General features: G+C 35.3%; 1 protein-coding gene across 6 annotated transcripts; it reads left to right on the forward strand.

The window, feature by feature from the left end:
* Positions 1-25,497: 25,497 nt before the first annotated feature.
* Positions 25,498-60,023, forward strand: LOC138712172 (uncharacterized). 6 transcript variants are annotated; one of them, XM_069843664.1, is made up of 10 exons: positions 25,498-25,604; positions 40,142-40,279; positions 43,077-43,163; positions 47,107-47,151; positions 50,361-50,444; positions 54,731-54,805; positions 55,440-55,554; positions 58,031-58,120; positions 58,700-58,766; positions 59,689-60,023. In XM_069843664.1, the coding sequence occupies exons 2-9, from the start codon at positions 40,174-40,176 to the stop codon at positions 58,716-58,718; spliced, it is 621 nt and encodes a 206-aa protein (XP_069699765.1). In that variant the 5' UTR covers positions 25,498-25,604; positions 40,142-40,173; the 3' UTR covers positions 58,719-58,766; positions 59,689-60,023. The 6 variants fall into 6 exon arrangements, 4 of the variants coding, with proteins under 4 accessions (XP_069699765.1, XP_069699768.1, XP_069699767.1 ...); XM_069843667.1 differs by having other exon boundaries at positions 58,061-58,120; XR_011335652.1 differs by lacking the exon at positions 58,700-58,766 and having other exon boundaries at positions 55,440-55,569.
* Positions 60,024-60,948: the final 925 nt, after the last annotated feature.

Below are 60,948 nucleotides of genomic sequence, written 5' to 3' on the forward strand. Positions count from 1 at the left end.
CAACAATAATAATAATAATAATAATAATAATAATAATAATCTTCCTATCACGTATTAAGCCTGGTGGGCTTTACGATCTCACTGCATCGTTTCAGCAGATGGCCCAAGGATCTTGTTCCTAAAGACTGATAATTTAGTGCTTGGCGTGGTATCCTTGTTCTAAGCATCTTGATTATAAGAAATTTCCATTTCTGTCTATAATTTTGAATTTTCTCAAATTTTCTTTCAATTTTTTTTCTTATCAAATCTAGTATAGCCAGCAGTTCTTAATAATAATTATTATTTATTATTATTATTTCACAGTTTTCCCCTACATATAATAAGGTTTCCCGAAACAGTCCCCAAACAATTTCCCCGAATTTAATAATTTATCCTCTGATGTCCCCGGATTTTCAGTTTTAATTATTATGATTTTATGAAAATGTTGTTGTATATCTCATTATCTGGAATATTCATTCACAAGATAAAATATCTGTGAAATATTATTGCTGAGAAAAATTTGAAGAGAAAGTTAATTATTTTTCTTAAAATGTAGATGGACTTGACCTAGATGAAATAATTTATTTGATGAAATTTTTTGCTTGAAGAAATGTATGAATTCAGAGAAAATAGCGAAGTGGAATGAAGTAAATGCTGATCTTTGCCCAATTATTATTATTATTAAATTATTTGAACTCCTATTACACTGATACAATGGAAATGATTAGAGTACTTGACTTGGCGATTCTTATGTATGGATTGCCATTGACAAGACAGTCACTGACCGCAGAAAATATAGAAAAATATTTAATTATTAATTGCGCCTCCAAACAATAATTAAATGAGTTTGAATCACATGTGCACCTGTAATTCTTTATCAGTGTGCAAAAATACATCTAATAAAGCTTAGATTTTGAGTTACATATTTTTTATTTATTACATATTTATCTACATATATTGATTGCCATTTTTAGCTACATTTTTCTTATAACACAAAATCCGGACTCTAATTATAAATTATAATAATACATCTTAAATTATTTGCTGGTACGACAAATTCTTTCTCATAGCTAATATAATAACCTAAATATTTAAATGTAAATATCCATTGAATGATTTTATTGTATACACATATTCTAATATGAATGGTTTGCTTTCTTTTAAATGACATATCACAATTGATTTATACTTCTTTTAAGATGAGTGTGTTACAGTGTCTTTGCTTCTGGAATAACAAATGTGTTTGCAATATGAAATGGAAGTAAAGGAACATAGCACGTAACGATGTCCAACTAAAATATGATTCAATGATTAGTGTGTTTGCAGATGTCTCTGCAGACAGTATTAAATTTCAACGATCTTTGACGCTCAGATTGAAAAAGTAGAAAATCAAAATGCAAAAAGAAAAAAATAATAAATAATAATAATAATAATAATAATAATAAGTCGATTTTTTGCAACGTTGTGAAAACTCTGAAGAAGTATACATCTTGATTACACAACTTTTAACACTATATCACTTCGGAATATAAAGTACCTAGATACATGCTTTCACGTGTTAACTAACTAGTCAACAAGGTAACCTAGTTAATTAACAAGTGAAAGCATATGTATATACTGTATACATTATATTCTGAAGAATTCCTCCAGTTCATTAAACGAAACTTCCAGGAAGGAACTGAATTGGGTTAAAAGTGTTAAGCACTGAATGTTAAAAAGAAATCATTATAACCCTATTGAAAATGGAATAGTCAAAGAATATTTTCCAGACCATTAAATCGCAACTTCCATTCAAAATCTGTTCATACGAGTAGATAAATATTGTAAATAAAAAGTGACCCATAAAAATATAGCTTCTGTTGTAGACTAAAAGACATAAAAACAGGCTTCATAAACAGGGTGGAAGGAGTTCAATGACAGTAACTTCACAGAAAAAGTCTATAAGGTCAAAGGAATAGGATATCCTTTGTCATTTTGCGTTATTTGTTTTTATTTAGTGGGAAATTGTTTTTTTTTTTTCCAGAAAAAATTGCAACGCAGTAAATACTCATAACTTACAGCAGCATTTGTCAACGCATGAAAACACTCCTCCTCCACAGTGGGGGCGGTTATGTAGTCAATGTCAACCTCAGATTTTTTCACGAGGTGACTGCCCTTACTCCCTCGATAATGAAGCTTTAGTTTGAATTACGTGTCTGGTAACAGCGTTTACAAACAACCACTACGGTACTTAAAGTGATTTATTAATAATAAAACATAATTTAATTTTAAATACTGATTGATGGAAGAGAAGGATTTATGGCCGTAACTCTGCCAGTAGAAATAAATCTACTACTACTACTACTATTCCTTCTAATGCAATTTGTCATGTAAAATAATTAACCTATTTCCGGGAAATATAGAACACTTTTGCCTTCATAATTTGCTCAGGATTCGACACTTAAGGGGACTGTCATTGATTACGTTCCATTCTATATAGCATATTTTTTCTACCAGTACTTGACTAAACATTCCATTTACTAACGAAGGCAAGTCAGATATGTTACACCTTATACCAGACTTGCGTGCTGTTAGCTCAATTGAGTCATACAGACTTAACCTTACCCCTCACTCCACCTTCCCCAACTGAGACAAATAGACCGGCAGTTAAGCACTGCTCAGTGACGAATTACATTATAGCTTTTACTAACTTTCGCTCTCGCTTGTCGCCTGAAATCCATCACTGATGCATAGTATCCACTGTACATTTGTTGTTTATAAGACAGTGAAGCGGAAAGGACATGGGAGAGGGGTATCAGATTTCTGTTCCACTTCCCTGTTGTGTCCAGGGCTACCTTATGCTGTAACAGAGACAGATTGGTAACATTTTATCTACCTATTATTCCCCATTCAGTGAAGGACACGGACTGGGACTGTCCTCGCATGCAGGCCGCTCAGATGGGCCCATTGTACTACCCATGAAGGAATGGTGTGCATGCCCTACAGTCCCCCAGCGAGCTGCCTCCGAACTTCCCTATTGCCTACAACTGCATGATCTTTTTACCTTTCCACGTAGTACGGTTCACCATGTATGTGCTTGAACAATCTGATAAAAGTCTACTTAAATGCAAGTTTTAAGTTATTATGGAAGTTGCTTTTCTTTTATTATTCGTATTGGCGATTTTTATTTTTCATTTTAATCTTCCTTATATAGGCTACTTATGTACGACTTCCAAAATAAAGTTTTAACCTCCCAACTTTGGAATAGTTTGTCTCATGTTCGGACTAATTTAATTTGTCTTCAGATTTAATAAATCAACTTATATATAGGGACTGGATTTGTATGTAATCACATATTATATTCCTTTCAACTTAACCGTATATAAATAACAAATCTTTGCGAATCCTGTAATTACCATTAATATATTAAAATTTGATACTACATATTTTTAAATATTTATCCCACATTACATATTATGGCTTTGTATTACATAAATCTACATATTTAGGGGTTTTATTCATTTTTACTTCTCTGAAAGGAAAAAAAGAAACTTCTACTTGGGAAGTTTAAAATTTGAAATACACAGATTTAAAAAGCCTTTTTACCTACCCAAGAAATGATATAATAATTGTTCTGCACACGTTTTAACAAGCCGTTTCCATGCAGTTTGCAACCTTGCCTGCTCTCTTCCTAATAATTCTTCCAGGAAAACCCGTGTCAAGTCTGACATGAGCCGCAATAAAGTAACCGACTTTTGAAAAGAAGCTGGAATAAAGGAACAAACTGCGAAGATGTTAAAAGATTAAAATAAATAGCTTTTCAGGTTATTACTTGACCTCTGTACTTTAAATTTAGTAGACCTATACAGAAATGGGATTTTCGGAGCAAATAGAAAATATGGTTCTTGGCTGGAATAATCTTATCCTTCTGAATGAGTCAGGAATGTCACTTTTCAAACAACAGTTTCTAAATGCCTACAGTTTGAGATTTTAGTAGGTACTTTGTTTCTTACAGGGAGCAGCTAAACTGCATGTGACCCACATCTCCTCTTATTTTCTCCTAATCCAGTAAAGCGAAACAGTGCTTGCAGTATTGTTGTGTCATTCATTTCACTCAATTCTCTAGTTTTAGTACTTACAGTACCTATAATGTGCAGGTGAGTTTATCTACTGCTTTTAACTAACTAAAATAGCCCCTGTATCTTCAACCCTAACGACAAAAATAAAATCATGGATTGTAATGGACGAAGCTTTTACTACAGATGGAAAAATAGTAATGTGTCAAGTGTGCGGTAAAAAAGTCGGGTGCTCTATGAAATCACAACTGGAGAGTCCATTTTGAATCTTGTGTACACCACTTTTAACACTTGAATATAATTAATTGATGAACTAGTGGGCTTACTCGTGTTAAATATGTAATATTTGTCCGGCTTACAGCTGTTTCTGATGATGGTGCGTGAAGCACTGAAACAGCTGTAAGCCAGACAAATATTACATATTTAACACGAGTAAGTCCACTAGTTCATCAATTAACTGGAGAGTCTTACCATCCTATACCTGCCAGATATTGATATTAAATATTTTCATGATTTTACATATTTTGGTACTTATTCAGCTTATTTTTCTTACATAAATATGTACTTATTTCACACCTTGATATTACATAAAAATCCGGTCCCTACTTATATACGAGAAATATAATTGCAGTACTGTGAAGTACTGAAACGGAAACCAGTAGACATAAAATAAGTTAGACAATCTGACCTAATAATGGCATGTCACATCAACGGACGTATATACGTCATCCAAACATCGTAAGATGAAGATTACATTTGTAAAATTTCTTTCCACCCATAAGCAGTGCTGACTAAGATCAGACGCTATGGACAGTACTCTATAACAGAGTCGCCAGTATGAAAGGATAATTCCGAGCCTTTGGCGTGAGCGCCTGACCGGAGAATAGGAAGTCGCAGGTTCGATTCCCACTCGAGGTTGTGAAATTTTTCTTTCATACCATGGCATGTTTGTGACTATAATAGTATTTAATTCATTAATTCATTATTGTTCATGTGCTATACATGTACTTGAAAAAAGTGCATTCTTTTTTATATTCAACATCTACAATTCAGTTTCCAATTAGTGATCGTGACATGTTTCTAACCACTTCCACTTATGTGTTATTCATGTTTGTAAACAAATCATTCTTAAAATATACATAGAATTATCAGTGACATATTATAATTTGGGTGTGTTAATTTGATGGTGGAAAAATTTGCCTCGTTTTTATCAGGAGTTCCCAAACATTTCTTAAATTTGTAACTTGTATTGGTAGCTGAAATAAAGGAAACTTTTGTTGTAATGGGTGCAAGATATATGAAAATAAAAATGATGAACTATAACCTACTCATTTTAAATGTATTAACTAGGATAACATCAGTTGTTTGATAATGATGTGTTCTTAGTTTAATCGTATCAATTTTCATTGAATTCTTTTTACTTTATTGCGATGGTATGAAAGTCGATTTCGATTTTTTTAATGATATAATACGTTTTCGGTATCCCTGATGCTAAACTATTAGATGGATTTTGTTAATATTCAGTTTCTACAAGTAAATTTATCTGGGTATGATTGGCACATGATATGATATATTATTTTACTAAAAAGTTAATAGGTCCTTATTTTAAATGAACAACACACACAAATCAAAACAATTTTCTAAGTGATTCTCTTGTATTATGTAAAATGAATTGACAGATGGAATGGAATATTTGTACCAAAAAAATCATATTTCTGCAGAAATTTTATCTGCAGAAATATTCTTTCTAATATTTTTTTTCGATACTTCAGTTAAGTTTTGCTTTTGCATTTCTGTGTCTCTAGGGCAGAAGAACCAACACAAGAAACTGTTCTACTTCCAGGTAAGTGGACCCATCTTGTACCTGCTGTGTGGAATATATAGAGTACCTAATTCGAAAGGTTTTTGTGAAATGCTAGATTGTGAAAGATTTCGATATTTGAAACAGAAAATAAAAGTGACTTTGAAAAAAATAAGGAATCGTTTCGGAGATACAATGTCTTGAAGGGGAGAGGATGGTATTTTTGGTGAAAAATGAGTAAGTTAAATAAAAATGTTTTTCTTTAAAATGCTCTGTGATATGTGTGGAATGCATAGCATAATATTTTGTGGGTATTTGTGCTCTTATCAGATGTTGAGATGCCATTTTTAAACTTCCTGCGTTATGGATTTTTAAATCACTCGCCCCCTCTTATTGTTGTTTCCGGTAAATTGAATTTCCAAAAAAAAAAAAAAAAAAATTCTTTAAAATACTCTTTGATATGTGTGGAATGCATCGCATAACATTTCGTGGGTATTTGTACCTTTATCGGATGTTGAGACGCCATTTTTAAACTTCCTGCGCTATGGATTTTTAAATCACTCGCCCTCATTTATCGGTTTACCGTAACTTCATTTTTTTGCTACATTGCCAGACAAAAATGGATATAATTTCTGAACTATTAAAGATACATGCATGAAATTTAGAACACACATTCTTTAAATTATTAGGAAACTTTTCTCTGTAACAGAATTTTGTTACAGTAATTGATTTCATTTTAAAACTACGTCCATTTGTTTGCAAGAAAGGAATTCAGAAAAGTGTTATTAAATTTTAATTGTTTATTTTACAAACGTAGGGAAAAATATCAAAATTCTGTTACAATCAGTTTGTAGAGCACGCTTTTGCAAGTACTTTGCAGAAAACTGAATCAATCTACCTTTAAAAATGGTTTAGATATATCGGTTTTAGTAAAAACATTGTATTTGGTATATTTTTTTTTCAAATGTGGGCCCCCAAATAATTTTTTTCAAAATATTTATTTTTGGTTGAGCTGCTACAGCTATGAGCTCTCTACATACAAAAAATTAATATTTTCACCAAATAGGAAAAAAGTTTTAAAAAATACCATCCTCTCCCCTGAAGTGTAATTTGTGGGTGTCAGAAGCAAAGGGATATAGTACACTTTAGTTATATTTGGAAAAATGTATTGAAAATGTTTAAACTTTCGTAAATTTTGTAAAATTTTAATTTTAAATTTTAATATGTGATGTCGTTAAAAGATGTATCTCTTTGCCACTAAAATTTGTTATGCTTTAGTTTACCCTGGATGCACTTAACTCATATTTTTAGAAATGTCACTTGTGTCCCTTTCTTTCTGACCCTCTCGTTTGAAACAGTGACATTACGATGTGATTTCTATTCCATGGGGTTGATATTACTTAAGTAGAATTGTAATAAGATCATAACAACATTGAATACTTTGTTATTTTTAGAAAATACCCGTTAGTACCAAAAGTATTATATCAACATTTATCATACGTCGGAGCCTTGCCTTTGTTTACAATATCTGTTCAAAGTGTCCTCCATTCAAAAAAAAAATAAGTTTGATTTCTATGGCATAAGCAACACATAAAATTAACTGGCTAGAATAATGATGGAGTAGAATTAGCGAAAGTACGTTTCTTGTCACTTAACGCTGGCATGAGACTGTAAAGGATCCATTAGAGTCTAACACGAGAAGGACTTGATGATGATTACGATGATGACGTTTCCTGTCAGAAATATAAAGAAAGAAAAAAATTCGGAGAAGGCTGTATCGTTTGCTACCCGTTGCTTATACGGCCACTCCCATTTGCGCTGTATGTGTATGGACATTTTTAATTTTCTCTCCAACTTCACTCGCGAATTTTTCCATTTTACTTTATCGACTGCTCATTGCTGCTTAAAATATGAGAGTGTAGCCTAGTTTGTTACGAATCGTTTAACGCCACTGCGAACTTTCTATCGCTTCGAATTCTCGAGTTACACTGCTTCGGCTGCTGGGTGGCCCGCCAATTCGTACCTCATCTTCCCCCCTCTGGGTATCGCTAGACGACGTCATCTGCTCCAATTCAAGGTCACGTTGGATACATTGATTCTTCATCTGTCAATCGCCGTTTACTTCATTGAAATATGTCGTGTAGTTTAAAACTAAAAATGTGTCAGTCGACTTTCTGAGATGGCACTCTAGTACCGGACCGAACATAGGGACATATTCACATCAAAATTCGGATATGGATCGTAAAACCATTTCAACATGCACAAGGGGGGTTACATGCACAGAAAAAGAACATGTTAATCCTAACGTAAGTGTTAGTCGATTATTATTCCGAGATGCTTAACTTTATGAGATTCATTTAGAATAGTACAGTTACAATTACTAGAAGAACAATTGGATGTATAAATTATTAAATACAAGAGCGAATCAGGAAATTTCATACCAACAGATGTTAACGAAAATGGTACAACAGTAAATGTCCTAACATTTTATGTCTTTGTTATAGGAATCATCTTCGCTAAATAAAACGCATTTTTAATATTAATGAAGTCCCTCAGTCAGTAGCATTTGATTAGCAAAAGAGGGTTTAAACAAATTTACAAACTCAATGACAGAAAGAGTGTGGGTGCTGTGTGTGGTTTTCTGCTACGAAATATACTATTTCATCCAAACTAAAGCGATTGTTTTTCTCACTTGCGAGAAGGAATTTGCTTGAAAATAAAAATTGTTTGTTATTGTTTCTTTGTTTGAAATATCACATAACTACGTCATCCTATTCAGGTAATGTGAAAAGGGTACGTTCACCTTTATGCGAAGGTTTCATTTTTTTTAATTACCTTGGGTATGTCCACTAAATACAAGTGGGATTCATAGTATAGTATTCTGACCAAGGGCAGGTCATTCACTGCAAACCCAGCAGTCTTCAATCTTTCGTATTTTCTGCCTTCCTATTAGTCTCCGCATAATGATCCACAAATCTTAGTATTGTCTATCATCTGATATCTTCTCTTCTGTCCCCAGCTTTTCTTCCGTCCACCATTCCTTCGACTTTAGGCAGTTTCTTCTTACCGAGTGACCCAACCAATTTTTTTTTTCTCTTTTTGATCAGTTTTAGCATTGCTTTTTCTTCATTCATTCTTTCAGAGCTTTATATAACTATAAGTGAAGCTATAGAATGTGGCGCCAGATTTCAAAATCTCTCTTATCCAGTTTCTGTTGTTCTACAAACCACAAGAAACATTTTTGTAAGGTTTTTTTTTTATTATCCACTTAAAAATTAATAAAAGAAAAGCAAAGTTTCTTTAAGAATAATAACAAAATAAGGCATAATAATTTGGATAAGATGTTGACTGGAACCGTACACTGAGCAATGCGGGTTCTGGAACTGTAACTCAGGGATTTGAGGGTATTTGGAACCAAAACAAATAATTGGTCCTGTCTCTTCAAAGGAGCTACTTTTATGTCTGTTTCTTTCTGAGTCTTATAAAATATTAAGCTGAAAAGTATTAGTTACATTACTGAAAATTTAATGACATTATTTCGAAATCATAAACCAAATAATTTGTTATAAATAAATCAGTCTGATGATGGAAGCAGACAAAAAAAAATATATGAAAAGAAATGTCTCTTTAGCTGAATGTGAAGTGAAAAATGTAAAATATGTATAGGAAATTGATGGTGCTAATCTTTAAAAATTGATTTATTGAATTACAATGAAGCACCAAGAAAACTTAGTAGGCTATGCCAGGCAGATATTACCTTCAAAAGCAAGCAAATTAAGCTCTGTGTTTTAACTGCTGCAGTGCTGACTAACTTATTCGTAAAAATAAATACCTTCCATGTTGTTTTATTTCAATATCGGATTAAGTTCATAAACTTTCAGATATTAATTAAATTCTTTTCTTAAACAAGATATGAATAGATAAAAAGGATTATGAAACCATCATAATATACAGGGTGTCCACCATGAACCTGACACATTTGAAATTGCTGTATAATTCATACTGCTTGCGGTAAAAAGAAAAGAATGCATGCAATATCAAGAGTAACTCACCAAGTTTTATTAAAAAAATCAGCACACCTCAACATGAGATGAAGAACATCTAGCCTGAATTCAATTTCCTGCCAGGTCTTCTGAAGCATCTCGGACGTAACGGAATTGACGGCATCTCTTATGCGGCCGCGTAGCTGTTGAACATCACGAATTTTGTGGCCTGTATACACTTTGTTCTTGACATATCCCCACAAGAAAAAGTCTAGAGGGGTAATATCCGGTGATCGAGGTGGTCATCTTGTCGGTCCATCACGCCCAATCCAGCGACCGGGAAATTGTGTGTCGAGAACTTCTGGAACGATCAGGCTCCAATGTGGTGGGGCGCCGTCCTGTTGAAAGATGACGTTCGGCTGCAAATGCATTAACTGAGGCACAACAAATTGATCCAACATGTCGAGGTAGATATTGCGCGTACCTGTCCATGTCTTAATGGTGTTCCGTGATGGTGGGTCCTTCTGGAACACGCGCCGAAAGTTGCGTTGCACTTGAATCACCGAATTTGTTTCAGCATACCACCAGATCGCTTGTGCTCGCTCTTGCGCTGTCGTCATTTTGACTTAAGCTACCGCAGCGCCACGTACAACCTCTCGCGCGGGTTTTTAAAAATAGCCAACGAAATTTCCACAGTTTCTCTACATATTGCAATGCATGTTACCAACTTATTTCCATTCATTGATTTTTGGCAGCCAAATGAAATGTGTCAGGTTCATGGTGGACACACTGTACATCCAATATGGTTGCATAAGTATGAAGCGGTTAGTGGAAACAACATGGACAAGGTGGATTTTGGAATCGACACACTAGTGGATTAGATGTATTTTGGAACAGACATAGATTTTTACTGATTAAAACAAAAAGTGCAAAACGTTGTGATTTCGTAATAGACTGCATAATTATAGAGTGTTAGTTGAAAGGCCGGAAGGAAAAAGATCTTTGGGGTGGCCGAGACGTAGCTGGGAAGATAATATAAAAATGGGTTTGAGGGAGGTGGGATATGATGGTGGAGACTGGATCAATCTTGCTCAGGATAGGGACTGATGGCGGGCTTATATGAGGGTTCCTTAAAAGCCATTTGTAAGAAAGTATAAAGGCCTCCCCACACCAACGCGAAATATTCGCAGCGGTGACGGCGACGAATATTTCGCATGCACAGCGGCAAGGAAATTCGCACGTTTCCCCACACCAACGCGAAATATTCGCAGCGGTGGCGAAGACGAAAATTTCGCGTATGCAGCGGCATATCATGTCGTAGCTGCTATGATAGTCAATCGCACTGTTATTTTTATGATTGGTAAGTCAATGTCTGAGGAAAGCATAGAAAAAAATTCGAAATCAAAATCGTTTTTAAAACGTGAGAATAAATAAGTAGTAACTTCGAAGTTATCTGTTCAAAATAGATATTTACATCTTTAAAAGTTGGTTAGCGGCAAACTTTATTTTTCAAGTTAGATGGATCAAAGCGAGTGAAATGCTGAGGAAGAATAGAAATTACTTTTAAAAGTTGCCGCTAATCAAAATCTTTACTGGTTTTCAAGTTCCGGCGAGTTAAATAAAGGAGCATTTCACTTGGCGACGAACTCAAGACAACCTTTCCTCTGTTAATACAGAAATCTTCGCTCTGATTTAAAATCTGCTTACAACATATTTCCATCACTTAATTTTTTTCAGTTAATTGTGTGTTTTGAAAAGTAATAATAAATATTGAAATATATGTAATTAAAATATAATTATCGCTACTTTTTGGCAATTGTTTCACCTTATACGTAGTTCGTTGCATTAATAAAAATTAATATTTTAATTCTTAATTGAGGACGTCACTCGAATAAGACATATGCAGCAAAAAATAGTTCCGATATAAACTGATTTCAATGTTTGTAAGCTGTCAGGTTCATCATAGTTGCGTCGAAAAAAATTATTCATTACTGTTAAATAGTTTCGAGGATATTTAAAACAAAATTATTGAAACATAACAGCAAATAGTATGTTCTGCTATTAGTAAATAAATATAATATGGAACTATGTATACGCCCTTTTTCCGGTGACAATATGTTTTAGTAGTGTTTTTTATTATTCTGATGTTCTATGTGTGTAACTTCTCATGAAAATTAATTATGAGAACATCTCGTACTTTAGTAATAATTTTGACTTAAAAAGTAAACTAAAATAAATTCAACACAATAAAATATACATTTACTATAACACATTAAATAAAAATATCGAATAATTACGCAAGTAGGCCTACAAAATAACATTACATTTTCAGTTTATAGTTTTCTTGTTCTTATACGCTTTTTTCTTCTTTGTACATCATCACTATTGTTGCTACAGTCATCTTCGCCATTGTGTGATGATGTCCTGGTTTTATTCAGAATTGAGTTCAGTCAACTTTGGCTATCTTCATCTAAAAACTGTAACAGTTCTCTTAAGCTCTTCACCTTGGAGGGTTCCAAAGGCACTGGGTTCATTTGTGTTGGACTCAAAAGTTTCAGCTGCGACACTTCCATTCTCGTCTTTCAAATGTTGAAGGAAACAAATGATACCGAGTATGAGGTTCAAGCTGAAAATACCCCTGATGTACTGTATTGCATTTGTTTATACTTTTGCATCATGATTGTATGAGAACGATTTAAGTGTGTACCCCTTTTATCATTGAGGATTCACCAGTTTATTCTGAATTGTTGTTAATCGTTTCTCTAAAATTTGCAATAGAATCAATAGAAAGTTCCGACACACATTAATTTTTTTACCCCCATTATAGAAAACACTATATTTCCACAAATTATCCCTCTTCTTGAATGATTGAAGTTTCTTACATTTTAGATTCACTCTTTCAAGGCAAGAAGTAATAAAATGATATTGTTCTAATTTCGAACCATGTCGCAAAAGAGTTTGAAAATAGAGAGTTGGTCGTCCTTTGAAATTTCGTCTGTACACATTTTCATATATATCACGTTCTTACTGGAGTAATGACTTCTTTTCCATTTCCTTGCCTGTGCAACTTGTGTATGACTTGCCACTGTTTCCATTTACTTTTCTTTCTTCGATTTTTCATTTAGTTTTGTTCACAAGCTTCCTTTTTTCCCATATTTTCGGTCATGATACACTGCTGCAACTGACAACCTGAAGCAGGCCTAAACATCGAATACTAGCCTACTACAGCACGGCTTGCAACAGCATGTAACTGCCGCTGTAGTAGGCCCGTCCACTCGTTCAACGTAAACACGTAACATTGTGTCCTGTGTTACGTATTGAAGCTATACTTACGAAAATTTGCTACAGTGTACTATACGCATTCAAATATCTAATCCCTTGATCGTCGGAAAACGGGCGTATAAGGGTATACGCCGTTATTCGGGTGATGTCCTCAATTCTTTTGTTATTATCAGTCACCTGTAGTTCGTAGAGGTACTTAACATTACTGTAGATGACTTTGGTTATTTTGTAAACAGATGGTTCTAGTCTTTCTTAAGGATATGCAGTGAATTACTTGGATGCGTCATCAGACAGTTTTCTCTTTTGCTTTATATTTAAATAAATGCGAAAATGAGACGAAACAATACTGCAATTATTATAAAACATTTTCCAGAATATGTCGACATCTATAGTGCAAGTGATGGCCGCTGAGAACAGATAAAAGCGGAAATGCGAACGCAGACAGAATGTATCGGACATCCGTGTTTTAAATGGGACACCTATATGAAAAGAAACATGTGCTGACGTCATCCTTCACTTTCATAAATTATTCGGAACTGCTGTGTTGCATTACGTATAAATTATATATATATTTTTTTTGTTTGAATTTCTTTCTCGTTAGTAGGTCAATTAAATTTGCAGTAATAAACCAATCTACTTTTCCATTATGTTACGAAACTGTATCTTGAAGTTCATAAAGGGGATATACAGTTCAACAGGCACTCAAACACGGGTGGTTGGTCTCCTTTGTATTGATGGTTTGAATTAGGAGTTGAGAGGAGTGGGAAAAACCTACGCGCACTTGGCCATAGTATGAGCTCATTGTGTCCACCGTTGTGGAGTAACGGTTAGCATGTCTGACCGTAAACGAGCGGGCCCGGATTCAAAACCTGGTTGGGACAAGTTACGTGGTTGAGGTTTTTCCAAGGTTTTCCCCTCAACCAAGTGAAGCAGAATTGCTGGGTGACTTTGGACGTTGAACCTCGGACTCATTTCGCTATCATAATTACACTTCCCCTCTTTCATCATCATCATCATCATCATCATCATCATCATCATCATCATCATCATCATCATCATCTCCGTTTCTTTCCCATATTTTGGACTTGCAAACCACCAGCGAACTTGGACCCCCGTGGTATGTGGACATTAATTGCTGGTGGTAGTGCTATGTACCGTGCGCTCTCTTCTGGTAGCTCGTGGGACCGGGGTTGAGGGACCGCGATGATGCCTATGTGAAAATGCACAAGGATTCCACAGGCTCTATGGGAGTTCTCTGGCGACCCGGAGAGGGGTACTTTAGGACATATGCTTACTATTCCTATTCTTCGATACTGGATACTCAGTACAGGCGTAGCTCAAGCGGTAGCCGCATTTGTCTGCTGATACGGAGCTGCGCTCGTGCGTGCGATATCCGCATGGGCTGATTACATAGTTGATTTTTCCCCCTGAGATTTTTCCGAAGTGTAAGACGAATGGCAGGTAATCTATGGCGAATCCTTGGTCTCAACTCTTTATCGCGAATTCAATTGAATCTAAATAATTCAGTAGTTGGTACAGCATCGGTAAATAACCGACTAATGAAAACAAAAAAAAAACTAAAAACACAACAGAAAAAAGATTAAAATATTTCGAAACTCTTTGGAATATTTTACACTTTAGTAACATATTTTACGTCTTTTACGAAGCATGTACATAGTGGGACTGAGCTCACCGGCCCCGGACCTGGTCAGAGGGGAACATCACAGAGAAAACTGGGAGTGGGGATGTAGTGGCACTGATAAGAGGTGTTGACAGGCGTGGTTTCAAGTAGCTTTGGAATAACAGTTGATGCATTTATTTTGCATTCTTCACAGGCCGCTGAGGTGAGTCCCGTATAAAAAGGAATCCTTAGATTCAAATGATTTGTTTATTCTAAGTCATCTCGAGTTCATTCATAAGTCTTACGCACAGCTACAGTTTGCTAATACTTACTTACTTACTGGCTTTTAAGGAACCCGGAGGTTCATTGCCGCCCTCACATAAGCCCGCCATTGGTCCCTATCCTGAACAAGATTAATCCAGTCTCTACCATCAAATCCCACCTCCCTCAAATCCACTTTAATATTATCTTCCCATCTACGTCTCGGCCTCCCAAAGGTCTTTTTCCCTTCGGCCTTCCAACTAACATTCTATATGCATTTCTGGATTCGCCCATACGTACTATATGTCCTGCTCATCTCAAACGTCTGGATTTAATGTTCCTAATTATGTCAGGTGAAGAATACAATGTGTGCAGCTCTGCGTTGTGTAACTTTCTCCATTCTCCTGTAACCTCATCCCCCTTAGCCCCAAATATTTTCCTAAGAACCTTATTCTCAAACACCCTTAACCTATGTTTCTCTCTCAAAGTGACAGTCCAAGTTTCACAGTCATACAGAACAACCGGTAATATAACTGTTCTATAAATCTAACTTTCAGATTTTTTGACAGCAGACTGGATGATAAAAGCTTCTCAACCGAATAACAGGCATTTCCCATATTTATTATGTGTTTAATTTCCTCCCGAATATAATTTATATTTGTTACTGTTGCTCCCAGGTATTTGAATTTTTCTACCTATTCAAAAGATGAATTCCCAATTTTTGCATTTCCATTTCGTACAATATTCTCGTCACGAGACGTAATCATAATTATACTTTGTCATTTAGGGATTTTCTTCCAAACCTATCTCTTTACTTGCTTCAAGTAAAATTCCCGTGTTGTCCCTAATCGTTTGTGGATTTTCTCCTAACATATTCACATCATCCGCATAGACAAGCAGCTGATGTAACTGAAATGTAGTAGAAGACTAATCCATCGTTGAAACATAAAGATAGAAAGAAAAAAAGAAAGAACGAAGGAAAAAGAGACTGAATAGTAGGCCTATAGTAATGGTAATGTTATTGTTTCCCCCACGTATATCTATCACAACGTCGGAAGTCTACGTGGGATAAAAGTAGGCCTATCAATTTTCTATGCCATGTGTAATCTCTCTGTATCCGACGAAAGAACAGCACCTTCCTTCTTAGTTACAAGACTGAAAAGTATCATTTAAAACGAACAATGGTTATTGACAATGCTTGCGAATAAGCGAGCTGTCAACTTCAGTTTTCCCCTTTACATCAGAAACCATTCACGTCATTTGCATTTTTAAAGTTATTTCATATGTTGTGCTGCGCATCCTGTTTATAAGCAAGGCATTACAATGGAACAAAAGGGCTCTCTTCTTCAGCCGGGTGCTCTAGGCAGACGCGAGATCGTCTAACCTTTTGTCAAGACAACTTCAAGTTAACCCAGCTTTACTGTTGCATTATATACCAAAGAAGTTCAATAATAATAATAATAATAATAATAATAATAATAATAATAATAATAATAATAATAATAATAAACTAATTATTAATTTCTCCAACATAATTACACTTCTTTTCTTTCATAGACTAATTACCAGGCTTCGAGACTTCGGACCCAATAGAGCAGTTCAGTGGAAAATCCGCATAACGGCGTACTGAGTACAGTGGTAAAGCGTGCAGTGGGTGGGGGTACTATAGAATGGATGCCAACAAATACGCAAAGGAAAACGCTCTGGATTTGAAGGTTCTGACGAATAATTTGGTTTTCATACAAACTGTGTCTGAAACTATTACACGGTTAGAAAAGTCAGAGCGAGAGATGCCGGAAGCCCTCAAATTAATTTATAAAATGATGCAGAGAATTAATGAGACATCAAGTACACCGGTTACTGAACGTGTAAAACAGAAGTGGAAATCAATTTTATGTAAAAATAACGGATATGGAACATTGTGTAACATAAACAGCAAATTAGTGGACATAGAGTCACCCGAGAATAAAGGACTGTCTCTTAGAGAGTGCAATGATGTTAGGTTTCTTCGTTTTGCTCCTATCACTTCATGCGACGTAGAGCGCAGCTTTCTACAGTACAAACTTTGGCCGATAACCGAAAAAGATTTACGTTTGAGACAATGAGAATGTATCTTGTAGTAAATTGCATTTCGGTACTGTAACTGCACTTCCTAAAGACGACCAATAGGATAAATGTAAAAATTAAAATTGCTACATGCATTTTCCGCCATTAACACTGTGTATAATTAGACACAAATGCTTATAAAAGACAGGAGAATAAATGCTTTTCACATTCTTTTAACACTATCATTGTGTAATGTATATTTACTTTCAAATTTACATATGTGTGTTTCCTCATACTACAGTACTCTACTCTAAATAGCAACGTTGTTACCTCAACACATCTCTATCTACTTGCAGCGAGTCAACAACCTATAGTGCATGCACAGTAAACTTATTGTATCGGGTCCAAAGTCTCGAAGCCTGATAATTACCATTTATTTCCTAGATTTCTGTCTTGCTTCGAAGTAGAATCGGCTGCAGGCCGCCACCGAACTTGGACTCCGTGGATATGTTTTCATCAGTTGTAGATGGTAGTGCTATGCACAGTGAACTCTACATTGGGTTCGTGGTGAGGCCTACGCGGAAAGATAAAGAGATCATGTAGGTGAAGCGGCGGCGGCAGGGGGAGCTGTAGCACGGGGGAACTTAAGGCACGCACACCATTTCATCCCGGGTAGAACAATGGGCCCACCCGAGCGGCCTGTGTACGAGGACAGTCACAGTCCTTGCCTTACCCTGAAGGGGGACTAATATATGGAATAAATACGCTACGTAGCGAAATCAGGTTTCGAAAGCCAGCTATAACGAACACACGTTATTCCATATTGTTAGATGATCGTTCACCTCTGTCATGTGAATGTGAGACGAGGAGTCGGCTGATCGATTTTGATCACTAATAGTTCTTTTTTTTTAATGTGTTTATTTAAAATTTTCAAACCTTCCTCTGTTTCTGGTCCACATTTCTGTACCAACTCTGCTTAAAGCTTAAATCATAACCAGGGTTCGGCCTAGGGACACAGAGTAATCAGTATGCAGTTTAGAGTACACGGAGTATAAATGACGTCATGACCCGTGTGCAGTCACCCGACTGCAACAGCACAGGTGGGTCCGTGAAGTGCATTACCGTTGTGTGTGGGCGTATTGCTGCTTGGCTGCGGTATACTCTATTTTTTTTTCATGGAGTGCAGTTTCATAGAAAGGACTTTGCCGACAGACCTTCTACTGCCCCCTACTAATTGGTTGTCATAAATAAATGTCTTCCTTACTGTGACGGAAATCTTGTCTTCTCTTGTTAGTAACCAATCACAATCCTCGTTGAGAAGAATTGACAGGTTCCCGTCAAATCCACGTGGAGGCAGAGTTGTCGCATCTTTTCCAAGAATCCCGTCAGTCTCATTTTTGAGGGTCGCCAGGATTGTGGCAACTGTGCAACGTTGGGACGAGGGGACAGGATGGAATTGTCAGAGGTGTTTGTGTAGGAAGTCATAAATCTGTAAGTGGGTGTTCAAAGGAGCCACCGAACTGCACTCCTTGAAATAAAATAAGGTATTTGTGTAACAGGCTTCGGCGTAGGGACACCTGATTGAAGGTTACAACTCACGTTAATACTTTAATGGTAGACATTTATTCGCTAATATGTTTTCGCGGGATATCAGCTGAGTTAAGATTTTGGAATGCTCCAAGCTTTCGACTGCTATCTCTGCAGCCATCTTCAGGGAAGTGATGTCCGAACAGAAAGTCGAAAGGTTATATAGATGTTAGGCTGTCTCAGGTGAAACGGGATTGGTTGGCGGATCGGCCAATCCGGGGCCGGGAATTGTCATCGCTCGTAAGCTCCGCCCCTCCCGGGATTCCTGCGTGAAGTTTGGCGGGCGGCGAGCCCTGTTCCGCCGGTAGGAATCGGTTGCCGTCCTCGGTCCGTGATCTTCATGACCTTGATTGTAAGAGGGCCTGAGTTGGTCTAAGGCCGGTGTCCATGCCTGACTGAGCTGGAGTCCACTGTCTCTGTTAAAGTTGTTTTTCTCCAGCTTGATCTCTATGGCCTCCTTGATTGTACGATCCCAGTAGTGGCTTGATTTGTTAATGACCTTGGTGTGGTCAAACAGTATTTTATGCTCCTTTTCTATGCTGTGTTGCGCCACTGCAGATTTTTCCGGCATAGAAAAGGAGCATAAAATACTGTTTGACCACACCAAGGTCATTAACAAATCAAGCCACTACTGGGATCGTACAATCAAGGAGGCCATAGAGATCAAGCTGGAGAAAAACAACTTTAACAGAGACAGTGGACTCCAGCTCAGTCAGGCATGGACACCGGCCTTAGACCAACTCAGGCCCTCTTACAATCAAGGTCATGAAGATCACGGACCGAGGACGGCAACCGATTCCTACCGGCGGAACAGGGCTCGCCGCCCGCCAAACTTCACGCAGGAATCCCGGGAGGGGCGGAGCTTACGAGCGATGACAATTCCCGGCCCCGGATTGGCCGATCCGCCAACCAATCCCGTTTCACCTGAGACAGCCTAACATCTATATAACCTTTCGACTTTCTGTTCGGACATCACTTCCCTGAAGATGGCTGCAGAGATAGCAGTCGAAAGCTTGGAGCATTCCAAAATCTTAACTCAGCTGATATCCCGCGAAAACATATTAGCGAACCAACGCCGAGAAAGCCTCAAATCATACATAGACATTTATTGTCTACACTAGGAATGTATTGTATATACTGCATCTGTACAGGATGAAATATATTTTGTGGCGTACAGTGATGGACTGTTTACATGTTAAGACACGAAGTAACGGCGCGCCCCATCTCCCACTCCACTCGACCAACAGAAAACTATCGTCCGTGCGTTCTGAACTTCATGTGTTTCTGTGCCCAGGACCGAAGCCTGATCATAACTTTCTAAGTATCAAATAAACTGAAAACAGGTCCGTAACAAAATGGCCGCCTATGTCTCACGAATTAGTTAGGCCCAGTTTTCAAGTTGTGGCATCTTGTTTGAAATATAACATGCCTGTAATTATTCTGAAGCAGAGGGCAGGTGCGCCACATGTAGTGTTGAGAGCTTTCTGTCAAGAAGGGGTGAGAGTGACTGATAACTAACTTCAATGAAGAAGCCGGACAATGATATAGGCCCTAACTAGGCAGTAACGCTCTTCACTTGCATGAGGAAGAGTTCTACACGATCTAATTTACATCACAAAACTAATTCAAAGATATAGCCTAATTGAGTCCGAAATGCTAACGACTGGTTCTATAGCGTCAGCTCAAAACCTCGCAATGACTAGGACTGGGATTGCTATAGACTAACCTAAATACTCTGGAAATAAGAGTACTGTGCGTGCACTTGTGCCCTAAAAAATACGAACAGCATATGAAAACCGAGAAATATGATGCAAAGCAAATTAAATATTGTCTAAAAATTACTTAGAAAACTTGTTTAAGTTTTCTATATCACTGAAACGTTCCAACTTACATATCTGTAAGTTCTACAGTGCGGGAATCTCTGACGATTACGTTAGGTTACTTTAGTTTAGGCTTTTCGTATGTCTTGTATATTCGAATCTGTGACAGGTAAGGTTAGGTTAGTTTAGTTTAGGCTTTTGGTAGCCTATGTCTTCCATACACTGAGTGAAGTAAAATATCCATTTCGCGTTCATTTTAAAGTGTTCTACCTCTTATTTCACGTGTTAAAATAATAATCACTTTTTGGTTGCCTACACCGATCCATAATCTTTCCTGTTTTCAAGTCAACTGATGTCTTACTGTACATGAATTCTTCACATTCCAAACTACCTTCCCTCTGAAAATTAAACCATTTTTCCACATTTTTCGTAACACGCCCGTCACCGGGTTCCCCCTTCTCCCTTCATCATCATCATCATCATCATCACTCATTACAGACACTACACTTACACGAACACTTACACATACACTCATCCTAGTACATGACATAACACTCCACAGATGCATATCATGTACAGCGTGGCCCGCCGAAGTGGTGTACAACTAGAAAAATGGGTCACAGTCCTGCCATCTATCCGCAGTATGCGGAACCCGAATCACATAAAGTGAAGTGGATAGGCATTGGATACACACACACATACACTCACACACACACACACATACACACCCTCTAGCTCTACTCTGAATGAATTACATGCTCTAACCAATGATATTATATCACAGATAGCTTTATGGTTTGAATCTAATGGTTTTTTGCTTAATCAAGAAAATACTATCAACATAACTTTTACCCTAAATCATGTAATAAAAAAAGGACAACATACAAAACTATACCAGATTTCTAGGACTTTTTATAGACTCCAGTTTAACATAGGAAAAACATATCGAATATACACCGTGTTCCGCTTATAAGTATAATAAAAGAAATAGTTATAATTTCATAACAATGCATGCAAATGGGTTAAGATTGGTACCATTGTAAAGAGGAAATTGGGAAGTTTTAATCCATTGTTGTTACTTATATTTAGAAGACTCACGCATGCGCAGATCATTAAATAAGAGAATTCGTATCGTATCTGTTCGTATCGTATCGAGTCTGTTTCTCAGATGAGGCAACCTTCCACGTCAGTGGAAAAGTAAACCGACACAATTGTCGCATCTGGGGGTCGGAAAATCCAAGTGTCGTAATTGAACACCAACGGGATTCCCCTAAATGGAATGTTTGGTGTGGGATCATGCGTGACAGAATCATTGGTCCCTATTTCTTTGCTGAAAAGACAGTCACTGCAAACACGTACCTGGATATGTTGCAACTGTATGCTGTGCCACAACTCCCAGATGGAGCAATTTTCCAGCAAGATGGGGCTCCATCACACTTTGCCAACATGGTTCGCACATTCTTAGACGAACAATTCCCTGCAAGATGGATCGGAAGAGGATCACCGTACATCACATGGCCTGCCAGATCACCAGATCTAACACCACCTGATTTTTTCCTGTGGGGGTTTGTTAAGGACCAGGTCTACAGGACGCCAGTACGTGATTTGGCAGACTTACAAGAAAGAATTTATGCTGCTGTCAACAATGTTACACCACAGATGCTTCATAACACTTGGGTCGAGGTTGAATACCGGTTGGATATTTCCCGTGCCACCAATGGAAGCCATGTTGAGGTTTATGGAACATAAGGTAACAAAAATTCCCAGTTTTCATTCTTTGTAGCAGTTGGTTTCAACTATATAGCCTACTTGTATTAATTCAGAAGTTATAGCTATTTCTTTTGTTATACTTATAAGCGGAACACGGTGTATATGCACAAAATTATCAAGAGTTACATATTTATTAAAGAAATTAGTGACTTGCGTTTCTAAAAATTGTTTAAGATGTGCCTACTTCTCGTTCTTTCAGTCGATAATTAGGTATACCTTAATTTTCTGGGGAAATGGTAGCAAAATTGAGAGTGTCTTGATTTTGCAAAAGAAAGCCATTAGAATTCTATGTCAATCAAACTATCTTGAACACTGTCGACCTCTTTTCAAACAATCACAGATATTAACTGTCATAAATTTATATATATGCGACCTAGTCTTTTACACTCGACAAAATATAGACAATTACTCATTAATAGCCAATTTACATGATCATGAAATTAGAAATAGTGAACAAATTAATTTTCCATACTGTAGATTACATAAAACTAGTACAAATTTTTCTGTCATGGCGATGAAATTATATAATAAGCTTCCCAGTCAATGTTATAAGTTACAAACCAATATTTTCAAAGTTACATTTTATAATTGGCTTTTAATTAATCCTTTCTACTCTGTAGATGAGTTTCTTAACATAAATTCATTCGAAATTGTTTTTTAATAAATAAAGTTATTTACGTTTAGTTACAATTATTACATTGAGTGAAGTGTTTTCATTAATTTTAGAGTTTCAAAATGTTTTGTGTTTTCATTCTAATTAAACTTTACTGTTTTCAATTATATGTGTATTTTCAAATGTATGTTGTGACGAAGCCTATCACTGTATGTTTAATGGCATAATAAATTGAATTGAATTGAAATTGAATTGAATTCAGTGTCGCGTGGTATAGAAGGCCCACTTCTACACCGTTCTACAAAATTGTTTCTTGTGAATATTAACTTCTTGTTTTGGTCATAGCAGACTGTTCAGTCTATAAAAAATAGAAGGGGGGGGGGGAGAAAGAGTGGTGAAAATACTCGTTTGCCCTCTGCGTGACTAATTCTTTTACAGCTGTATTAACAGGATCACTGACTTTATGAATTACTACCTGGTAACAGCGGGACTGGAACTTCTTAAGTGTCACATATTTGGGAGGAATAGAGTGACTGAAGGTGAGACCGACCAGCAACAGTCTGGCCACATTCCTAACATTCTTTTATCCTCTGTGTTTTGACAACTTACTGTTGGCGAATTCGGTTACCTTGAAACTTAATTTAACCACAAACAAATTGTAAGAATATGAAATCAAAAATAAATAACGAAACGTAAAAAAAAAATTCCTTGTCATTATTGACACAACAGTGTGAATTAATTAATTAGTTATGGTTTAATTTACGACACTCGCAACTGCCGAGGTTGTATCAGCATCGCCGGTTTGTCGGAATTTTGTCCCGTAGGAGTTATTGTACATGCCAGTAAATCTACTGACATGAGCCTGTCGCATTTAAGCACACTTAAATGCCATCGATCTGGGTCGGGATCGAACCCGCAACCTCGAGCACAGCGCTATACCGACAACGCTATCCAGGAAAAGTATAAATAATACGTATTGGGAGAACTGTTAAAACTATTATAATATGACCAAAAATATGGTATGTAAGGTTTTATATTTATGTTATGCGTACAGTTAATTTTCATTGTAAATAGATTCTGAATTCATTGTATTAGTAAACGTAATTCTTTATGAGTGATTTCATTTATCATAGGTATAAGATTTTATATTTATGTTATGCTTACAGTTAATTTTCATTGTAAATAGACCCTCAATTCATTGTATTACTAAACGTAATTGCTTATGAATGATTTAATTTATCATAGATACGTATTTTTATATTATGTTACGTTTATAGTTAATATTCATTGCAAATAGATCCTAAATTCATTGTAGGCCTATAAGTAAACGTAATTCCTTATGAATGATTTCTTTTATCATAGGTATCAATCAGATTTTATACTATTTTGTTTATGGTTAATTTTCATTGTGAATAGATCCTGAATTCATTGTATTAGTAAACGTAATTCCTTATTAATTATTTCATTTTTCATAGGTATAAGATTTAAATTTGTGTTATTTTTTTATTTTAGTAGGTTATTTTACGACACCTTATCAACATCTTTGGTTATTTAACATCTGAATGAGATGAAGGTGATAATGCCGGTGAAATGAGTCCGGGGTCCAGCACCGAAAGTTACCCAGCATTTGCTCATATTGGGTATAGGGAAAACCCCGGAAAAAATCTCAACCAGGTAACTTGCCCCGACCGGGAATCGAATCCGGGCCATCTGGTTTCGCGGCCAGACTCCTAATCGTTACTCCACAGGTGTGGATTATTTGTGTTATGTTTAGTAAATGTAGTTCTTTGTGAATGCTTCGAGGAGGCCTAAACGTAGGTACAGGATTTTATGTTCATGATATGTGTATGGTTAATTTTCATTGTGAATAGATCCTGAATTCATTGTATTAGTAAACGTAATTCCTTATGAATGATTTCTTTTGTCATTGGTGTAAGATCTTATATTCTTGTTATGTTTATGGTTAATTTTCATTGTAAATAGATCCTAAATTCATTGTATTAATAAACGTAATTCCTTATGAATAATTTTATTTATTATAGGTATGAGATGTTATATTTATGTTATGTTTATAGACATTTTTATTGTGAATAGATTCTGAATTCATTGTATTAGCAAACGTAATTAGGGCCTATTTGTGAATTCTTCCATTAGGCCTAAACGTAGGTGCAATATTTTATGTTTATGTTATGTCTATGGTTAATTTTCATTGTGAATGGGGCCTGAATTCATCGTATTATTTAGCTAGGAATGAAGGCACACCAAAAACCAGTTTCTCTATATCAGGAGTTCTGAAAATGTGTACATCAGTCATATATTCCAAATTGATTTCCTGCAGTATGACAATGCTTGCTGTTCATGTTTTGTATCACGAGGAAATGAAAAATAGTACTGATTTTCCTCATAATATGTGCAAGAGGTAGACTGGCGTACAAACTGTTCTATTTTGTATGTGCGCTGCTTCTACAGGCGCCCTGCCATCACTCACGACAGCATGTGGTCCACGCCTTGCGTCGCCTGTCGCGTAGGTAGTTTGTTGTTGCCCAAGTTTTGATGTCTCTTGTCAACGAGACATAAGCAAGTTTCTCATTGGCTAGTTTCAGCTCGACTGCATATTTGTCATTGGTCGTCTCAAGTCCAGCCCGAACTCCGCTCAGATATGTGTTTATAAATACGGAAGACGTCAGTACGTCTGCATACAGGCTAGCGTGAGATTTCGGTAAGTTATCGTCTTCTGTTAGTACTGGGTCGAATCCAAGGAGCTCCAAACACTACGAGAAGCTACGGCAAGTAATCTTTATTGTTATTAATATTTCTGTATTATTAGTTATTATCTGGCCACATAAGACCTTGCGTTCCTTGTTTTTTTTTCTATCTCTATTAAGGTCCGCCACTCTCCATGGCAGATTCACGATGCACGTTTAGTTTAGGAATACGATTTTCCAAAATAGTGCTTAGGTTAGATCCTATAATAATAATAATAATAATAATAATAATAATAATAATAATGTAATTGTGAAGGTGAATGTAGAGTATCCAACGCCCACTGAACGAATATTTCACTTTTATCACTGCCAATATTGCGCTATAATCGTATATGCAAGGTAGGCTATAACAAAAACTTAAACTAACCAAACCTAACCTGTCAAAGAAGCAACAAGTTATACTAAATATGTGTAAAATTGGCCTATGTGTCTGTAGTGGGCGGGACGTAAGTAACATTGACCTTGTGAATTAATAATAATAATAATAATAATAATAATGGTTTTCTATAGCACACGGTAATTACTGAATGATTTTTAACGAAAAAAGTGGCAAAATGGTCTCATTTTCAGAGGGAAGGTAGTTTGGAATGTGAAGAATTCATATAAGACGTCAATTGACTTGAAAACATATTAGAAAATATCTAAAAATTGGAAAGAATTGGTCAGTGTAGGTAACCTAAAAGTGATTATTTAATAGCCTACGTGATACAACCACCGACGTAGCTCAGTCGGCTAAGGCACTTGTCTACCGATCCGGAGTTGCGCTCGGGCGCGGTTTCGATTTCCGTTTGAGTTGATTATCTTGTTGGGTTTTTTCCGAGTTTTTATCAAACCAAAGGCGAGTATCAGGTAATCTATGGCGAATCCTCGATCTCATCTTCCCAAATATTTCTCTATCACCAATCCCATCGACGATAAATAACCTCGTAGTTGATACAGCGTCGTTAAATAACCAAGTAAAAATTACGTGAAATAAAGAGGCAGAACACTTCAAACTGAACGCGAAACGCACATTTCACTTCCTTAGTACATGCAAGGCATACCAAAAGCCTAAACTAACTTAACTTAAACTGTCAGATTCGTATATCCAAGGCATACCAAAAGCCTAAACTAATCTAACCTGCCACAGATTCGTATATCAAAGGCATACAAAAAGCTTAAACTAACCTAACCTGTCAGAGATTCCCACACCGTAGAACTTAGAAAAAATGCAAGTAGAAGTTTCGGTGTCGCGTGCTATAGAAAAGCCAATAATAATAATAATAATAATAATAATAATAATAATAATAATAATAATAATAATAATAATTATTATTATTATTATTATTATTATTATTTTATTATTATTATTATTTGACGTCTGGATAGCTCAGTTCGTAAAGCTACGGACTAGAAGGTTCCAGGTTTTATCTCCATTGGTGGTGGGTTTTTTTCGTTGCCTGGACTTCGAGAACAGTCGCGGAATCCATCTGACTACTACAGATGAACAAAACTAACTGCCGCTCTCCTCGCTGTGTTCGTTACATTTGTCTTTCGAGTCTCGTCATTCTCTTGCACTTCGAGTCTCGCTCACCAATCTCGAAATAGCATTTGGTTGGCGTGGAAAGATAACTTTGAATAACATACATCACTGAAATAAATAACATTATAAATGTTTAAATTAAACAAAAAGACAAAATAGAACGGTATCTTAGTTATCAAAATGTTCTGGTTCTATTATATGATATTACCTATGGTTATATATATATATATATATATATATAGAAAGAAAGTAATTCTCAAATAAATTTGCATTTCGAAGAAACATAAAACATAACGTTAATATCTTTTTACTTGAGATTGCACACTTGATCTCAAACATATGAAAAGAAAATTCCTAGCCTTTTAATAAGGTGAAATTAGGAATGGTCAGAGTCCGTCTGTGCTTATCTGCTTAACAAATATTAATTATTAGAATACTTGTCACATTATTTATTCAGTTTAACGTTTTCGGCTTAAATAAGCCATCTTCAGAAGAAATTATGCCTTAAAATATATGAATAGAATTGGTACTTGCGTGTGTATGGTACAATATGGATAATTAGTTGATTATGAGTTTCTACCGTGACAATAGTGAACTTAAAATTAATTAAAATGTTAAAACAAGGGCTATGTTAGCCATGACCATAGATTATTAAAATAATAAAATGTTAAAACATATAAAATATTGTTAAAGTAGCAATATGTTGGATCATCTGTGACAATTTCCAATGCTGGCAAGAGTGAAGAAGATTCAACTGTAAAGCGGAATGAAAAATATATACCAAAATATAGCCAAAATAAACAAACATAATGGGAGGTTACATACAAGAACAATGAAATATTTCACAGCATAGACGGACCCTGACCATTCCTAATTTCATTGTATTAGCTTATCGGTCCTCAAATTTACTTTTAATAAGGACCTAATAATTAAAAAAAAAAAAGACTGGGGAACGGATTATTTTACACTGAAAGGTAGAGATGTTTCAAATAGGCTACTTGATTGTTATATATATAAACAGTTGCCAAAGTAGATGAAAGTTCAGTCAGGTATAAACAACTGTGGCGATTCAAGGCTGCTTGACGTTCGGGACTTCGGGAGTGATCAATCTCGGCGTCTCGAAACACTCACAGCAGTCTTTACGTCAACGTCACGACGTATAGAACATTTCGTGCGGGTTTTCGGCTTTGTGGGCGCTGTTAATCTTGCTTTCTCGATCGTTGTTCATCTCTACTGACTATTGTCAAATCGAGTACCTGGTCTTTTCAGTTCCGAGGTCATGAAACCGTTCCCACAGTGAGCCTTCATGGTGTTTGAAGGCAACACCTTACACCAGTGATCGTCAACTCGACTGAAAACGGACAAGGGCGCTCGGCACTCCTTCCGTGCGGTGTAAGCGTGCATTACCTCGTGCTCGGCATTATACAACCATATCTCTCGTTCAGTAGCGGCTCTTGACAGAAGTTAGCTGCAATGTTGAATACAAGTAGTAGGCTGTCACAAAAGTCGTCAGGAATTTCATTCACAGTTTCAAGAGTTAAACGTATTATGTCAGATTTCAAGATTTTCATAGCCTAGCGTTGGGAAAAATCGTTCTTTTTCTGGAACTTTTCCAAGAGTTTCGTTTCCAAGAAAGTACTAGTTTCAAAGAACAGTTCAGAAATAACAGCAAGCGTCTGACATAACGTAATAATCACCCAAATTTTATATTGTTTCGGAACTAGTTCCGTTTTCAACAATCTTAGACCATAATGCAATTCGAACCACGACAGCTATTACAGTCAGGTGTAACAGTAATTTATACAAACCATAAAACATCGCAATAATTTGATCATTTCTCCTGTTAAATAAGGTATATTACTACTACGTGATATTAGTCTCTATTAAAGCTTCTTAATTTATTTGTAATAAACAATGAGATTAGTTTGGCTACATTTGCATTGTTGTTACCGTAGTCATTCATTCATAGTGTTCTGCCCAAGGGCAGGTATTTCACTGCAAATCCAGCATTCTCCAGTTTTTCTATTTTCTGCCTTCCTCTTAGTCTCCGCATATGATCCATATAATATCTTAATGTCGTCTATCATCTGATATCTTCTTCTGCCCCAAACTCTTCTTCCGTTCACCATTCCTTCCAGTGTATCCTTCAGAAGGCAGATATGTTACAATATACGAATTTTATTACACAATACAGTGCGGTGTAATTTTTTTCATTTTATATAGTAAAACAGTGACTTTGAAATAGTAATAATAATAATAATAATAATAATAATAATAGGCACAATCTCACAATTTGGTTTTCTTTCCATTCTTATTGCTATATTAATAGCAAACAATATAACTGAAGCCGATTCGCCAATCGGATTGATTATTTAATATTTAAACGCGCCCTGCAAATTCACTGTAGTAAAAAATTTCGCTCTTCTTATAACATACTCAATTCTGAAGGAACTACTGTACACCCAAGGAGAACATTTAGGCTGGAACTGTTATGGTCTCTGAGAGAGTATCTGGAGTGTTCCAGACAAGATAGCTGGACGGTACGTTACACAGTACTCCAGTTCCTATGAGAAAGATTGTCAGAAACTCCTACTGTTATTTTAGAACAGAGTGTTCCGACCTATATTTCTTTTTCTGGAACTGTTATTTCCTCGGAACTGTTTCAAAAGTACTGTTATCTTATTTTTCCCTATATCATAGACCTATCTACGATGGATGTAGATTGTGCTCCTGCTTAGCTTCAGCTAGAAATGACAGCCTGATAGTGTGATAATGAACTGAAGGTGATATCCGTACTGTATAAAAGCACGAAAAAGTCTGTGTGATTTTTATTCACATTTTCCATTAGTCAGATTTCTCTGGCTTCATCAGCAGCTTTCGACAGACTGTGCATGTTCGGATCCACATACACCTACGAGCATTGTTTTCTTTAATGAAAATAAGTAAATCCCACCACAGAACTAGCTAATTCATCTGACTACAATCTACAAAATTTTCTCAGTTCATGCACTATCCAGATCATAGTGCATAATATTGAGCAATCAGTACGCAATAAAGAGGCTAAAAAATCTCGTAAAATTAGCATTACAGAATATCAGGAAATATTTTTACTAATGGTCATGCATTAACAAAATGAAAAGAAAAAGTAGAAATTTAAAATGCAGTATATTTAGTTTTATTCAGCTTTCATTTCATCCCTAACTTATCAACCAATTGCTTTCATAAATGTAAATACCAGTATTAGGCATTCACATTACTTTAAGTGTAATTTGATCAGTATGAGAAACGTTTATTATCACGAAAAAGCAGCCACCTTCGCAAGCCTCCGCTGTGCCCGCGGCAGCGAAACACGAGCGCAGCGGGCTTCAGAGCTGTCTGAGATGACGTCACAGGGCAGCGAGTTGACCACCACTGCCTTACACTATTATTATTATTATTATTATTATTATTATTATTATTATTATTATTATTATTATTATTATTATTAGAGATATGGTATGTCCTCATTTTTAAGGATTAAATTACTGTGCGGGAGGAATTTTCAAAATCAACGCGAATGTCAGGAATTTGGACCTGTGGATTTAATTATAAAAATGCTTGGCTTTTAAGCAGCGACAGGTAAGATTATCGACTTGTCTAGGATTTTCGCTTTACTGACGAGTCGGAAGATTAGAAGGACACTAGACATCTTTTTAAGATTTTAAAAAAGTTAGTCTTCCATTTTCTTATTCTTAAGCTTTATTAGTCAATTCCCATACGACTCTCATGAGGTTCTGTTTGTTCTGTTATCTCAATTTGCCTACGTAATTGGTTTACACGAGCTTTCAAGCGATAATCGTGAGTTCTTACTTCTGATTGAGGTTCTGGCTGATCAGGCAGTACATCTCACTTGACGATATGGGTCAGAGGGAGAACAATAATTGTTTGTATACATCTGAAGTCTGATTAGTGGAATATGTTACTAGTCAACTTGTAAGTAATGGAGGAGGAATGAAACTGACCAGCCTACCCCACTATCTCCTGGCTTAGTTGCCTCATGAGGAATGTCATATTGGCGTTACTTATTAGGTCCCAACCTCTGTGCGGACAGTTGACTAAACAGCATTGTCTGTTCTTTGCCAAGCTCTCCGAACATTTTGCCATTTAATTCAAATGGAGAGAAATGTGGAGATAGTGAAAGGACTCTATATTTAAGTACATTTATTCATACTTGCTAAAATTTCTGATATTTTAAAGAAAATCAATCAACAGACAAATATTCGTGGGCCGTTTAAATGAAGTTATCTGCTATTGGAACATGAGTGACTAACACTTTATTGAACAATGAAGTTCATTCTTGTAGTTTTTATGCATTTCTATATTCATACTAAGATTATGATAATTTAGAAATTATGTATCAAAACATGCAGCATATTAAACATAAGACTTTGCCATTTTGTATGCATATGAATTTGTAAGCTATTATTTATGGTTGGGAAGGGTCCGATTAATGTGGTGTCCTCATTTTTACTTGTAAAGAAATTTTAAACCTAATAATTTATTATTATTATTATTATTATTATTATTATTATTATTATTATTATTATTATTATTAGTCCGGCTTTGTTTCAAAGCCCGTGGACGCCCGAAGAAGCGATGGAGAGACCAGCTTTTCACCTGAGACGGAACAGGCCAAATGGCCTAAACCCTGATAGCTATTGATGATGATGATGATGATGATGATTATTATTATTATTATTATTATTATTATTATTATTATTATTATTATACAGAGTGATTCACGAGGTTTTACCTTCTTTTACGGAGCTTATTTCTGAAGACATTTTGAGCAAAAAAGTCATATAAACATAGTTCCTCCTATTCTCAATATTTTCAGAGTTACACTAATTTAAAGTTGTTTGTAAAATACGTTTTTCCTTTAGTTTGAAGGTAAAAAAATAATACAAATAGGGAATGAACCATTCAGAAGTATAATTTCTTTAATTGGAAAGTATTATGAAGCTAAAAATGTGCTGTGAACTTCTTAGTTGCTTCGTACAGACATCTTTTTCTATTTTCAACTAGAAAATTACATTATTCTTACGCACTTATCACAACAATAATTATTACAAATCACACCACTTTCACCGACTTAATTATTTGCAGTTCAATTTTGCATCCTAATTTACAGTCTTGGAGAGTTTACAACACATTAAAAAAATGTCTCCGTCCGCTTGAGTACACTTGGCCGCACGCTTGTGAGCAGCACTCGTCGCTCTACGTAACTGCATACGGCTATCTTTGATTTCCATAGCGCTCGCGCTGACTGCTGACTGCAAGCTGACCAAGATCACGCGTTCACAGCAAGGCTCAGAATGTCTTCGGAAATAAGCTCCGTAAAGGGCGGAAAATCCTCGTGAATCATCCTGTATTATACGATATTACTGCTGTAAATGTGCACTTCTTAGGTCAAATATCATCAAATGTTGCTGCCAACCACACGGATTCAAGTTATTTAAGGAATATAGGCTAATGAGAAATATGGATTATATAATTTAATTCTTAAAATATATTCTATGGTCCTTAATTGAGAAACTTCAGGATTAAAAACTGATAACTCTCGAAATTGAGGTTTACAGTTTTCTGGTTGTAAACTGCCTGTAAACACATTAGACCTCTATATCTCATTTGATTGAATTGTGTGAATAATTATGTTAACAGAATATGCTACTTGAAAAAACATGATACCACTCTTGTGTCTACAGTAAAAAGTAAAGAGGCCTTCAATTAGAGGGGGAAGTAACACGGTTTAATCAAAATTTAGGTAGGCCTACTTATCTTAGTTGCAGAAAGAAATAGCCTATAAGTCCCCACCTGTGGAGTAACGGTTAGCGCGTCTGACTGCAAAACCAGGTTGCCCGGGTTCGAATCCCGGTCGGGACAACTTACCTGGTTGAGGTTTTTCCGGGGTTTCCCCTTAACCCAATACGAGCAAATACTTGGTAACTTTCGGACCCCGTACTCATTTCACAGGCATTATTACCTTCAATTCATTCAGACGCTAAATAACCTGAGATGTTGATACAGCGTCGTAAAATAAAGCAATAATAAATAAATAAATAAATAAATAGCCTACATTAATTTTTTCTTCTTGCGAGGAATCTTAGAAACAGGTGTGATGTAATAATAAGAGATCTCTGTATATTACAGAATGTTAGGAACCATACTAGCAGATATTGTGATATTCGTTGAAGAAAAATCGATGTAAAAAAACTCCCTATTTACTTTTTCCCTTGCTCTAATAGTTTTTTCCATAAATATGTCACGTATTTTACGGTCTGATGTTTATGAATGATCGTACTACGAAACGCCTGTCAGCTTAGACTATACGCACGTCTTTCAATCGCATGTACAATATTCCAGCATAAACACACTTCCTGAGTGAGTTAAGGGTCATTAACCTTATAGAAAGCTCACTTGACGTAATGGAAGGATTCACTGATGTTGAATTAGCAGATATTCATTTAATGTACGAAAAGAATCTCCGATCGTGGCAAGACAGCTTTATTGGCTACGATTTCCAAATCGTGGAATTCCACATAGACTAATGCTCGTTGCTGTGTACCAAAGACTCGATCTTGTCGTCCTCGGATCGAGGATCGTGGACCGCAACGTGACGTTGTTTCCTTCTTAATGGGACACAGTTCTATAAAAAAAATTATACGCCAGTTAAGAAAATGTTAACTTTTGTTAACACCTCGGAGATTATTTCATTTCGTACGTTTCCTTTCTTTTAATAATAATTTTAATTGTTAATTTATTTTAATTCTTTCGTGACAATTCAGAAGTGAATGCCATATCGTTTATAAAGCTTTTTTTATCTTGACTATTACACTTTTACTAGGTCATAGTACTTTTTACCAATTAAACGGTACGAAAGGACGTCTTTCAACCAATCCTGGCTGCTTATTGCACAATTTTATCGCTTCCATAGCATTTGTTTAATTTTATCGCTTCCCTAGCATTTGTTTATTTTTATCACTACCATAGCATTTGTTTCTTTGTTTGCCAACATTTCAAACTGCAAATTCTTTACGGTAGACCCTACTGTAAAACATGCTTTGCGATCGTAATTTGTTTCCCTCATAGATAATCGACTAAAAAATGGCGGCTCCGTTCAAATATTTTGGTGAAGGTAACATTAGTGAAATAGGATTTTAGTAAGTCAATTAATATCTATTTTATTGTATTAGAGTACTTTATTTCTTCTAATCTTTATATGCTCTACTTTCTTCTATTTTTATCACCTCCCTACCATTTGTTTGCCAACATTTCAAACTGCAAATTCTTTACGGTACTATAAATCATGCTTAAGCATTGTTCAGTATAAAATTCGCCCTAAATTCAAGTAGCGTCAATGTTATTACACTTTGGCACAATCCACCGCACATGAAATTTTCTTGTAATTCTCAGCAAGTGGAAACGGGACAGTAAATTTCTGAAACTGATGACGGACAGGAAAGGGGTGAAATAAAACCAAGCACAGGAAATATCGATTCACAGTCGTATTGTGTTATAACGTGACTATTTTCGAGTCGCTTGATATTTTTTAAACATCATCGAAATTTTGTTTTTTGAATTTTTATCAATAACGATGAAGTTTAACTTTGTGAAACATTGAGCTTATATGACATTTTCCATTAAAAGAACCAAATTGTGACGAAAAATAAAATAATATGCGTGTTATCCATTCGCCGGTGGAATATTAGTCTGTCCCCGCTGTTTACTGAAATATTAATGAGTTATGAGGAAGCTACGAACTACAAAGTAAACAGCACGCAATATGCGGTTCTGTTTTTTCCAAACATGCAATAGAAATAAATGAGAGAAGATCACGCCACCGTAGTCTCTGTTGCCATATGGCGCGTTCATTACATTTCGCAACATTAAAATTCTTCATTATATTTCGCGTAGCATGAATGATAGGGTCTATGACGTGTGACGAATTTTTATCTAGTTGAATTATTTAACGATGTCGTATCGACTGCGAGGTTATGCAGCATCGGGGGAATAAGTGATGACCTGATGAGATGGTACTCTGGCAGGTGAGTCAGGAGATTCCCTGTAGGGTCACGTGATCTTTCATTACAATTTTCGGAAACGGCTAATAAAGCTTTAACCAGGTAATCACCCCGAACCCGAATCAAATATAGACCATTCGTTAACTCTTGAAAACTTTCTGCGCGTCAGGAGAAGAAGAAAACTGACTCCCTCCTCCTCCTCCCTCCCTACCTCCGCTTCTACTTGTAGCCAGCGAGCTCACTTACCCCTACCATAAGGTTCTTATACAAGTAGATTCACAAGGATTTACCGTCCCTTACGAAGCTTATTTCCGAAGACATTCTGAGCAAAAAATGTCATATAAACATTTGACCTAATCTCAATGTATTCAGAGTTACACTAATTTGAAGTTGTTTGTAAAATGCCATTATTCTTGAGTTTTAAGAGTAAAAGAATATTACAGATAAAAAATGAACTATTCAGGAGTATCATTTCTTTAATTAGTTAATACTCACAAGCTAAAAATGTGTTGTGAATTCCATAGTTTCTTCATACAATTTTTTTTAACTGCAAAATTACATTTTCTAATGCAGTTAGCACAGCAATTGTTACAAATCACGCCACTCTTGTAAATTCTTTAAGACTGTACATTGGGATGCATAATTGAACTGTAAAGGATAAAGTTTCTAAAGTCGTATGATTTGTGACAATTTTTGTGATAGGTGCGTAAGAATGATGTAATTTTTAGTTAAAAATTAAAAAACAAAATCTGTACAAAACAATTAACAGCACATTAGCTTCAGAACACTAGCCAATTAAAGAAATTATACTTCTGAATAGTTCATTCTCTATTTGTGTTATTTTTTTACTCTTAAAACTAAAGAAAATATATATTTTACTAACAACTTCAAATTAGTGTAACTCTGAAAATATTGAGATTAGGACACATGTTTTGCTCAGAATGTCTTCGGAAATCAGCTCCGTAAGGGACAGTAAATCCTAGTGAATCACGCTGTATATGCTACGAAATCATTAGTTCTTTGTGGACTGGAATGAATGGTTGGACGAGGAACAGACTGTTTCTTATTATCTGTTATTGAATTTAATTTTAAAGTTAAAAAGCTTAATAGTACATTATGCAACGAGCCTATAATGAAGGTAATTGAGAAGTGAGTATAGATATTTATGAAACGAGCGCAAGCGAGTTTCATAATTTTCATACGAGCTTCTTGATTACCATTATAGGCGAGTTTCATACGACTTTTTATGCTCGACCATATTTCTAACTTGATATTATTAATTTTAATTGTATCTGACCTTCAGCAATGTTCCGTATGTTGTGAGATGTGCGCAGACGCGAAAGTATTGATTTTTTCCGAGGAACAGATATCCACATTGACCTTGCTAGGCCATAAGAACCTACAGAGATAACATTGAAATTAAATTAGACATTGAAAAACGAGATGACAAATTGAATTTATTTGAATATTATTTACAATTAACGCTAATTATTATAGTAACAGAACATAACCTTCTGCGACAGTATTGGATTTCCAGCCTCCGTGACTTTTCGCTAATTCCCTTTCGATTGCATATCCGAGAATAATCGATACTTGCGGTTTTATAACGGTAGAAAGCTGACCTGTCATTGGCTGAACAGTTTTAACCTGAGTCGTCATTGGCTGAAATACCTGACCTTTAATGAGTAGGTGTACTTTAATGACATGCATTAAAGGTCTGCTACCAGGTGTATAATTACTACGTTTCGGCATGGTCGAGCATAAATATATTTATGGGAGAGAAGACACTATAGAGTGCGCACACAAGTAGCTATTTGGCTTCACGAGATAACGAATGACTTAAACACGATTGGTCTCTTTAGTCTCACAGCATTGAGTCAAAGGTTCGTAGATTCTAATCCGGACGACGGCGATGAATTATAAAGAGCGACGCAATCCTTGGCATGATTCTCTTTGGGAAGAAAGTCAAACTGGGAGGCTTTATTTTTCGTTAAGACTATCACACATTGTGCTTACGGACAATTTTATTTAATTGAAATGCTATTAACTGTAAACTAGCTTCCGTTATGCAGACTGAACTTGGTATGTGTGACTTCTGTAATTTCTCCATAATTCTGTTTATACAGGGTGATTCAGAAGGAATAGTAAATATTTTTGAAGTGGTAATATGCACTTTTCTGAGTGAAAAAGTTCATATAAGCATATCTCAAATTTTCAATGGTTATGGAGATTAGAGGTCTGCATGAGACGAAATTCTTAGACTTGGCCCGGCCCGGCACGTTACGGCCTTAGTTGTACCCTACCCGAAATCCGCGATTAGTTTATAATTATCAATCCGAGCCCGATCCGAAACTCGGAGACTAGCAGATAAAGCAGAGGCCACAGGCCACAGGGACAGCTGCGAGAGATATCACTCTGTCCGTTACTCAGGAGAAGACGAGCGGAAAGAATGTGACCTTCTTGACTATCGCTGTTGATTATTATAAACATCGCTCAGATAAGCATCCCAGTAGCCAGGTTATTACTCGTGCAGGAAACATGAGTAACAATGCGTATGGAAATTAAAGCTAAGTTGAACAGAAGGAGACCTAATGTTACTGCTTACTGCAGTACAAATATTGCACATGTTGTCGTACGTTATCTGTCCACGTCCCTTCCTCCTCAGTCCGTTCTCGTCTTCTCCTGAGTCACCGACAGTAGTAGGAGTATGAGGAAGGGTAATCTCTCAGTCAATGCTCTGTGTCTAAGACAGAGTGGAGACGAGACAAATACCGTTACGAAATGTGAAGTCGAACTATAGCCACAGTCTAGTATATACAGTCACGAAGCTTGAGTTTTGAGGGTGCTAGGAACAATTGACTGTGCCGGCACAATATTCGCATTGTCTGTAATGAGGCGATATTAGCGATCCTAGTGGTTAGCAACTATCTATGGATGCATATTTACTACGTATTGAGCTTCGTGACTGTATATACTAGACTATGCTATAACCTACGATACCGGTAGTCTACTGTTCTGGATGGGTACCGGATGGACAACTTAAAGTCCGAGCCCGGCCCGAAATCGACAAACATAAGTGAATTTCAACCCGAGCCCGTGCAGACTTCTAATGGAGATACAGCTGTTTGAAAGTAGGGATGAAGAAAACTAACTGCAGTTCTCGCTCGCTGTGTTCGTTGCATTTGTCTTTCGAGTCTCGTCTCGTTATTCTCGTGCGCTTCGAGTCTCGCTCGTCATTCTCGAAATAGCATTTGGTCGACGTGGTAAGATTTCGTAACTGTGAATAACATAGGCTACGTCATTGAAACAAATAACATAAATGTTTAAATGAAACAAAAAGACAAAACAGAACAGTATTTTAGTTATCAAAATGTTCTGGTTCTATTATATGATATTACCTATGGTTATATAAATTTAAAAAAAAAATTCTCAAATAAATTTGCATTTCTAAGAGAGACAAAACATGACATTAATATCTTTTTACTTGAGATTGCATACTTGATCTTAAACATATGAAAAGAAAATTTCTAGCCTTTTAATAAGGGCGTAGTAATTAAATAAAGACTGGGGAACGGATTATTATACACTGAAAGGTAAATGATGTTTGAAATAGGCTACTTGATTGTTTATACATATATAACAGTTTCCAAAGTAGATAAAAGTTCAGTCAGGTATAAACAACTGCTGACTTCGGGACTTGATCAATATCGAGTCTCGGAAGACTCACAACCAATCTTTACGTCAAGTTTGAAGTTTCAGCAGTCTGGCAACATTGCCGCTAACACATTCCTCGTTCTTCTCGTAACACAGATGTAAGAGATAAACGAACTCTTCTCCCGTTCACCATTTCTTCCAGAAGATAGTTTCTGCTCAACCAGTGACCCAACCAATTCCTTTTTCTCTTTCTGATCAGTTTCAGCATAATTCTTTCTTCATCCACTCTTTCCAACACAGCTTCGTTTCTTATTCTGTCTATCCATTTCACACGCTCCATCCTTCTCCATATCCACATTTCAAATACTTCTAGTCGCTTCTCTTCACTTCGTCGTAATGTTCACTTTTCTGCTCCATACAATGTTACACTCCACACAAGCACTTCACTAGTCTTTTCCTTAGTTCTTTCTCCAGAGGTCCGCAGAAGACGCTCCTTTTTCTATTAAAAGCTTCTTTTGCTGTTGCTAATCTTCTTTTGACTTCCTCGCAGCAGCTCATGTTACTGCTTATAGTACATTTGAAGTATTTGAAGCTGTCCACTTGCTCTACTGCCTCGTTTCGAATTCGCAAGTTTACCTTCTTTACTTTTCTTCCTATGACCATGGTCTTCGTCTTGTTGGCATATATCTTCATCCCATACTGCTCACAGCTGTAATTTAGCTCCACTAGCATATCCCTTAGATCATTTCCTCTTCTGCTAACAACGCCATATCAGCAAATCTTATACAACTTCTTCTTCTTCTTCTTCTTCTTCTTCTTCTTCTTCTTCTTCTTCTTCCTACTGTCACACCTCCCACGTTCTGAAAACAGTTCTTCGCTAAATGTTCCAAGTAGATGTTGAACAGGGTAGGTGATAAAGGCATCCTTGTCATACTCCTCTCCCTATTTCACTTCCATCTGACATTTCTCCTATCCTGACTTTGACTCGTTGTTTCATATAAAGGTTACTGAACAGCCTCCTACTCTTTCCATTTCTTCTGTATTGCGCTGTAAAAATTTTAAGTATTCTGTTTTTCTTATATTTTACTGCTTCTTCTATCTGTTCATTTCATATACTTAATCTTTTACGTTTTCTTAATTTCCTTTTTTTTTCATATTGCTTCATATATTGCTTTTATAATACATTCTTCTACATTTTTTCATTCCTCTTCTATATTTTCTTTTGTTGTTGCTTTTATTAGATATTCTTTTTTTGGCAGAGTATTTTAACACTTCCTTGTAGAGTGAATTTAGTCTCTGATATAATTAACTTCATTATACAGGGACGTCAAAAGACGCCTGCAATCGATCCAATATGTGGAGACAATCGACGTTCGTTATTCCCATCACAGCCTTACTGGCCCTGGTCTCAGGTCCATCAGTCGTCAGCTGTTCCAGGGATGGATTTAACATGTATAAAGGTCAGTATGATCACCCTTCATATTGAGAACTGTAGGATCCTGCGTTTGGTTACCTAGTCTCCAAGAAAATTGCAACAGTGTAAGGAATATAGCTCATCGGCATCCAACCCTACTTACACAGTTCAGGTCTGCTGCTCAGCAAACATGCGAAAACAACAAAAAAAATAGGTGCTTAGAGATTAGTGCTGTAATAGAAGAATTTTTTAGTGAGCAATTCATTAGGAAAGAAGAAAATTTATTTTATCAGGAAGAATGGGAAATGTTTCATTTGTACTTAAAATGTTTACACTACAGTCATTCATTGTAACTTATAGAACATTTACAATCTGGCTGGTCTTCTATGCCCAAGGTTGCGGGTTGGATCCCGGGTCAGGTCGATGGCATTTAAGTGTGCTTAAATGCGACAGGCTGATGTCAGTAGATTTACTAGCATGTAAAAGAACTCCTGCGGGGAAAAAAATTCCGGCACATCCGGCGACGCTGATATAACCTCTGCAGTTGCGAGCGTCGTTAAATAAAACATAACATTTTTTACAATCTGTCTACAATAGACAATAAGTAAATATTATAAAAGAATATGACAGGAATGGAGATGTTATCCCATGACAAAACTTCAAAAGAAAAATAACAATGTTTCAAATAGCTGTAGTAAAAATGAATGGAAGATCAAGAACATTGGTCCTTTTAAGTCTTCTTATTGTTTGACTATTATCCAGCAAATTTAATGCATAATGATTAGGGTGTTGATTTAATCGGAGCAGGTATTTTTACTGAACTTAGAGATTTCTTCTTTCATAGTTGAAATGTTTAAGTCACGATGAATAACATTGTTACGGACATAGGCCTACCATGGTGCAGTGAATATGGAACGTTAAGTTTTGGACTGAGACCCCTGCAGTATTTCAATATTTGAGTTGCTAGCAGTTCCCCACAGTTGGATGCCGTATGTCCAGATTGGTTTTAGTACGACTTTATAAACAAGAAGTTTATTTTCTAATGACAGTTTTGTCAAATTTTTAAGACTGATTTTTTATGTCACTGTGACTAATAGACTGCATTGGTTGGAGGAAGAAATTCAAATGTGCTTTTAGATTTGTATTGTTATATTTCTTGCGCATCTATTGCCTCTAGACATTTCAGTGAAGAGCACAGAACGTATCTGAGAGCGTGTGTTTGCATTGCTGTTTAATATTGCTTCATATACTTCAGTAAAAGTATCTTTATCTTAGCTCGATTAGTTTTTTCATCGAATGTGTGGGCAAAATGTGGTGGCTCCTGGTAAAAGAGGCCGTTTCTGATGAAAATTTTGGAGTTTTATTTATCCCTGGTAAAAATAATTTTTATTGAATATAAGCTGCCTTTAAATAAATACATTGTAGAAATATTAGAACATTATCCAAAGAACATTGTTTTCAGAACATGGGAGGAGTGATAGTAGGAGGAAAAGAATAAACGGTGTAAGATTTGCTCATATGGCATTGTTAGCAGAAGAGGAGCTGATACTAAGGGATATGCTACTGGAGCTAAATGACGGCTGTGAGCAGTATGGGATGGAGATAAATGCGTATAAGACGAAGACCATGGTCATAGGAATAAAAATAAAGAAGGTAAACTTGCGAAATCTAAATGAAGCAGTAGAGCAAGTGGACAGCTTCAAATACTTGGGGTGTGCTATAAACAGTGCTGCTACCAACAAGTCAAGAGGAGAATAGCAATGGCAAAGGAAGCTTAGAATAAAAAGGAACATTTTCTGCGAACCTCTGGAGAAAGAACTAAGAGACGGTGTGGAGTGTAGCATTGTATGGGACAGAAACATGGATATTACGACGAAGTGAAAAGCGACTAGAAGCATTTGAAGTGTGGATATGGAGAAGGATGGAGCGTGTAAATTGGACAGACAGAATAAGAAACGTAGCTGTGTTGGAAAGAGTGGATGAAGAAAGAATGATTCTGAAACTGATCAGAAAGAGGAAAAGGAATTGGCTCCGTCACTGAAGGATGCACTGGAAGGAATGGTGAACGGGAGAAGAGTTCGGGGTAGAAGAAGATATCATATGATAAACGACATTAAGATATATAGATCATGTGAGGAGACAAAGAGGAAGGCAGAAAATAGGAAAGACTGGAGAATGCTGGGTTTGTAGTGAAGGACCTGCCCTTGAGCAGAACACTGTGATTGAATGAATGAGTAAATTATTAATTTATAATTATAAAAATAATTAATTAATTTTTCATGTAAAATGACCTCAATAGTAGCAATTTTTAGGCAGAGTGTAAATTTCTCTCCATTCTTGATACAAGGAAATGAGAAACTCTCCCATACGAACAATATATCCAGAGATGTTGGTACTTTAATGCAGCGTTGTTTTTAATTCCTTTTAAATTTTTATCCAGAATTAAGACTTTTATTGTGATCAAAATATTTAACCAATTTCAATGTACTTTTTAATAACTATTCCCTCAACCTTGCTAAATAGGCCTATATAAGAAAATTTTCATGCAGATATCTTTGATATTTCCAAAGAGAGAAAAAAATAAACAGTATATATGTTGTAAATGTTGAAAATTCATTTCTGGGTCTTGTGAAAAGGTACATATTTACGTCAAAAATCCAGTATCCCGAATTTCTGAATTCTGGTAACGTAAATTCTGCTCACGCCCGTACTCAATACACAGTACCCACGGCTTAGCCAAGACTGTCACACCCTTCTTCATTGCATATAAGTAGCAAGCCATAGTTGATAATTTAATATCAAACTATAAACTTCGAAGCTGCCACAATGATTTTATTTTCTAGACTTACTGCTGCGTGGCAAGGTCGATGGAGTGGACGATGCCGAGGAACAGATGGGGCCCGGAGGCGTCCCTAATATCCCAAAATTATGTAAGTAGATTAAATGGAAATCACAGAGAATTTGTAAATTACAAACAGCAGACGTCCTGTTGATATTAATGTCCAAGTAGTTTGATTTTGAGAATATTTTTAGTGGCATTGTATTCTCTTGTTTCTTTTTCTTCGACGATAATAATAATAATTCAAGAAGGAATATTTCTCTTCTCCTCCCTTTTGACCTGTCAGTTGCAGCTCGTGTAGTTCAGTCATGAGGGGAGTTAAGTAATAAAACATATTAAAGGAAGGCGTTCACTACATCGAATTGCACGGATCGGAAAAAGACAATCTTTGCTGTAATTGTTATGTAACCGCGTTCACTACATCGTATTGCACGCATCGGCTCTCGGCAAATCCGTCCACGTTTCTCGGATGAGCAACTTTTTCGATGCGTTCGATCATGGCCTTCTTTAATAAATCAATTTTAATTGCTCAACTGTTACTATTATATTGTGCCATGTTCAGTGTCGCTCCAAAATGACAGACGGAAAACTTATTTCGCTTGTATAGAACTGCGAAGAATTATATAATTTGAGGCATTTCCATTACAGTAATAGAGTCGTTTCTTACATATATATTATGTAACTAATATCTCTTTCGTTTCTTCCTCTTCAATTAAGAAGCATGAAACAATATTACAAATTCTTATTCACCAACATTCATGATTAATAGACCTAACCTCAACACTCCTCTGTTTTCAGCAATGTCGATATCGTACGTCATATGTTTTAAACAGCTTATAGAGAATCCGATGAGTAGATGAAGTAAAGCCGTTACAGTGAACGCACTGCACTTAAAATATCCGTTGCGTACGATTCGTACGAGGATTACGATACGATGTAGTGAACGCTTACCTTAACAGGGATGATGGAGGATACCAGGACGCTATCTATATGGAAAACAGAGAAATGAAGATGTGGGATACCACCTCTATATTACAAACTGTTGATAAATTTTAGGCGACGCTACCTAATTCTAATCGATTTTATTCATTACAGCTTCAATAAAGTACAGTAGTATTGCAGTATTGAACTCCACAAGACCTACATAAGTCGTATCTCTTCAGATAATGCAATTGCTGCTCTTAAGAGATCTATTCCCATATTAAGAATATGTCATGTTATATAAATTGAAGGGTCCAGAGCCATAGTGGCCAAGCGCCATTTATTAAAAACGGAAAAAGCAAGGATTGAAATTAAGTGAATACCATAGTTTAATGAAGATTGACATATCATTTAGTTTGAATGTGTATACTTTATATTACTTGCTATATGTTTCCATTGAATTATGGTAATAACTTCATTTTAACTCTTTGTTTTCTACGGTTTTAGTAAATGGCGCTTGGCAACTATGGTTCTGAACCCTTCAATTTTCCCGGGAGTTTTTGTAAATAAATAGCAATACTTGATGGGCCTACAAGCAGGGTGTTGCGGATAGGAATACTGATAACCTAAATACAGGGTGTTCAGGAAAAACTGAATAATGTTTTGAGAGAACGTAGTATTCATCAAAACAAGAAATAAATGCCCAATAAACATGGGTTCTAAAATTAATATTTGTGAAGAAACCAGGGCTGTGAGATTGGTGTTATAATAACAGCATATCTTTTAATGTAAACACTTTGCTCGTTTCTTGTGACATAAATCTGACGCTTTACAGTTTTCTTTTACTGCATTGCAATAAGAAACTGGCAAAGAGCTCACATTTGATGATGCACTGTTGTTACAATACTAATTTCACAGTCCGTTTTGTTTCAAAGATACTCGTTTTAGGACTTAAATTTGTTAGAATTTTTTTCTTGTTCTGCTTAATACTACCTGCCCTAAAAATATTATAGATTATTTCTTTAACACTTCGTATTTTATACACCAATAATTTATGAAGTGTAACTGAAAGCAATCTTGTCAGCAAGTGTGTTAAAAAAATTGTTGTATATTATTTTATTTCAAAGTTAGAAAGCATTACGTACATTTTTTTGATCACACTATTATAAAACGAATATATTACAATGAATAGTAGTATGCCTGCCTTTTTATGTAGGTATACTTCAAGGAACGTGAGGTTCTTGAATCTATGGCCTATAGCCTACCTCTTCATCGACGATACCTCTGTCTAGCCGAAATGCCTGTACTTCGCCACAATGTGTAGTTTACTATCATGACACTTAACATAGTTAGCAGGGGGAAGGCTCATGTAGTAGAGAGGTGATTTAATTTCCTATCGGAAGCACTCAAAGTTCAGGAATGGAGCAAAGTTACTCTCTTTGCTAAAAGGTCAGTATCACAATTACATCTAACGGAAAACTTGTGGAAACTTGTAATCACTTTATAACGTCAGCTAGTTAGAGCTAAATAAAAAAATGAACTCTTATATTTTCTATCCGTTCTTCGCCAGCGTTCTAATTCCAGTATAACAGTCTATAAATGCATCAGGTCAGACTTCACTTCACAAGAGGTAGATATTCACCTCCGCTGAAACGTGTCTGTCCCTGAATTGTGCTTCTACCTTGTTCCCGTAAGGCGTAAGCGGTAGACATGTGCTATACTGACCACACCACCAGGAAGACTCGTTTGATGTGATTTTAAGACGCAATTTTTTTTATTCTTCATTCATTCATTTATAGTGTTCTGCCCAATGGCAGGTCTTTCACTGCAAACCCAGTTTTTTCCAATCGTTCCTAATTTCTGCCTTACTCTCTTTGCATATGATCCATAGGCTATACCTTAATGTCGTCTATTATCTGATACCTTCTTCTGCCCCAAACTCTTTTCCCGTTCACCATTCCTGCCAGTGCATCCTTCAGTAGGCAGTTTCTTCACAGCCAGTGACCGAGCCAATTCCTTTTCCTCTTCCTGATCAGTTTCAGCATCATTCTTTCTTCACCCACGCTTTCCAACACTCTGTCTGTCCACTTCACAGGTTCCATATACACATTTCAAATGTTTCTATTCGCTTCTCTTCACTTCGTCGTAATGCCCATGTTTCTGCTCCATATAATGCGACACTCAACACAAAGCACTTCACTAGTCTCTTCCTTAGTTTTTTTTTTTTCTGGAGGTCCGCATAAGATGCTTCTTTTTCTATTAAAAGCTTCCTTGGCCATTGCTATCCTCCTTTTGACTTCCTGGCAGCAGCTCATGTTACTGCTTATAATACACCTCAAGTATTTGAAGCTGTCCACTTGCTCTACTACCTCATTTATTTTTATTTCTATGACCAAGGTCTTCGTCTTATTTGCATTTATCTTCATCCCATACTGCTCGCAGCTGTCATTTAGCTCTAGCAGCATATCCTAGTATCATTTTCTCTTCTGCTACCAACGCCATATCATCAGTAAATCTTATGCACTTTATTCTTCTTCCTCCTACTATTAGTCCTCCCATGTTCTAAAAACACTTCTTCACTAAATCCTCCAAGTATATATAGAACAGTTTATCTTTCAGTTATCATTTAATTGTAATAATATTTTACAAGCAGCTATGTTATAGACTGAACTTCCGTAACTATTTTTTTTGGCATATAATTCGTCTTTCCCCGCACAGAGCATGGATACCCGTTCAGAAAATCGTGATGAAGCAAAAAATGGCAGACTTTAAAATGCTTATTGTAACAACACTATGAGTCATAGCAGAATGCTAGGAATGCTAGTGTTATCAGTAGTTAGGCCATGAACCACACATTGAAGTCGACAGAACTATAGTTTCATTCCCGAAACTAAGTGACGTATTGTACGTCTGATGTATCCCCGGACATTCTAGTGTAAATTCTTATGTCTTCAAAAGTGATATATGAAAGTGGGTTAATTTTTATCCAGATCTCTACATAATTCCTAACCTTAATGTGTAAAAATTATTATTTTAGCATAATAATTGTTATGTAACACATCTTAAAATAATTTCCTAAACTTGTTAATATTTTGTTATTATTTTCTTTCAAGATTTCTACCGCACTCCATTGCTGGCTCCACATAACGATGGACTTGGTAAGTAAAATAGATTTATAACTTAGCTTTAAACCTTACATTCCTTTACAAAGGACAGGATTGTTGCTTTAGGATGTACGAGTATCAGTCAATATGTTTTTTTAATAACAGACAATTAATATAATTTATTTCATCCTTATTTCCAGAGGGTTAAAAAACTGACAGGGGATTCATTCGAATCCCTGTAAATTCCTGTAATTATGTGAAACCTTTATTTTGTTCGTGACTCTTATTGTGAGCATGATTGGGATTATAAGGATATTTGGGGTTTTTAATAGAATTTTAATATTTTCGTTTCTGTGTTCATACTCCCCATATTTAAATTGAACAAGGCGGAGCCTTCTCGTTAATTACTTCATAATTGTTTCCTTATTCCACGAGCCCTAGTCTTGAGACAACATTGCAATTGATAGTCGTGATAGTTGAAACGATTCACACATCGATATGACGCCAAAGTGTTTTTGAAATTGCAATAAATAATAAATAATACGTACAGTAGAGTCTCGTTAATCCGAACTAATTGGGACCAAGACCTATTCGGATTACAAGATTTTCGGAATAACCTAAATATTTCCTGTAATGTATGTATGTATGTATGTATGTATGTATGTATGTATGTATGTATGTATGTATGTATGTATGTATGTATGTATTTATTTACACTGCAAGTGGGCAAGCACCCGGTGGCAGTGGTATATACAATATTAACAATACACAATAAAATGATAACCAATACACAATAAAATTTACAATACACAATACAATTTTACAACACATATACAATTTTACACACAATACAATAATAATACACAATACAATTTAACACAATAATAATAAAACATAAAATAAAATACCTAATTTTACAATACAACCTACATAATTATCTATAGGTCCTACATAAGTTTCAATAGTCTTTCACTTTACTCTCATCTCATTCCCTGTAGTGGCACTATGACGCATTTCACTGACACTTTAGCACACATTTCACTGACACTCTGTAACTCATTTCACTGACACTATAGAACACATTTCATTGACACTATAAATTATCACTGATCGGAACTGTTCACTGCACTGTAAAACCATAACTTCACTGACTCACCTCGCTTCACTGATACAACAGTTCAAATAAGTCAAATAATTACATCTTTATGCATACTTATAAACAGAACTACATTTAAACTAAACATTTCTAGTTTAAGGCCCTCTTACACGCTAGTTTTAAATAATTTACAATTCAAACCAAGGAAGTAAACTCGTCAGCCTAGATAAATACATGTCACCTTAAAAAAATTAAATGTTGAATGTCACCTTAATTTTAATTTTCACTTTATATACAACTTTTTAAATTATTCTTGAATCTCCTTAAGGAAGGACAGCCCTCAAAGACCGCTGCAGATAGGTCATTCCAATCATTTATAGTTCTATTTAAAAATGAGAATTTACCTACATCCGTTTTCTGTTTCCTACATTTGATTTTAAAATCATGATCGTTCCTACCATAGTACGTTGGCTTTTCTAACCGAGCCGTTATGTCTACCCATGCTTTCTGACCTAGATGTGCTCTATACAATGATGTTATTCTAGTTTTCCTACGTCTGTTTTCCAAAGTTTCCCATTTAAGTTCTTTTATCGTATCGTTTCCATCTTCTCTTTTACCTTTAACAAATTTCGCTGCCCTATACTGGATTCTTTCTAAGGAATTTATCTGGTATATTCTATAGGGATCCCAACATGTAGTTCCGTATTCCATTAACGGTCGCACTAACGTTAGATATGCTATTTCCCTCGATTTGGGGCTAGCCTTTCTCAAGATTCTCATAATAAAGTGAAGTGCCCTCCATGCTTTACCCGTAACATATCAACATGCTCTCCCCAAGAAAGTTTGGAATTTAAATACACTCCTAGGTATTTACAACATTGTTCTTGCGGAATTACAACACCACTGAATTCGTAATTAAGACTAGTTTCCTCTAGGGTTTTACAAAATGTTGTAGATTTACTTTTAGAACCATTTATTTTCATCCTATGCTTTAACGCCCAGTTATAAATGCTATGCAATGCATGCTATTCACGAGCGCTGAGAGACGGTGGTGGGAGTACTCTGTTGCTATTTTTAGAACCACAACCAACAGGTTCACTTCATTACAACAACAGAAAATTACTGATTTTATAAGCATGATAGATGTGTAAATTATGTACAGAAAACACTAATTGTTGTAAGTACCCTTGAATGTGCTATTTTCACAATTGTTTTAAGTAAAAGAAATTGAATGAATTTACACATTTTTTATTTTCGCTACTTTGTACTATTACAATAAATTTGTTTTTTTCTTAAAATAATTTTGTTCGGATTAACCAGATTTTCGGATTAACGAGACTCTACAGTATATCATTACACTCTAGAAAGGATTGGAGTCACTTGTAAATTAATGTACCAGTTAAGCACTTTAGAATTAATATCAAACAACGCTGCATGAATATTTCTGTCTTGTATTAAATGTCCATATTAATTCCTTGGGTTTTACTTACTTACGGCTTTTAAGGAACCCGGAGGTTCATTGCCGCCCTCACATAAGCCCGCCATCGGTCTCTATCATTGTGTTACACTAGTATACTGTAAAAACCTTCCGTACATATTTCAATTAAACTGTGACTATATAATTAAGACTTTTAAGATTGTTTGACATGTCCAATATTCTAGGTGTGAAGCGATGTACGAATACCACGTAATGTAAATAAATACAATATAATATTTATTTATTTATATTTATTTATATTTATCTGTTTATTTATTTATTTATTTATTTATTTATCTATTTATCTATCTTGCTAATAATTGTAACATAAAATATAATATAAACAGAAAAACTTTAGCTCGCCCCTGAAAGAGTAGAACTCGTGCTCAGGGGCGGATTCCTGAATTGAAATTAAGAAGTATACAATACAATATAATACAATACGTAACATTCTTTCTTTGTCATGACAATATGAAAGCAAATGTAGCCGTATTACTATGTAAAAAAATAATCTTTATCTTTTGTGTTACTTTAAATTTACTGAAAGAATAAACAAGATTAAAATTTGCTTTCAGAATATACAATTTTGAGCCATAAGCGTAGAGTATAATACGCAAAATTTGTAGATGTATGCCTACACTGCATATACGCGACTACAGATTTATTAATGAAATAATTTTTATTTTTCAGACTATATGATCAGTCGAGATAACTTGGACGAGTCTCTTGAGGCGGTAGACAGTGAGCAGAGTAATGAAGGAGCACCCAAAAGCGGTAAGATATCTGCATATTCACGTGAAAACTAGTTTGCGATGTGTGTTTCCAATACAGAGTGCTACCTTCCTCTTCAACCCAGTTCTGTGTCTTTCTCTGACCAATGTCGAAAAGCTGAAAATAGTACTGTTAAATAGAAGCCAGCATATAATAGTGCTGCACAATAGCTAAAAGAAGTAAAAATATATGCCACATACATTAATTTCTTCAAAATGAAGTTTTTCTGTCGTTAATAGGTAATATTGACTTATCAATGCTGCCGTAACCTATAATAAGTGTTTGAGAACTGAGTCACAGCGATATAAATGTTCAACGAAAAATGGAGAAAATGTCATTTTGAGTATGCTGAGCTGCCATGGCATGCATAAGTATCCCCTAAATGGAGAAGAGGGGATATGGTCGGTGGAGTTTCTGACAATCTTCCCAGCTAGGTCATATGGACCCGATAAACAATAGCAAGTGTGAACCTCCAGACAGTTTGAGGGTTGCTTGTAGGTGATATAACCGCCATAATGTAAAAACATGGTACCTACATTAAAACGGTTATACGTTTTGCTACATCACAAGAAGTCAAAAGGAGGATAGTAATGACTAAGGAAGCTAGAAAAAGTAGCATCTTCTGCGGACCTCTGGGAAAATGAAATAAACTAGAGACTAGTGAAGTGCTTTGTGTGGAGTGTGACATTTTATGAGGCAGAAAATGGACATTACAACGAAGTGAAGAGAAGCGAGTAAAAGCATTTCAAATATGGATATGGGGAAGAATGGAGCGTGTGAAATAATGAACAGACAGAATAAGAAATGGAGCTGTGTTGGAAAGAGTGGGTGAAGAAAGAATGATGCTGAAAAAAAAAAAAAAAAAAAAAGGAACTAGTTGGGTCACTGGCTGAGAAGAAACTTCCTACTGAAGGATGCACTGGAAGGAATGATGAACGGGAGAAATTATGATATATAGATCATATGCGGAGATTTGCTTCTGATTGAGGTTCTGGCTGATATGCACATCTACGTAATATCAGACAGTACATCTTACTTGACGATATGTGTCAGAGGAAGAACAGTGTTGTTTGTATGCATGTGAAGTCTGATTGGTGTAATATGTAGCTAATCGGCGATGTATGCAATGGAGGGGGGAAAGGAACTGGACATCCTACCCCATTATCTCCTGGCCTAGTTGCCTCATAAGTGATGCCTTATTGAATCACTTGTGAGGTTCAGATCTTTCTTCGGACAGTTAATCAACAATGCGGATATTAAGAGGAAGGCAGAAAGTAGAAAAGATTGGAGAAAGCTGGGTTTGTAGTGAAAGACCTGCTCTGGGGCAGAACACTTGTTTGTGGTAGCAAGTGATTTGAAGGCCTTATTGCCAAGAACTCAGCATTAGTTAAAACAACAAACTGAAAATATGTTGTTTCGCAACAACAAAAAATGTAAAATAATCATGCTGATTATTATTATTATTATTATTATTATTATTATTATTATTATTATTGTTATTTTTATTGTTATTGTTATATTAATATCGGAAGTTATAGGCTACATATTACCAAAGTCGTTTCGAAGATAACGTTACCAACCGTCCGGTTTTCGCCTGACAGTTTGGTTATATTCTCTGTTGTTCGGTGTTCGTTGAATAGTTCGTCCGGACGCGATTTGTCCGGTTTTTTGATAAAATTTCATATTTAAATTTTATTTACTTATAGGTACAAGATTTTAAAGCTATTTAAAATTACTCTTTCTTTTAAAATGACAAATTCAAATGTAAAAGTGATTATTCCCTATTTATTTATCTATCCTCTTCAGTAAGGTTTGGATTCAACAGACAACTTACAAGCATTTTCAGATTTACAATTTGTTTATTTAATTTTTTGGAAATTCTAAGAACATAGAAGCACTTGTGCAGCATAGCGTAAGCACTGTTGTGATCCGATGCGAATTTCGATTGGTTTTTCTCCATAAAGCTTCATCCAACCGTGAGGCGAATATCGGGTAATCCACGGCCGATCTCATCTAGAGATCACCAATTTCACTCACTCTACACCTTTTCCAGTTGTATTTCAGAAAATATCAATAAAATTTTAAGTTCAGAAATTATCAATTGTATTTCAGATTAGTCAATTTGATTTCAGATATTATCAATTGTATTTCAGATTTTTCAATTCAATTTCAGATAGTATCAATTATTTTTCAGATTAGTCGATTGTATTTCAGATGGTATCAAATGTATTTCAGATTTGTCATTTGTATTTCAGATGGTATCAAATGTATTTCAGATTTGTCATTTGTATTTCAGATGGTATCAAATGTATTTCAGATTTTGTATCTTCAATTTTTTTGTTTTATTTTTATTCTTATAAGTATATTGGGTTTCATATAAATATTTAAAAAATGTACTGTACTATACTGTAAAGTACTGTACTTCTTAATGCAGTAATAAATTCCAAAGTTATTTATCGAATTATTACATACATACGAACAATATAATTTGACAGATATGTATTACTGTACAGTACAGTACTATAAATAGTCAATTTAATTTCATAAAATAAGCAATGCATTTAAGATTACATACAGGTAGTCACTTTTATTTCACAAAATAACAAATGCAGGCCTACTTGAGATTTTAACATATATATATATATATATATGTATATATATGTATATAAAATGGAAAATGGATTCTCAATTTTATTCCATTTTAGCGTCCGACAGGCATATTCTCCATAGCTATAAAGCTGCAGCTTGATGAATTGTACTGTGTTGTACTGCACGAGCACAATCACCACCAACTTCTGAAATACAAATGATAGTTTCTTAAATACAATTGATAAATCTGAAATACAATTGATGTTTTCTGAAATACAGGGACATCATTTTATTTTTTACTAACATTTTTAATATTAACTTGCGTATACCTCTGGATCAAAGCCGTTTGCTACCCCGTTCCACGACTGGAGTCCGATGATACTGGTGTAATATACAAACAAATCACTTTACTAGGTATAGGAGGGAAGAAAAGTAGTTCATCCATTTACGTAAATAGGAAATATCGCGCTTTTGAGTTTGATCATTTTCATTAGGTTTTTGTTTAATCAAAATACAGTACATTATTAACAATGAGTGTTTTTACTCACGAACTGAGCTGTCCATGTGGACGTATTCATTATGCATTGTATATTATACTGTGTACAGCACATTAGCATACAATATAGAGAATGAAGTTAAATTGAAAAATAATCATAATATGGATATTTAAACACCTTTTTGAAAATGGTGGCCGTTCATTTCGATACAGGCTTCAGTTCTAATGCGCATTATTATCGCACTATAGACTATTGTACGTAATCCCAATTACCAGTTTCGTTCTTCGTACTAGTAACTCATGTTGAAATAATTCCGTACCTACTCTATAAAAGCGTACCTTATGTATTGTAAATTCAATCTTCACTTCTGCCGGATCCGAAAAGATAAAATTACTCAGACATGCTATCTACTGTCCGTCCAAGAGATTATGCCGTAGGGTCGTAGAAAGGGAGGAAATCACGTGGCAGTTAATTACTTAACAAGGCCCTTTTATTCAAGTTATTTTAAACAGATGTATAATATTACGTAGACGTCCAATTCCTAACATAAATTAATGTTCTGAGAAAGGAGCTAAGACAGCCCAGCCACAAGCTGGCGAATAAAAGCTGGTGGGGGAAACCGGGATACGACGTAGGCAAATGGACGACAGTACCTGTGCGAAAATGATTCAATATTGAAAGCTCTTTCGTCACTGGAAAACGCAAACATATTTTTGGAACGTACTGTTTACTATGACCGTAAGGCTACTATGACTGTATATGCAGTCTTGGATCTGTGTGGAGGACGGTTGAACTTCATTAGTAGAAGGGGTGGGAGTGAAGTACATTCAAAAAGTCGGGTACAACAAAAATTGAAGTATAAATAAAATGATGTTCCTGTACAATTGATACTATCTGAAATTGAATTGACTAATCTGAAATACAATTGATAATTTCTGAAATTAAATTCATATTTTCTGAAATACAACTGGAAAAGGTGTAGATAATCTCGCAGCTGTTATAGTGCCGATAAATCCCAGTGAAAATGCAAACGGGAGAAAATAATCTCTGACTGAGATAAACAATGTTACAATGTATGATCAGAAGTGGAAATCTTTGGATGTGAATACCTTCTTCCATTCTTCTTCCTTATTATACAGATGCTATGTAAATGAAGGCTACGTCTGTAAGTTACAATAATAATTTTAATATGTTTATTTTCAGGAGTTCTCAGAGACAGATTCCCCTTACCTCGCACTATTGTCAAGAGAGATACAGGCCGACGGTATACATACACAGGTAAGAAGTGTCATTGAGAATATTTCTGTGACTGAGTTCATATTATTATTAAGAGATGTAAGACGTTGAGGCAAATATACGAATGAATTAACGTTCTGAAAATGTGAAATTATTATAGATTTCTTCAGAGTTCCGTGAAATATCTTACGAAAGAAAGTACTACTCTAAAAATTACTGTAATAAAACAATTTCACAGGATTTTGTTAGCATATGCATATAATCGCATGAAAATATATTAGACATTTATTACAATTTATTTGTAAATTTAATTGTGTGTGTTTTATTTAAATAACTAAAGGAACATCCTGCATTTGTAGGCTATTCAGACGTTTCTTCGAGTTCATTTTCGTGTTATTTCTTATTTTTATCCAAGTATTTTAATAATCTGTTGTTTTAATTTCTCTTTAGAACATTTTAATTATTTTAAGTCTTCTAAAGTTTATTTTTAATGCCTTAACATTCGAATTCTATTGATCACACCTGAATTCCTTAAATCTCTCGCTTGGACTCGAAATAACACACTTACACGTATTTTGTGAAACAATGGTGTTTACTGCAGTTGAGAAATTAACTAAAAAGAAGAAAGATTAAAATTCTGCTATTATCATTTGTTTTTGCTTTCAATTTATTTCAGGAGCCAGCCAAAAGACTGTAGGTGACCCTGACATGATTGGGCTGAACAAAAGAGGACCAGGTTCAATTCTCACGTGGGCACTCTCTTCTAAGCGGCCTCTACAGTCCGATATGAGGCAATGATTTTTTCTGTACGATTATCTTAAGTGATTCACATACTCAAATAAGAAATGCTTGCATACGGTATAATTTAAGTAATTTTACACAGTAGTCGTTCCCTTTTTCATTCTTTTTTTGTAAGTTTATATGGTAAATGTAGTATCAACTTAAGCAGCATTTTTGGCGAAGATAACACATCCAATAATATAGGTATAATATAGCCTATGGATTCAATTTTCGGCCTAATTTAGAGTGACCAGACGGACCTCGATGACAATGGAGACGACAGTTTTTCATGCGTTTATATATAAATACAAGTTCGTCGATTATTAGTATTAGTATTTATTTATTTAACCTTGTAGAAATAAGGCCGTCATGCCTTCTCTGCCCCTCTGCCAGGGGATAATGATAACAGGAAAAGAATATGATTGTCATGACAATTTTTGCCAGTAGAGGGATGCCTAACAGTAATCTTCATAGATAGTTCATTCATGTTTGCTAATTTCAAAATCAAACATTTTCAAACATTATTATCTATATATCAAAACAATAATTTCAACATTAATTTATGAAGTAGGCCTAAACATAAGTTAAAGAAATGATTGATTTTTATATTATGAATTTATGAAATAAAGTTTGATTAAAATAGGGATCTTTTGCACGTCTCGACAGGAATTACGGGAACGCCTGACACATAGCCCAAAAAAAGAGGACAGACCAGTTTTTTACGTAACGTATGGTAAGTTTAGATTGCGTTAACTTTCTGAAGAAACACGGTTGTGATTAGTTCATATCTGAGGCATTCCTTACCGTTATTGGTAGAAAGTAGGATGTCGTAGCATAAGTGTAATGTTTACCTACATACAACTTTAGGAAAGTGATTCTTTTACCATGTTGTGTTAGAATCTCCTTTACGTAGAGAAATAAGATTATTCAATCTTGAGTCATAAAACATTTTGGTAATATCTGTAAATATTTATTTATGTTGCTTAGTCAACTATCCAAAGACAGGTTTGAACCGCATAAGTGACACCAATAAGGCATCACTCATGAGACAACTAAGCCAGGAGACAATGGGATAGGAGGCCAGTTCCTTTCTCCCTCCCCTCATTGCATACATCGCTGGCTAGTAACATATTACACTAATCAGACTTCAGATGTATATAAACAATTGTTCTTCCTCTGGGGCATATCGTCAAGTGAGATGCAGTGTCTAATAAAATAGATGTACATATTCGTCAGAATCTCAATCAGAGGCGTAAATAAAATAAATGTTTGACATTTTTATAGGAACTTGTATAAATTAGACAATTTCAGCAGTATAATAGTAATAATAATAATAATAATAATAATAATAATAATAATAATAATAATGGCTTCATTTAACCTGGCAGAGTTAAGGCCGTAAGGCCTTCTCTTACACTCAGCCAGGACTAAAACTAACTTACGTAGTTGAACATACAATTGAATCGGATTAAGTAATTACATACTGATACGAATTAGGTACATAATGAGATCAAAAAAGCTAGTTACATAAAAATTTACCTCGTGAAATAAAAATAAACATAGTGGAATACGTATTAATGTTGTTAGAATCAAATACGAATCACACAAACACAGAAGCCGATAATTCAATAAAAAAATGTACACAGTAAAAATAAAAATAAACGCATTGGAATACATACGTATTAGTATTAGATTACAAGTAGGATTCGCATAATTAAATCCGAAACTGACAGTTGAATAAAATATACACAATAAAAAAATTGACTAATAATAAAAAACAACACTGTGTCATACATATTGGTGTTAAGTGATAAATTAACACGATATGGGAGTTAATGTCGATTAGTAAAACCTTAAATGTTATAGTTATACATAGCTATATGTGTTAGTTACAATTTTATTACTAGGATCTTATTATCATCATAAAATTTTAACTAACGCATATAGCTATGTATAACTATAAAATTTAAGGTTTTACTAATCGACATTAACTCCCAATTATCTCAATTATTGAGATATTCTGAATTCAATATTTCTATGATCTCAAAAAGTACTATTCCTTAAAAGAAAATCAGTCTTCTTTAAACGTATGTCATTCTTATTTTGCTAAAAGTAATTTTACATAGTTTTCTGTAACGTGAGATTATTCACAAACGAAATGATTTTGTTGGGCAATTCATACCATACTAGCTGAACGTATACCGAGGAAATAATACTGAAAGTGTGTTCAATTTTGTTCCATGCCATTTTGGATTATCACAACATAATAGGTAAGTACTTAATCTCAGACTGTTATTAGAATTAAATGCAATATGTAATTAACAAAAATTAAAATATAAAAGTTAATTAACATTAACGTTGAGAAGTTATTAATTTGTCCATTTATAAGGGAATGAATTGATATTGTTAAAATGTATAATTTAACATGTCTAGTTATTTTTCTGTCATGCTTAGCGATTGGTCAATTGACATGCCTATTGTACACAGTTTTTTCTTCTCACTATTCCGAAAATCCAGACATCCCGGAGTTGGTGGACCTACATCCTTCATAGCCACGATGGGAAAGAGAAATAACAGGTGATTATATGAAATTTATTTTATATTGTAATTATTTACTTATTTATTATTTACTGAATATGAAAATATGTTTTTTGAACTTGATAAGGGTTTTATTATAGGGATATATTTGTGAGAAAATTTCCCTATTTGAAAGCACACTTTTTATACCCGTAATGTTTCAAAATTACTTGTATGTATATAAAGACATCATTTCATGCTGTGTAAGTTAATTTAGGCCTATTAATTTATTCCTAGGCTTCGGAAAATATGTTTAAAACGGGATGAATTTAAAGTAATTGTAATATGCAAACATTTTTAAGGTAGTTCCTATACCTATTGACGTATAAAATAAAATAATTTGTCAAATGCTATATTTAGTTCTTACTTAAATGTTTAATACAACAAGTGTTTTAAAAAAATTTGAAAATTTCAGAGTAGGAAGGGTTTTTATTTTTTGTAACTTATGCTTTGTAATATCATTCCTGATAATATTTATCCATTTGTCTAAACATGTTCATAAGATCACCATAAAAAATTATATAGTGATTATAACTAGCGATTTGTTGATATTGTTGTTGTTGAACTGTCCGATGACAGGTCTGAACCTCTTAAGTGATACCAACATGGCACCACTTATGATGCAACTAGGCCAGAAGATAATGGGGTAGGGTGGCCAGTTCCTTTCCATCTCCATTGCATACATCGCTGATTAGCTACACATTACATTAATCAGACTTCACTATCAAATTACATCAACTTTTTTGTAATGGTTCAGAATAGTGACAGGAGGAAAATAATGTAACAAAATCCGTGTTCTACTTAGGAATGACGGTGTTTGCAATAGCACATTCATAAAAAAAGTATTTACGATTGATAGCTATACTGTAGCACTAATGTTGCCTGTAATTCTCTCAGTGCGAGACCAATGAGTCTTGCAACACTGAAAACAACTCTCGCCATAGTGCTATTTAAATATCCAAAAACAACACTCCAACTTAATTACTGTGATACCACAGTCTAGTATATACAGTCACGAAGCTCAATACGTAGTAAATATGCATCCATAGATAGTTGCTAACCACTAGGATCGCTGATATCGCTTCATTACAGACAATGCGAAATAGTACCTGCACAATCTATTGTTCCTAGCACCCTCACAACTCAAGCCTCGTGACTATATATACTAGACTGTGGTTGATACTCTAAACTGTAACAGTCTCATTATAAAGAAAGTGTAAAAAATTACTCGAAATACATTAGAGCAATTCCGATTATTAAATTAATAGATATTGCATAGTCACCTTCATTGATCTTCACTAGTTTCTCCTCTCATTTGGTTCGATGCTCGAAACGGCATGGTCTTTAATGCTGGAATTGTTTTGTTAGCTTGTATACTGGTCTAGCGTTAATTTCCTTATCTTAAGTTGCTAATAGAAAAAATCGACAAAATTATATTTTAGGTTAGTGTGTTGTTTTGCAGCACCCAGTAAAGTATTGTCATTTTGATATTTTATATTATGTAAATAGTTATTGTAAATATTGCCTGTTTTATTACATGCATTGTAATTTTGTATTTACTTTTACAGGTTGGAATAATGGTATAACGGGCACCTATAAGCAGTTTTTACGTATGAAGTCGTTACCCGATTTCAGACGAACCTTCAGATGACTTGATATAAATAATACGTCACTCTGAAGAAATACCGTTATAGTATCACAAATATTGAATGATATTAATCGTGTTTTTCTGTGTACAGGTGTGTCCTTGTACAATTAGTTTGATAATATTTAAGCTTACCAAGCTCTATCATTACAAAATACGTTACTTGTAAAGTGTAAATGAAGAATGAAATGTACTTATCCTTGTACCTTGTAATGTAAGTTTTATGCAAATATACCGTGACGTATTATTATTTATTTATTTATTTATTTCATTTATTTAACTAGATTTTTGTACAGATTTGCAAGTTATGTAATAAACTTGCAGTTTCTCTCCAGAAAACGTTGTTTCTTTTGTACAGATGTGTACAAATTAAAAATGTACCAATGTATGATAGTAACTTTAATGTTACTGATAATCTTCATCACAAATGAATATCTTAACTTTGGAATGAAGGTTTGCAACTTTAATGGATACAATTTTGTCCTTATCATGTTATCTCATCTTACAGTACAACTTTTTCTGTCAGTTCACCGTTTTTGTTGTTTTCTATCCATGTACTCAGTTATATAAAAGAAAGACCTTTACTATTTTTTTATATTTTAGTATGTTATTTTACGACGCTTTATAAACATCTTAGGTTATTTAACGTCTGAATGAGATGAAGGTGGTAATGCCGGTGAAATGAGTCCGGGGTCCAGCACCGAAAGTTACCCAGCATTTGCTCATATTGGGTTGAGGGAAAACCCCGGAATAAACTTCAACCAGGTAACTTGCCCCGACCGGGAAGACCTTTACTATAAATTATACTTTTAGAGAAGCAGATTCCAAACCAGTTATTGCAGAATATGTATAGACTGTAGCGGAGAAACAGCCTCAAATTTTATGCGTGAATGCATCTCTGAAATGGAATGTTGAATGTAAGTTATCCGTTACTTATACATTCGGTTCCATTTTCGCTGCATATGCTTTGACTTTGTACATTCTCTCTCTTCACTCAAATCCACTCACGAATATTTCCAAATGTTGCTAAATTCAGATTGTAGCCTGGTTCGCTACGAATCGTTTGGCACCACTGCAAACGTTCTATCGCTTCGAATTCTCGAGTGACACTGCCTCGGCTGCCAGTTCGTGCCTTAAATTCCCTCCTCCCGCATATTCCTAGATGACGTAACCTGCTCCAACC

The sequence above is a fragment of the Periplaneta americana genome, chromosome 13 (assembly GCF_040183065.1).
Source record: "Periplaneta americana isolate PAMFEO1 chromosome 13, P.americana_PAMFEO1_priV1, whole genome shotgun sequence".
NCBI lineage: Eukaryota > Metazoa > Arthropoda > Insecta > Blattodea > Blattidae > Periplaneta > Periplaneta americana.

Coding starts and splice junctions, on each gene's coding strand:
- LOC138712172 (XM_069843664.1), top strand. CDS start 40,174: ATGTGGAGACAATCGACGTTCGTTATTCCCATCACAGCCTTACTGGCC. Junction 54,806..55,439: donor CCGACGGTATACATACACAG/GTAAGAAGTGTC, acceptor AATTTATTTCAG/GAGCCAGCCAAAAGACTGTA. Junction 55,555..58,030: donor CCTCTACAGTCCGATATGAG/GCAATGATTTTT, acceptor TATTGTACACAG/TTTTTTCTTCTCACTATTCC.